The sequence below is a fragment of the Neoarius graeffei genome, chromosome 14, assembly GCF_027579695.1.
Source record: "Neoarius graeffei isolate fNeoGra1 chromosome 14, fNeoGra1.pri, whole genome shotgun sequence".
NCBI classification, from domain to species: domain Eukaryota; kingdom Metazoa; phylum Chordata; class Actinopteri; order Siluriformes; family Ariidae; genus Neoarius; species Neoarius graeffei.
In genome coordinates this window covers 46,698,879-46,770,967 of record NC_083582.1, presented here as the reverse complement: position 1 = coordinate 46,770,967, position 72,089 = coordinate 46,698,879, and the positions used below count along the sequence as shown (strand labels likewise).

Genomic DNA, 72,089 nt, shown 5'->3' with positions numbered 1-72,089 from the left:
TGGGACAAAGTCCACAAATGGTGAAAGTTTGGTGGAATTCCTTTCATTAGTCTTTGAGATATGGCCTTCACAAGGTTTGGGGATGGATATTTGACCTCACAGTAATCTTGACCTGTGACCTTTTAACCTCAAAATCTAATCAGTTCATGTTTGTCCCAAAGTGCACAAATGGTGAAAGTTTGATGAAACTCCTTTCATTAGCCTTTGAGATATCGTGTTCACAAGGTTTCGGGACAGACAACCCGAAAACATAATGCCTCCTGCACCTTAAGGTGGTGGAGGCATAAAACCAGCACATTTGCCCCTACTGCCCATCACTGTATGTGTGGGAGCTGGTGAAGCCTTCAGATCTCTCTCTCTCTCACACACACACACACACACACTTGTGGATTGTAGGTGCAGTATCAGGAAAGTACTACCGTCCAGTCCAAATCAACTGTGCCACCAGGGTATGCTAAAGTAACACAGTCACACTGCAAACATTCAGCCGTTAATCAGTTAGACATCAATTATGCAATGATTTTACACATTTAAAGCTATAGCATAAAAAAAAAAAAAAAAACCAGCCATCCATTATCCATACTGCTTATCTATCAGGGTCACAGGGGAAGCTAGAACCAATCCCAGATGACTTTGGGCAAGAGGTATGGTAAACCCAGGGCAGGTCGCCAATCTCAGAGTCAAAACAGCCCTATAAAAATACAGATTAGATTAAAAATGCCTTCAAATCAGGATGAATATAGCCAAGACTTTAATCAGGTTTTGACAAATTTTATGGATATTTGACTTTTGATCATTGAAATAAATAATCCTGCCTTATTTTCAAAGATTTGACGTGAAACAACATAAGGACAGACTGTACAGTGGAGTTAGAAGGTTCTGTTGAACCTGTGAGACAGCAAGCCAACCAAATCATTTGTTACATAAACAGGTCCGAAAATCACGCGCACTAATTTCTCAATGGTAACTTTACAACTATGATCACACAGTTATGAGAGTTACCACAGAACACCAAACATGATTCACAAGCAGTTCTCATTGCTTATGATGAGCAAGGGGCAGAGTAAAGACATGTAACAGTTACTCAGCTGATGGAGAGATAATTAGATTACATATTAGATCAACCGTGACATCTAAAGAAAACGGCACTGTTGCCGTTTTAGTAGTACACTGTAAAGTTCCCTTTCTCAATCTGATTCAAGATGAAACAAGAACATAAAATAAGAAAAGCTTTATGCACTTTTAAACAACCAAGTGAAATACCAGCTCTCTACCTTAATGCTACGGTGTTTATCATCGTTATGCTCCTCATAATTCCTTGTGCCCATGTATACATTATTTAGACAATACCGATTGCTTAATTGGACACGTACGTCAATCAGACAGGATGCTGTAACTATGTGGTGTGTGTTTAATTCATGCCTTAACAAAGTACAAATCCATCTGCTGAATATTTGATGCCTCACAACTCTGTCTGTGTAGTTTCTTGCCCTTTCTTAGGGACCAGTCTTATTACTGCAGCTGCTTCATCCTGTTTAGAGCAGAGCCTGCCTGGAACCATTCAATCTGTGTCTCGTTGAAAGTGTGGTTTAGCTCAATAGTTTCCTTGCTGCCATCACTGTGCTGGAGAACAGCATGCAGAGGCTAAAGGTAAAAGCACAAGCGCACACAAAGTGAACAAAGCAATGTTTGACACACTTCACATTTTCAGTGGTGGTATCCACCACACTTGTAGATTAATGACGACAAAGTAAACATACTGGACCAGGACCTCTTCATTTCATATTCTATTAAACAATTCATAAATGAAAAACATGTCTTTTTATTTTAAAATAATGCTCACCTTTCCAGGGGCAAAAGTCTTGAGGCCTACGATGGAGATTTTATCATCTGGGCAGATTTTGTCATAATCAGCAGGGTCAGCAAAGGTAAGGGGAAGCAGGCCTTGTTTCTTCAAGTTTGTTTCTGTTCAGAGACGGTACCAATCAGAAGTTGGGACATTCATTCAAAAGGTTTTTCTGTATTTTGACTATTTTCTACACTGTAGAACAATACTGAGGACATCAAAACTATGAAATAACATGAAACATACGGAATTATGTGGTAAATGTTCAACTAGATGTTTTATATTTTAGATTCTTCAACGTAGCCACCGTTTACCTTGATGGCACTTTGCACGTTGTTGATATTATCTTAGCCAGCTTCATGAGGTAGTCACCCAGAATGCTTTTCAATTAACAGGTGTGCCTCATCAAGAGTTAATTAGTGCAATTTCTTGCCGCCTTAATGCGACTGAGATGATCAAACAGTAAATAATAATAAAAAAAAAAAAAAACCCGTAAATAGCCCTATTCGACAACTGTACTAATCCAGATTATGGCAAGAACTGCTGAACTAAGTACAGAGAAACGACATCCATCATTACATTAAGACACAAATTGGCTATTTAGAAAAATAAAAACAAAACAAAAACAATTGAATTGGAAGGTGTGTCCAAAGTTTTGACTGGTACTTTATTAAAAAAAAGTGGAGAGTTAATCTGAAAACTTGCACATATAATTTAAGCTTCTATCAAGAATGGGTTGGATAAATATGTAACCTTTAACCTTGTTTTAGTATACCCAAGTAGAAACAAAAATAAATAAACAGCAATAATCTACAACAGGCTGGTGGATCGGCCCGGTCCGGGTTGCGTATGTCAGTCAGTCGTACAGCTGATGGATGCAAGATTTTGGATTTTCACCATCTCACAGCTGTGCGCTAGTCTGGTTAACACGAGACCATATCACAAGTGAAATATGGTCTGGAATCCGCCTATTGAATTTCTCGTAGGGGAGGTGTGGTTTACGATTGTCAACGGCCGTTTATTGGACGTTGCGAATGTCTATCATTTAGCGTATACGTAGCCCATGGCCAATCATGGCAGTTGTACCTGGTGACGTAGTTAGAGCAACGAAGAAGAGAAGGAAATATGTCTTTTCAGATCGGAACGATTGTGCAAAGCAGCATGGGATTTCCCAGGCTAATTCAGAACAGTGTCTAAAGCTTGATCGAAAGTTTGGTTCGTATCGCTCGCCGTCATGTTAAATGTGATCCGTAAACAGTCCCAAATAAACTACAAGCTTCCGTTTGTCGAATAGTACGCGTCACCGTCTTTCCACCCCTCCCCACTCTCTGATTGGCTCCCTAACTCAGGCGAGCCTTTAGACCATAGTTTCCATGCTGTCTTTTCAGATCGGAACGATTGTGCAAAGCAGCATGGGATTTCCCAGGCTAGCTGTGCGCACATATTCAGAGTGAATTAAAGTCTACATCCCAAACTGCAGGACACCAAATGGCGTCCTGACAAACTATTTAATACAGCAGTATGTAGGTTGGGATTTAGCCCAAGTATCCACACGTCTCTGCATATAATTATCTGTTGCGTATTACAGAATTAATGTAGGAACAATTTCATAGGACTGCGACGGTTAATCTTCTGCTGCGGTTTATGCTCACGTCAGCATCATCTATGAAGCCAACAGACGTGAACTAGCCCCACTAACTCCAGCCCGATAAGAACACGGTGTAGAGCACCAAATCAGGTCTGCTCGCTTCCAATGTGTACATTTTTCACAACATCTATAATCATGTACTGTACTATCTACTCTGTTCTCCAACCTTTCAAAAAGCATTAGGTATCTAACATTAGCACACTAACACAAACAGAGCAATAAATACAAAAAGTTTCTAAGCCCAAGCAGACATCCCAGATAACTTGCTCTCACCTGATGTAAAGGTGTTTGAAATACAAAAACACCTGGCTTTCGTCACTAACCAGCTAGCTAAACAACTTCACAAGGAATGATGCAAATTCCACATCAGTGAAAAAAAAAAAAAAAAAATCAATTATATTGGATAAATATAGGGATGTTCACACGGCACATATTTGCATCGATGTATTTTGTTGTGATATATCTTACACCGGTGTAAATTTTGTGGAGCGTTCACACGTCACAAACCTGCTTACTAGAGAGAAGCGTGTTAGCACCGGTGCAGCCCCACTTGCGGTCACACGGCAGTTTTTGCGACCGTGCTGTACGATAGTAATAATGCGGAAATGAAATATGCGCATGCGTGAAAATGTACTTCCTTTTCCCGGTTGTCATGGCATCACCAAGCGCCGGGAAAACAACGTGGATGAAGGATACCCGTGTTGCCAAATACTGCTGACGTTTTCCATCCCAAAATATGTTCAAATCCGCCAAATCTGACAACACTGGAAGACACGCAGTTCTGTTGTTGTTGTTGTTGTTCGCCATTTTGGAAGCGCAAAAATACCAGGGTGCAAATTATGCAATGCCCGTATGTAACCAACTCTTCTCACGCGTAGCGAGTCTACCCCTGTAGCGTTCAGACGTCCCATTTTATATCGGTGCTGCCCTGCAAACTAGCATTTACTCCGGAGTAAATTTCTTAAACCACCTCCCGAGCAGGGTTAGATTTGCACCGGTTTAAGCAGCTTTCAGGGGCTACACCGGCATAACTTTGTACCGTGTGAACGCTCTACCGGGGCAGCCCCGGTGCTACACCGGAGTAAAAGTTGCCGTGTGAACACCCCTTATGTAACCTTGTAAAGGTCAAGATGCATTATAAAAAGATAAAACTCCAGCCTTAAATGCTTTTTCCTCTTATTTTTTGTTCCTAGTTTGGTTTGTTCATCTTCTTACTTATGACCTTCCCTGATTGATCCCTGTAATAATTTCTGTAGCTTTAATAATCAAAGTCCAGCAGGAAGCAAATAGACCAGTGGGGTGATTGGGGAAAACAGACATGTTTGACACAGAAGGAGGAGAAAAAAAAAAAAAGTGTTAGAAGAAAAAGAGCCCCAGAATCAGGGAGCCACTCAAGGGAAGGTATGGTCATGCCAATTTTGAAGCTTTTGTAGAAGGACAGACTGTAGAGATGCACACGGGACCGTTTTGTTAATCCTATTCCCCGCCTGCTCCCAAAAGCAGTACTGTGGAATAGGCAGACCACAGGTTTGAAAGACTCAGGTTATGGAGTTGAAGATAAACGAAAATATCAAAAATACATTCCAAGGCTTTAAAAGGAAAAAAAAAAAAAAAAGAATAAGTCACCATGAATTCTGGCAAAGCTCTTGACAATGATGGCCCTGCCCCCAAGATGTCTGGGCTCTAAAGCAGCATGTTCTCTGCTGGATCCCTCACCGTAGTTCTCATCTCCCACCACAACCCATGAAACACCATTTTTCTACGGGTAAACAAATACACAATTTAAAATCATTTACTTCTGCAGTTTTAAAAGACTCAGAAATGTGAATACAGATGCAATTTATATGTCAATTAAACTATATTTAAATAAGTAATCCATTAATCTTCTTAATTCAGTAAAGAAATCATGTGAGAATGAAGACTTTTACCTTGTAATTGCGTGCAACATCAGGTACAGCACCAAATTCTCCAGTCAGCTGATTACGGACTTTATTGACTGCATCGTTTTCAATGTTCACAGCTCCAATAAGCAGATTGTTTGAGATGTTATCCAAATGACCACGGAATTTCAGCCAGGGTCCAGCAGCACTGATGTGGTCAGTGGTGCATTTGCCCTTCACCTAGGAACAGCTCCGATTAAGTTTATAGATAAACAAAACCCTGAAAACCAAATCACTAAAGCACCCGTTTGCCAGATTACCTTTATAAGCACTTGCATTTTTTCCAGGTCTTTGCCATGCCACTTATCAAAGGGCTCGAGCAGCTGCAGGCGGTTGCTCTGCGGGCTGACATTCACTTTGAGGCCAGAGCCATCAGCTGGTGGGTGCTGATACGTGTCCTGCCCCGGGTCAAAGTCACGTGCAGGCAACTCATCTCCTGTAGGGGGCTCCAGCTTAAACTTCTCTCCATTGGGAGCTGTGAGATGGTCAACCTCAGGGTTGAATCGCAGTGTACCCGCAATGGCAAGTGCAGTAACGATCTGATGGCAGAATATCAAACGAAAAAGGGTAAATTTAACAGGAGATACAACTAGAAGAAAACAAGAGATTGTGCTCCAAAAGGTAGCACAGTATGTCCCTCAGTGAGACCATAATCCTGATACCTCTGGAGATGTGACAAATGCATGGGTGGCAGGATTGGCATCATTACGAGCTGTGAAGTTCCTGTTAAAGGATGTGACTATGGTGTTCTTCTCTCCTTTTTTAACATCTCTCCTACACAAAACAAAACCAGGTATGTCACAAATAGAATAAATTCAAATAGAACATGAACAATTGTGTTTCATAAGCAAGGTGCTCTGCGTTACCTGTCCCACTGTCCAATGCACGGTCCACAAGCATTGGCCAGGACAACTCCTCCAACATCACTCAGTATCTTAGCCTACAACCAGAGAGAAAAATACCCTATGACTATATTTATACAAAAGATACAAGTGTGCAGTTATAGAAAATACAAATTCCTCAACTACCTAAATTCACAAACAGGTACTGAGCATCGATCGTAAGTAAGTGGTACTGAGTGTAATGATGCATTACAACAGCCACATACAGTCTATATTTTTTAAAACATACTCCTAAATTAAAGTACTGAGACTCACATAACCGTCTCTCTCAATAGTAGCACGGATCTGCTCAGAGCCAGGGGTGACTGTGAACATGGCTTTGCACTTGAGTCCTTTGTCTAGAGCCTGCTTGGCCAGAGAGGCAGCTCTGCCCATATCTTCATAACTGGAGTTGGTGCAGCTTCCAATCAGACCTGAAAGTCAGTGAATGAAAGACAGACAAAAATGTTTTTCGTCTGAAGAAACTGAGCTGTGCTGTCAATTTAAGTTGTGCGTATATGAGTTGAGGGATCTGTGGTGGTACATACCAACTTTAACTTCTAAAGGCCAACCATTCTTCTCTGCCACAGAGCCAATTTCAGACACTGGGTGAGCCAAATCAGGGGTGAAGGGACCATTGATGTGTGGCTTCAGCTGCAAGAGGTTAAACGGCAAATCAGCAAAGGCCCACAGTTACAGGAAGATTGGTGATTTTGCTCAAGCAAAAACCTTATTTGGACTGTTTAATAATAAGCACCATTCTTAGACCAAAATATTTTAGAGAAAAACTGCACTTCTACACACAACAAGAAGGGAAAAAACAAAAAGAACATACAGGAAAAGGAGGATGAAACCATTTTGAGAATTAGGCAAGACGCATTTAGACAAGAAACTAGAATAACTTGACCATTCTTGCTGGTTAAACTTGTGGATGACTAGGAGCCAGTGTCAGAATACCCAAGTGTATATACTACACGCTACAGAAGCAGCCTTCAATCTTATCCGCAAAGGGCTGGTGTGGCTACAAGATTTCATTTCAACCAAACAGGATGCACACTTGATTAGAGACCAAGACGAACTGATTCAACAAGTGGAAGCAGGTGTGACTCCTGGTTGGTTGGAAAGAAAGCCTAGAGCCACATCAGCCCTTTGTGGAGAAGACTGAAGACCCCTAATCTACAAGGTTACGAGGGAGACAGCAGGTCCGTGTAAATCTTTCAAGGAACAGTCCACCGTACTTCCATAATGAAATATGTTCTTCTCTGAATTGAGACGAGCTGATCCGTACCTCTCCGAGCTTTGCGCGACCTCCCAGTCAGTCAGACGCACTGTTACTCCTGTTAGCAATGTAGCTAGGCTCAGTATGGCCAATGGTATTTTTTGGGGCTGTAGTTAGATGCGACCAAACTCTTCCACGTTTTTCCTGTTTACATAGGTTTATATGACCAGTGATATGAAACAAAGTTCAGTTACAGAAATTGAAACGTGGCGATTTTCTATGCTATGGAAAGTCCGCACTATAATGACAGGCGTACTAACACCTTCTGCGCGCTTCGACAGCGCATTGATACCTTCACTCCTCTTCGGGCACGGCCGGGCGGGCGAATGCCCTGGTCCGCCGAGCCCCATGGTAAAATTGGGACTGTGTCATTTTTCCACATGAGGCCCATGGTAAAACCACACTTCCAGGAGGGGCTGCCGTCTGCCTCCCAAGCCGGCCGAGAGCGCTCCTCGTCGGGCACGGCCAGGCGGGCGAATGCCCTGGTCCGTCCGCCCTGTCTAAAAAATAAATGGTACAACTCCTGAGTGAAGGTATCAATGCGCTGTTGAAGCGCGCAGAAGGTGTTAGTACGCCTGTCATTATAGTGCGGACTTTCCATAGCATAGAAAATCGCCACGTTTCAATTTCTGTAACTGAACTTTGTTTCATATCACTGGTCATATAAACCTATGCAAACAGGAAAAACGTGGAAGAGTTTGGTCGCATCTAACTACAGCCCCAAAAAATACCATTGGCCATGCTGAGCCTAGCTACATTGCTAACAGGAGTAACAGAGCGTCTGACTGACTGGGAGGTCGCACAAAGCTCGGAGAGGTACGGATCAGCTCGTCTCAATTCAGAGAACAACATATTTCATTATGGAAGTACGGTGGACTGTTCCTTTAAAAGCCATTAGCTGATGGGATCCCAAGTGGCACAACAGAACAGGGAAAAAAAAAAAAAAAAAAAAAAAGAAGTGTTCGCTCTATTGGGGGTTTGAATCCCTACAATGCCACAGCCATCCATCCTTTCCTCAGAGCTGTGATGCTGCATAAGCAGGAGTTTGCAAATATGTTATAGGCTGGCTTCAAGTGTTTCAGTGAAAGCATGTTCATTTTACCCTCCTTAGTTAACAGCGGTCATATGATAGGAGAGAGCTGGCAGCCGGGTGGGAATTGGCAGGTGACTGAATCGAAAAGGCACAAGCTGGAGCTTGTATTGAATACAGGCTAATAATGATAAATAGGAACGCAAAGTTGTAGTGAAGTTTTAGCTAGAAATCCATCAAAGACAAACATATAGTACTCAAAAACAAACCGTGCTCTTACTCCACTCTTATATGTCAGGGTGTTATACTGCTAATGTTTTAGCATACAAATCAAATAATTTTAAAGCTCTACACTGAAGACCCTTAACTGCTAGTGTTTGAAACCTACTGTGTAATAAAGAAGATACAAAAATACTCCATCATTAAGCAACTAATCTGACTTTTGCGTGGCTCAACAACATATATTTGAGAACTAGACTAAACTATTCTGAGGCGATACGATATCCTCAGGCTCCATCCAATTCAAACCAGATGGTTAAACCATATCATATCCCTCATCAAAAAACTCCCATGCAGGGACTGACCAAGGATGGCTCACATGACATAAAATAGTCCCACCATTGATTAAGCAATGTATCTCATAACGTCAAAAATTGAGTTAAATCCTGGATATACCATGAAATGACATCACAATTTCAAGCTATACGGCTGACTCGAGTCACAGCTGTGGCTCTGTGAGCATGTCTGCATGTGCACAGATCTACGCATCATGATCATGCCTAGCGAGACAGGCGACAGCATGTTACATTGCACATACGCAGGTCGCTCTGACGCAAAACAACAAACATGGCTGCCTCCAGTGAGTTTATGCTGAGAGTCAATCTTAGCACTTTTAGCTTGGGATTTTTTGATGAGGGATATAAAATCAAATACCATGCACTGAGAGACTCCGGTAATTATGGATTCTCTGAGGTAACCGATATAGTACTATTTTCTGAGGGGGCGCATAAATCCATAATCCCCAAAAAATAAATAATAAAATTATATATGCACCACTAGTGGTTGTGTACAAAATAGAGATGGAGAGAAAAACAAAACCCAGAATGATAGGACACGAGGCTGAGGGTTAACAGAAACGAGCCCAGGACTGTAGGCAGAAATGGGGCCTGGTCCCACACCACCAATAACTATACCTTTAACTCCAACTATACTGATGCCTGAATTTACAGTTAGGGCCATAAATATTTGGACAGAGACAACATTTTTCTAATTTTGGTTCTGTACATTACAATGAATTTTGAACAAAAAACAATTCAGATGGGCGGCATGGTGGTGTAGTGGTTAGCGCTGTCGCCTCACAGCAAGAAGGTCCTGGGTTCAAGCCCCGGGGCCGGCGAGGGCCTTTCTGTGTGGAGTTTGCATGTTCTCCCCGTGTCCGCGTGGGTTTCCTCCGGGTGCTCCGGTTTCCCCCACAGTCCAAAGACATGCAGGTTAGGTTAACTGGTGACTCTAAATTGACCGTGAATGTGAATGGTTGTCTGTGTCTATGTGTCAGCCCTGTGATGACCTGGCGACTTGTCCAGGGTGTACCCCGCCTTTCGCCCGTAGTCAGCTGGGATAGGCTCCAGCTTGCCTGCGACCCTGTAGAAGGATAAAGCGGCTACAGATAATGAGATGAGATGAGAAACAATTCAGATGCAGTTGAAGTTCAGACTTTCAGCTTTAATTCAGTGGGTTGAACAAAATGATTGCATAAAAATGTGAGGAACTAAAGCATTTTTTAAACACAATCCCTTCATTTCAGGGGCTCAAAAGTAACTGGACAAATTAAATAATTGTAAATAAAATGTTCATTTCTAATACTCGGTTGAAAACCCTTTGTTGGCAATGACTGCCTGAAGTCTTGAACTCATGGACATCACCAGACGCTGTGTTTCCTCCTTTTTAATGCTCTGCCAGGCCTTTACTGCAGCGGTTTTCAGTTGCTGTTTGTTTGTGGGCCTTTCTGTCTGAAGTTTAGTCCTTAACAAGTGAAATGCATGCTCAATTGGGTTGAGATCAGGTGACCGACTTGGCCATTCAAGAATATTCCACTTCTTTGCTTTAGTAAACTCCTGGGTTGCTTTGGCTTTATATTTTGGGTCATTGTCCATCTGTATTATGAAACACCGACCAATCAGTTTGGCTGGATTTGAGCACACAGTATGTCTCTGAATACCTCAGAATTCATCCGGCTGCTTCTGTCCTGTGTCACATCATCAACAAACACTAGTGACCCAGTGCCACTGGCAGCCATGCATGCCCAAGCCATCACACTGCCTCCGCCGTGTTTTACAGATGATGTGGTATGCTTTGGATCATGAGCTGTACCATGCCTTCGCCATACTTTTTTCTTTCCATCATTCTGGTAGAGGTTGATCTTGGTTTCATCTGTCCAAAGAATGTTCTTCCAGAACTGTGCTGGCTTTTTTAGATGTTTTTTAGCAAAGTCCAATCTAGCCTTTTTATTCTTGAGGCTTATAAGTGGCTTGCACCGTGCAGTGAACCCTCTGTATTTACTTTCATGCAGTCTTCTCTTTATGGTAGATTTGGATATTGATACGCCTACCTCCTGGAGAGTGTTGTTCACTTGGTTGGCTGTTGTGAAGGGGTTTCTCTTCACCATGGAAATTATTATTCTGCGATCATCCACCACTGTTGTCTTCTGTGGGCATCCAGGTCTTTTTGCATTGATTTCACCAGTGCTTTCTTTCTTTCTCAGGATGTACCAAACTGTAGATTTTGCCACTCCTAATATTGTAGCAATTTCTTGGATGGGTTTTTTCTGTTTTCGCAGCTTAAGGATGGCTTGTTTCACCTGCATGGAGAGCTCCTTTGACCGCATGTTCTCTTCACAGCAAAATCTTCCAAATGCAAGCACCACACCTCAAAATCAACTCCAGGCCTTTTATCTGCTTAATTGAGAATGACATAACGAAGGAATTGCCCACACCTGCCCATGAAATAGCCTTTGAGTCAATTGTCCAATTACTTTTGGTCCCTTTAAAAACAGGGTGGCACATGTTAACGAGCTGAAACTCCTAAACCCTTCATCCAATTTTAATGTGAATACCCTCAAATGAAAGCTGAAAGTCTGAACTTTATGTCCATTATATAACTTGAATATGTTTCAGTAAACAGGTAAAAAAATAAAATGTGTCAGTGTCCAAATATATATGGACCCAACTGTAGTTCCAGTCTGGAGCAGTCACACCATAACTATATCATCGGTGGATCCTGCCACTCAGGTAAATAAACACATGCAACTTAGGAACGGTCATGGAAGAAGTAGTCCCCCCCAAGTCGTAACACATTATTCCCAGTCATACTGTACAGCTTGGACTTAAACAACCCATGCACATATGCCGGTGGATGATATAATACGGATAGGTCACAGACTACGGAAATATAGTTAAAAAAAAAGGGGGGGGGGGGGGGACACGGAGTGGTTACAGATTTTCATACGGATGCAAATAATTTACAGATTGGTCAACGGACGTTTCAGTATATTACAGATTGGTTACTGATTTCATACAGATGATGCATCATGGATTAAAAAAAAAAAAAAAAAAAAAAGTCTAAAACAGTTAAATGTTTGGACTGCCAAAGTTCATAATTAAAATATCTTACCTGCATTTATATATGTTTATTAATTTACGATTGATACTTCATGGGGGGGAAAAAAAAAAAAATCAGTGCTTTATATTTGTATTTTCTGTGAATCCATATTCCATGACTTCATGATGCAACAAGGATGTACAAAGATGAAAAACAGCATGTGCTCAGACGACGTCACATGAAAACGATTACCTGATTGGTCAGATGGTTTTATCAGATCAAGTTCAGGCCTGGGCGGGGGGGCAGCACTCCAGAAGCAATCTCACTGATACCAATAAACCCAGGCCTTATGAGCATCGTTATCAGTCTGGTGTGACCACCAACCACACAAACTGCAGGGGACCAATTTATTTATATATAGTTATCATTATTGTGGGACCAGGCCTATACGCTCTGCTGTAGGTTCATGCAGCCAATCAGCAGCAGCTGTGTTACAAGACTACAGAGTGTTTTTTAAATTATACAGATTAGTGATGTGTATTATTCACTGTGCAACCCCCAAAATAATAACCCACCACTGGTAGTTGGTATTTTGACTTGGTGGTTGAAGGGAGAAAACCACAGACACTGTTGATCCGGGTGGGGATTAAAACAAAACAAAAAACAGACACACAACACCACAGGTTAGCGTCTGTTAAAGACCAGCTTCTAAGCTTATCTAAAAAGTGGGCTCAAGAGTGCTGATAACATTTAGAGGACATTAATACCACATTAGCATACAGAGAACAGATCACCATATTCCTACCTTATCATCTGTAAAACATGAATTTCATAGGTTTCTCGTATTCTAGACACAGATTAAATCAGGATGGCTGCTTACCTCACTCAGGTTAATCTCAATCACTTGGTCATATTCACAGCCAGCATCAGGGACGAGCAGATCTTTGTACTCATCAGCCAGACTGGCAATTTCTACACAAACAAGAAAATAACTACAACAGACATAAAAGGATGAATGGATTAATACACGTGCCAGATGTACTACCACCAACCTGCACGACCGGTCTTCTCCAGGTACGTCCTCATACGGTGATTGTACGGGAAGACTGAGGTGGTGGCACCAATTTCAGCACCCATATTACAGATAGTAGCCATTCCTAAAACATTAAGGAAATGTAAAGGCATGTAAGCATGCACCAAACTGGTTTTTATTTTTTTTTTATCTTGCCTCCATCAATGATGGGTCATTCCATGTCAACTCGCTGAGAATTCATAACTTTTCCCAGTCCAAGCCATGGATTTTCTTGTAAAAACTAAGTTCATGACATCATACTATATCAAAGCTCTACTCCAAATACTTTTTAGTTATGTTTGTCCCTCAGAGCTAAATTTCATAATTTTTGCAATTCTTTGTGTATTTAAGCCTCACAAATTGCTTATTTTTCACTGGATTGGCTTGAAACTTGTACTGAACATCCAAAAAACCCTAAAGATAATTTGGAACATGTATTCATGTAAATACTAGTCAATGAATGATTTACAATAATCAAATTACTAAAACAATTTTTTTTTACCCAAACAAAGAATCTTTTATTTTCAAAAATTAAATATCTCCACTAATTTTCACTTTCTTTCAACCAAATGTTGATTCTGCGTAGTAATGCTACCATATCAAGACATTATTTGGTCTTGCATAAAAAAAAAAATAATAATAAAAATGCCACAGATCTTGGTTTGGATCAGGAAAACCCACTTACGATATTTTCCCCAAAAAGCATCATTTTAAATTTCTTGAAACTTTATGGGAAATGTGTTAATATTTATTGCAGATATACATTAAAAAAAAAAAAAACCCAGGGGCGGCACGGTGGTGTAGTGGTTAGCGCTGTCGCCTCACAGCAAGAAGGTCCGGGTTCGAGCCCCGTGGCCGGCGAGGGCCTTTCTGTGTGGAGTTTGCATGTTCTCCCCGTGTCTGCGTGGGTTTCCTCCGGGTGCTCCGGTTTCCCCCACAGTCCAAAGACATGCAGGTTAGGCTAACTGGTGACTCTAAATTGACCGTAGGTGTGAATGTGAGTGTGAATGGTTGTCTGTGTCTATGTGTCAGCCCTGTGATGACCTGGCGACTTGTCCAGGGTGTACCCTGCCTTTCGCCCGTAGTCAGCTGGGATAGGCTCCAGCTTGCCTGCGACCCTGTAGGACAGGATAAAGTGGCTACAGATAATGAGATGAGATGGAAAAAAAACCTCAGTATTACTTTTTGAATAATTTTCTGTATACAAGCATGGAGACACATCTGTTAACTGAAAAGCATTCCAGGTGACTACCTCATGAAGCTGGTTAAAATAATGCCAATAGTGTACAAAGTATGATCAAGGTAAACACTGGCTACTTTGAAGAATCTAAAATATGAAACATAAGTGTTTTAAAAAAAATTAATTAAAAAAACATCACATAATTCCATAGTTTTAATGTCACTATTGTTCTACAATGTAGAAAATGGTTAAAATACAGAAAAACCTATGAATGAGTAGGTGCATCCAAACTTTTGACTGCTACTGTAATCTGAAATGAATAACACTTTCTTGTTCTTTTTAAAATAAATAAATAAAAGCCCACCACATTTCAAGGACATTTAACACTGAAAATCCTTCTTTGGAATATTTACAGTCAAAATATCTTAAAATGAGTTTTTCAGCTCCAAAGCTATATTTAGCAAGATCTGTGGTAGTCAATTTTTGTGCAGGACCAAATAACTAGATATGATGGAACTATATTAATACTATACACAATCAACATTTGATTGCAAGAAAGTGAAAAGTAGCAGATACACATTTTGGAAAGTTAAAGATTCTCCGTTCAAACAAAGTAAAACATTCACCAGCAAGCATTTACATGAACACATGTTGCAAATTATCCTTAGGGTTTATTTGATGCCCAGTAAAAATTTCAAGCCAATCCAGTGAAAAATGAGGAATTGGTGAAGCTTAGAACACACATACAATGAATCACAAATAATGAAATTTAGCTCTAAATTTAAAGCCAAACCTTAAAATTCAAATTGCTAATTAAAAAAAAAGGATTTGGAGTAAAGCCTTAGGATTTTACAAGGCCCCATGAACTTAATAGAAGTTTTCACATGAATTTTTTCAAGAAAATCCATATACATGACCTGGGAGGTCCGAGGGGAATTGAGATCTGAATGGCCCCGATGTAAAGTCTTGCCTGTACAAGAGATGGAATCCACCCCAGGACCATGATACTCCACAATAGCACCAGTGCCACCTTTTACTGTGAGGATGCCAGCTACTTTCAGAATAACATCCTTTGGTGAGGTCCAACCTGACAGACTGCCTGTCAATTTGACACCAATGACCTGCACAAAAATTCATGTTTTTAACCAAAGGATAACCTTGTCAATTACAAGTACTTAGTGCCCCAATGGTGACCAGTGGCTGATTTCGCTTATATACACACACACACTCACTTTGGGGCACTTAAGTTCCCAGGGAATTCCTGCCATGACATCAACAGCATCCGCTCCACCCACTCCAATGCAGATGCTGCCCAATCCACCACCATTAGGTGTATGGGAATCAGTACCAATCAACATTACTCCAGGATAGGCATAATTCTCCAAAATAATCTGCAAGAAAAATTATAGAATACAGATTCACTCATGTTAGATTGCTGAAAAAAAAAAAAAATTCAAAAGGGTTTTATGGGGCTTTTCCACTACCAATGCGGCCGAGTTGGGCTGAGCCGTGCGGTGCTGAGTTGGGGTTGCATTTCGACTACAACCGCGCTGAACCGTGTAGGGATGGCGAAAACTAAAAAAAAATCTTGACCGACCACTGAGCCTCATTAGCCGGTTAAAGTCGGTTAACCTATGAGTTTAAAATTCTAGAATCGGAATTATTAGAATCTATTCTAAATCTAACTGTGAGCATCCGCACATTCAGTCCCAGTCGCTGCCCTCCACTCACATTACCTTTTCTACAGCGCGAAACATTTAGTCAAACGCGGCACTGATGTCGAGGGGTTTGTATTGGAGCGGAGGACAAATGGCTCCAGCTTAGAGACAGTTTCAGTTGGCCATGATGGTGTTGAAAATAAAGTCAAGTGCTAGAAGAAGTACATAACATTCAGTGATGGGAATAACGGCATTAAAACAAAGGCTGTTATAATGCCGGGTAATCTAATTAATTAGCTACAATCGTTATAACGCCGTTACCAATATCAACACGCCATTACTGCATGGTACTGAAGTTGCTCTGAAGCATACTGCTACGGACTAGGCACTTTTCTTCGAAGTGAGACACAGACCTCATACTGCAATTGTTTTCCAGCTACTGATATTACAGTTACATGGCTGCTAATTGTGCACAGCCATTGGGAATGGGATAGCTGGAGCCGAGCTGATTAGCCGCTAAGCTAATATAGCAACTGTCTGATGCTAAGTAACATCAGTGAGTAACCAGGTTTTAGTTCAGATCTTGTGTATTATTATTACGCTGACATTAATATTCACCAGACTAATCAACCATCGACTTCATTCATGCGCCGTGTTCTTGTTTCTTTGATAGTCAAGAATTTCCTTGATGTTACGTACCTGGTTAACATCGTAGTAAAATGTAATCCAACACAGACTTTTCTTTCGCCGAGTGGCAGCTGTCTTCAACTGGGGCGGGAGGGCAGGACATGACTGAATGGGTGTTTCTGATTTGTCAGCTGTCTTCAACTGGGGCGGGAGGGCAGGACATGACTGAATGGGTGTTTCTGATTTGTCAGCTGTCGTCCTTACACCGCATGGCATGCCCCAAGCGTTCACAACACAGAATTTCAGGTTCTCCGCTCCAAAATCGGCAGCTTCAAAACGATTGATTTTTTTTTTAACCGACAACCAAAAAAAAAAAAAATTAACCGGTTGACGTTGATTCGGTCAACCATCGGTCAAATGGTCATCGGTTAACATCCCTAGAACCGTGCTGGCTGGAAGTGGGTGGACACATTGGGTGGAGTTAGCGAAAGTGGGTGGACATCACGTGATGTCGTTAGGCGGCGCAAACAGTGACATCAGTGACCTTTTAAGCGGTAGTCTCACGACCCGGATAGTAAACAACAAACATGGAGGACATGGAGTCGTTAGTGTTGCTGGTCTTGGTGCTGTGGCTTGTTGTCACCGACAACGCCAACAGATACTGGCAAGAGCGTATAGATGAGGCGAGGCGCATAAGGCTTCGTAATTCTTCTTCTGGGTTTACAGCATAGATATGGTTTACAGATCCCAGCGTGCTCGCAGGGCGTGTGTGGGCATGTGAGGACACTCCTCACCAATCAGTGCACAGGGGAGTGTCCCCTCACGCCCCTAGCCCCACTCGGCTCGGTTGGGCTCACTTCAGCCCTACTCCAAAACCGTGCAAGTTTTGGGTGCTGAGTAAGGCTGAAGTGAGCTCAGTCGTGCTGCTCTGAGGTAGTCGAAACGCGAGCTGAAGTGAGCTGAAAAAGGGTAGTGGAAAAGGCCCATTAGTATGCTGAGGTACAAAAAGCACTTTTAAACAGTACCTGATGGATGATTCCTGAGCCAGGTTTCCAGAAACCAACACCGTATTTAGCCCCTGCACTGGCAAGGAAATTGTAAACTTCCTGATTCACTTCCTGGATCACAGCAGGAAACAGGAACAAACTGCAGTTTAGTCACTCATTCATTCTTATTACTTATATCCATTATCAAGTAATCACAACACCAATAATTCTTCAAACTATAGAGAAAAATCAATGTGTCCTTACAGTCAAAGACAAACTGACACATCAGGCTTTAACACTACATTTAGTGCGGATCCTTTGACACTCTTTTACCAAAGGAATAGCAAACATGCAGCCAAGCACATCGTATTACAGATTTACCTTTGCTCGCTGCAAGTCCTGAGCTCCTCCTAGCTGAGCCTCAATTAGGTGATCACAGTGGATGGTGGATGGTACGGCCACTTTGGGCAGCCCGCTGCTGATGAACTGCAGCATAGCCATCTGTGCTGTCGCGTCTTGCATTGCCACTCTGTCCGGACGCAGGCGCAAGTACGTGCGTCCTCGAACGATCTCCTGACCTGCGGGGTCATCCAGATGGCCATAGACAATCTTCTCTGAAAGCGTAAGTGGCCTGTCCAGCCTATTGCACAAAGAAAACCCACTGCTATATATAGCTTTTTCCAACGCCAGATTAATGTGAACAAATAGGAAAACAGTGTGCTGGAAAGAAATCGATAGGAAGAGCAATAATAACAAACCAGTGGCGATAAGAGAGGAAAAACAAACAGACATGAAAGTGAAAAGCAAGCATGAGTGGAGCAGGCTGACCTTTTGCGCACAATATTGACACTGGATTGAAGTTTGTCATAGTTGATGTAGGAGCTGGGCTCAAAACGGCTCATAGACACCTTGGCTTTAGCACCGAGGGCCGCAGACACATGGAGACGTCGAACACCATGGCCCAGGATAAGCTGAGGGGGGAAAATAAACAAACAAAATAAACCCCTGCACTTCAAATTCAATTTGGATGGCACACTACTCGTAAAATATGAGCCAGTTATGAAGAAGCAAGTAGAGAAGTTAAATCTATTAAGCAGGGTTTCCGCTGGCACTCATCACACTCGTCACTGACGAACATAATCCATCAGTGTCAAAGAAAAAATTACTAGCAGTAATCACAGTGACTAATTTATTTGGAACCATCAGTCATCTTTTCTCCAAATCCCTCCACTTGCTGAAATCCAATCCCAGTGAAGAGACAGCGGGAATCCAGAGTGTAAACAATGAACACGTGCTTGTGACTAATAAAAAAAAAAAAAAAAATCGCCTACACATAAGGATCAAATGAGCGCCAAACTTTTGACCAATCACAATGCGTCTTAATTGGACTGGTGTGTTGGTGCAATTATCTCTGCGTGAACCAAACAATGGCACAGTGTAAGGTGATGAGTTTTTTTTTTTTAAATAAGCTTCTTCAAGCACTGAAGATGATTTAGGAGCCGAAACAGCCACGGGAGAGGCACACTCAGAGCCCCAACTGTCCCGGACAGTGTCAGTAATACAAGGGTCGGTTTAAATTAATTAAAAATCAAATCAATCCCCGCCAAAGTGAAAGTGCGGTCAGCAACAAAATTGAGATATTAATTTTCACTTTTGTCCCATATTCTCGAAAGTTGTTCATTTGGTTAACAGTCTTCTAGTTCCAGCTTGTAATGCTTTGGTTGATCCTTTCCCATTCTGGGAGTCCCAATCTCCAAAAGTTGACTTCAATTTAGTCCCTAAAATCTCTAAACAAGAGGATAGTACAACCCTGATTCCAAAAAAGTTGGGACAAAGTACAAATTGTAAATAAAAACGGAATGCAATAATTTACAAATCTCAAAAACTGATATTGTATTCACAATAGAACATAGACAACATATCAAATGTCGAAAGCGAGGCATTTTGAAATTTCATGACAGCATCTTCTATTGTTCTGGTGTCTCCGAAGGGACCGTCTTACAGCGCCCCTAGAGGTGTGGCATGTGTATTGCATCTTTTCAGCAAGCGTTGCGTTGCCATATGTACCTGATATTTTACTGATCCGTTGCCCATATGGACGCGATATTTTTTTTAATAACATCTCGTTGCCGTTGTCGTGTGGATGTAGCCTTGGAGTGGCGGCGGCTCTCAGAAGTAAAGATGAGAAGAGGATCACCAATACCCCTAATTCTGCGCCGACAAATAGTGGAGCAATATCAAAGGAGTTCGACAGTGTAAAATTGCAAAGAGTTTGAACATATCATCTACAGTGCATAATATCATCAAAAGATTCAGAGAATCTGGAAGAATCTCTGTGCGTAAGGGTCAAGGCCGGAAAACCATACTGGGTGCCCGTGATCTTCGGGCCCTTAGACGGCACTGCATCACATACAGGCACGCTTCTGTATTGGAAATCACAAAATGGGCTCAGGAATATTTCCAGAGAACATTATCTGTGAACACAATTCACCGTGCCATCCGCCGTTGCCAGCTAAAACTCTATAGTTCAAAGAAGAAGCCGTATCCAAACATGATCCAGAAGTGCAGACGTCTTCTCTGGGCCAAGGCTCATTTAAAATGGACTGTGGCAAAGTGGAAAACTGTTCTGTGGTCAGACGAATCAAAATTTGAAGTTCTTTATGGAAATCAGGGATGCCGTGTCATTTGGACTAAACAGGAGAAGGACGACCCAAGTTGTCATCAGCGCTCGGTTCGGAAGCCTGCATCTCTGATGGTATGGGGTTGCATTAGTGCGTGTGGCATGGGCAGCTTACACATCTGGAAAGACACCATCAATGCTGAAAGGTATATCCAGGTTCTAGAGCAACATATGCTCCCATCCAGATGACGTCTCTTTCAGGGAAGACCTTGCATTTTCCAACATGACAATGCCAAACCACATACTGCATCAATTACAGCATCATGGCTGCGTAGGAGAAGGGTCCGGGTACTGAACTGGCCAGCCTGCAGTCCAGATCTTTCACCCATAGAAAACATTTGGCGCATCATAAAACAGAAGATACGACAAAAAAAGACCTAAGACAGTTGAGCAACTAGAATCCTACATTAGACAAGAATGGGTTAACATTCCTATCCCTAAACTTGAGCAACTTGCCTCCTCAGTCCCCAGACGTTTACAGACTGTTGTAAAGAGAAAAGGGGATGTCTCACAGTGGTAAACATGGCCTTGTCCCAAGTTTTTTGAGATGTGTCGTCATGAAATTTTAAATCACCTAATTTTTCTCTTTAAATGATACATTTTCTCAGTTTAAACATTTGATATGTCATCTATGTTCTATTCTGAATAAAACATGGAATTTTGAAACTTCCACATCATTGCATTCCGTTTTTATTTTGTACTTTGTCCCAACTTTTTTGGAATCAGGGTTGTAGTTGCTACGTTACAATCAGCATTAGAACACATTTAACTCAAATACAATCAACACTTACATATATTTACTGATGGTTCAAAAAAAAAAAAAAAAAAAAGATCGATTGTGCATCTGGCATTGTAATTCCAAGTCTAAACATTCAAAAAGATAATCTCAAATGATGCTATTTTTAGAGCTGAGTTACTAGTAATTACAAAGGCTTTGGAACTTGTTATTGATAAACCTCCCTCTCAAAGTGATTTTTCTGATTCCTTGTCTGTCTTACAAAAAATTCAAAAGGAAGATAATCTCATCTCATTATCTCTAGCCGCTTTATCCTGTTCTACAGGGTCGCAGGCAAGCTGGAGCCTATCCCAGCTGACTACGGGCGAAAGGCGGGGTACACCCTGGACAAGTCGCCAGGTCATCACAGGGCTGACACAGAGACACAGACAACCATTCACACTCACATTCACACCTACGGTCAATTTAGAGTCACCAGTTAACCTAACCTGCATGTCTTTGGACTGTGGGGGAAACCGGAGCACCCAGAGGAAACCCACGCGGACACGGGGAGAACATGCAAACTCCACACAGAAAGGCCCTCGCCGGCCCCGGGGCTCGAACCCAGGACCTTCTTGCTGTGAGGCGACAGCGCTAACCACTACACCACCGTGCCGCCCCAAGGAAGATAATGACATAGAATTATTAGATTTCCGATATCTTATGTATCAGTTTAATCTTATGGGTGGTGAGGTTGTTTTTTGTTGGATTCCAGCTCATGTGGGTATTATAGGAAATGAAATGGCTGATAAATTGGCCAAAAGATCAGTAAATAAAACCTATTATGACATTCATTACCCTTTTACCACTTCTGATATTAAAAAACAAAGATGTTATTTTTACAATATGGCAAGACAGATGGGATAACTCTCAAACTGGTAGATTCTTCTACCAACCTGAACCAAATATTATAACATCACATATTCTGACAAAAACAAACAAAGGATAATTACAAGACTTAGATTTGGAAAATGTCTACTTAAATGATACACAATTTCTTTTTTTTTTTTAAATAACCTCTAAATCAATGTACAACTTGTGGTGTAAAAGAAAAAAAAAAAAAAAAAAAGTCAAACACCTGCTTCTAGATTATATAAAATATCCAAACTTATGATAAAATTATTCAAAAAATGAGAAGTAAACTATTAGAAATTAATATTTAAAATTTACTTTTACATAGAGAATTTTATAATAAACTTATAAATGTAATTATTGAAAAAGAAATTTAATTTTTTTTGGGAAAAAAAAAAACCCTCGTATTTAATGTGTGCGTGCTTGGTCACAATATGTGAACTAATAGTTCCAATCCTTATAATACATAGGACCAAATTACTCAATTCTGATTGGTCAATCAAGGAGGGCTTTTTTTCCTTAACACGGGCCGTATTTCTGAAATGCTATTGGCTAGTTCGTTGCTTGGTTACAGTTACAAAAATTAGCAAATTTTGTCAACAAAATGGCTGACTCAGCAATGCTATGTTTCGCTATATTTGACGAAGAAAGGATAAACCAATTGAAAGTTGCAAGCGAAAATGAAAATTCCAAAAAAGTAAGAATTTTTGGCTTTCCGTGTTTAAGAAATGGGCCGCAGAAAGACAAAAACGATTCTCTAGTGGCATATGAATGCTGTGAGTTAGACAAGGTGCTATTGCAGTTTTATGTAGAAGTGAGGAAAGAAAACGGGGAAAAACTACGAACCAGACTCTCTTAAAGTAATGCAGGCAGCATTGGATCGGCATCTAAGACAAGAGAAATATCCGGGATCAGTCCTGAAAGACGTTAAAATCCTGTCCAAAATCCTCGTGTCGTGTTGCCGTGTCATGATGAAAGACGCTTTAGAAACTGATTCAAACGTGCAAGATAGTCTTGTGCCCCGATTGGTTCAGAAAACGTGAATGACAAATGTTGTGAACTTGAATGGCTTCCGAAGTATGAATTTGGCCCTATATATTATAAACAAGTAATTGTATGGTTCCTCGTAAAATTAAGGATCAATTTCACTCGTGATTTCAAAGTTTTGAAACTGCCCTCGTCGTTTTCAAAACTTTGAAAATCACTCGTGAAATTAATCCTTAATTTTACTCGGCCCCATACGATTACCTATACTTACAGGACGCCAAATCACTTTGAGTGGGAGCGGCCCTTAAAGAAGCTCAAGTGCGGTCAGCTGCCAAGCGACTGAAGTGTGCAATGTTCCGGGCTGCATGGCGTGTTCATTCCCCGCGCCGAACGCAGTGACGTCGTTAGGCCCCATCACTCGGAGCTCGCAGCCCCCAGGGTATTTTCGCCCTCAAAAGTAAGAGAATTAATCGAAAACAACTGACTTGAATGTCATAATATAATAAATTTAGTTTATGGACCTAAAGGAGAGATGTGAATACGATTTCTCTCAATTAAACTGATTTTAATTCAACTAACAGGCCTCAGTTTCCTGAGACATTATGGTTGTTTAACTTAATAATGAGAAACTGAATGAACTACATAAATTTAAAGACTGCAGTGCAAAAAAAAAAAAAAAAAACCACTAAAGATGTCATAACTTTTGAATGTATGTGGGTGATTTTCATCTTATAAAGTTAGATTATAACCTTCCAGTGGCGGCTGGTGAAAAAAAAAAAATTCTTGGTGGGGCTGGTGTGTGCCAATAGATTTCCCTGCCTAGTCCAGTATAAACATTCAAATGAACAGTCAGAAAATGACAATTCCACAATAATAATTTAATTTCCTTCTCAAAATCAGCAGTTTCACAGATAAAGTAAATTAACAATTTACAGCTATATTAGGCTCCATTTATGCTTTGGAAAGGAATGGTATAAAATATTCAAGTTCTTGAGAGAAGTTTACAGCAAGGGTACGATTTCAGCTGAATCTATACAAATCAACTGTGTATGAGAGAGTAAGAGAGAGAGAGGGGGAAGGTTTCTAAGGTGAGTGTGGGACTGAGTGATTGTATGAAAAGAAATAAAGAGGTGGTGTGTGTGTCTGATTCTAAGGTGAGTGTAAGATTTGAGAGACTCTCTCAAATCTTACACTCACCTTAGAATCAGACACACACACCACCTCTATTTCTGAATGAAGATTTGAGAGAGACTCTCTCAAATCTTACACTCACCTTAGAATCAGACACACACAGAGTGACTATGAAACGAGGTGTGCGCGTGTGTTCTGAGCTAGGTGTATTTCTGTGAAACGAGAGAGGGGGAGTAACACAGTGTTGACACTTGTTGTGAATACAAACTATGGCAAAAAAAGATGTGATTATTGTACAGTATGAACCAAAAGTCTAGTTTTGAACATCACCTCTAACCAAAGACAGAGAGTCCTACATTTTCTGTAGCAGGGGCGAAATTTCCAGCGCCCCAAAACCATTAAATTCGGCGATGCTGATTGGCCAAATATTTATTATTTTTCCCTAGCAAGCATACATTATTGGCTATTTTGCTGCACTTCTGGGGCACTTTGACAAGCGTCCAAGAAGAGAAATGATACGAGTCTGTCAGTGGAAATTCACTGTTGAATGAGAGTCCGTTGGTGGAAATGATGTTTAAATAATCCAGATTGCATATAGGCACACACTATTAAAGTGCATATTCGGGACCAATTTCGTTTTTTAATATGAAATTATGTCCCTTTACACACTCATCCAGAAGGGTAATTTTGCATAAGGCTATCTGTCTACAGCAGAAAAAAAAAAAAACGCGTCTGGAAAAATCCCAAGGGAGTCTGGAGCCAGATTCGTGACGTTACCTGCGGAAGCGCCAGCAGGCTGCGCGAGCCTGCACGATTTCAGTGCACAGCCTGTGTGGACCAAGTGCTCCCATTTCTCTCTCATTGTCCGATCTTTTGGAAAACGAAGAGTACTAATCCCATCAAGATTGGTGTTGCTACACCCTCCTACGATACATCTGTTAACCATTTTAATAATTACGTGATAACATTGAAGAAATTTGCAGAAAACCACCAGGTCGTTTTCTCATAAACAAACCAGCGCTGACGTAGGATTCAGAGGGAGGCGTCCCGCACGCGACGTTACGAAAATCAGTGTTTGCCGGGAAATCCAAATGCCAAGTTTTTTCAGAGATGGACCAATTTGCCTCAAATGGCTTGATTTCAACTGAATTTTTCTGGTATTGCGCAAGGTAAAAATATTGCACAAAATGCAAAATGTGACAGATATTTGACCAAAGTGGGGCGGCACGGTGGTGTAGTGGTTAGCGCTGTTGCCTCACAGCAAGAAGGTCCGGGTTCGAGCCCTGTGGCTGGCGAGGGCCTTTCTGTGTGGAGTTTGCATGTTCTCCCCGTGTCCGCGTGGGTTTCCTCCGGGTGCTCCGGTTTCCCCCGCACTCCAAAGACATGCAGGTTAGGTTAACTGGTGACTCTAAATTGACCGTAGGTGTGAGTGTGAATGGTTGTCTATGTGTCAGCCCTGTGATGAGCTGGCGACTTGTCCAGGGTGTACCCCGCCTTTCACCTGTAGCCAGCTGGGATAGGCTCCAGCTTGCCTGCGACCCTGTAGAACAGGATAAAGTGGCTAGAGATAATGAGATGAAAGATGAGATGCACTTTAAGCAAAACTGACATTGATAAAATCTGTAAAAAAAAAAAAAAATAAATTTTTTTTTACATGTAAAGTGAAATATTTAAAGCCTTTTTTGTTTTAATTTTGATGATTATGGCTTATAGCTCATGAAAATCAGAAACCCAGTATCTCAAATTATTAGAATATTCCCTAAGATCAATCAAAAAAAGGATTTACAATACAGAAATGTCCAACTTCTGAAAAGTATATTCATTTATACACTCAATACTTGATTGGGGCTCCTTTACCATGAATTACTGTATCAATGCAGTGTGGCATGGAGGTGATCAGTCTGTGGCACTGCTGAGGTGTTATTGAAGCCCAGGTTGCTTTGATAGTGGCTTTCAGCGTATCTGTATTTTTGGGTCAGGTGTTTCTCATCTTCCTCTTGACAATACCCCATAGATTCTCTATGGGGTTCAGGTCAGGAAAGTTGGCTGGCCAATCAAACACAGTAATATCATGGTCAGCAAACCATTTGGTAGTAGTTTTGGCACTGTGGGTAGGTGCTATGTCCTGCTGGAAAAGGAAATCAGCATCTCCAAAAAGCTGGTCAGCAGATGGAAACATGAAGTGCTCTAAAATCTCCTGGTAGATGGCTGTGTTAACTCTGGACTTGATAAAATACAGTGGACCAACACCAGCAGATGACATGGCACCCCAAATCATCACAGACTGTGGAAAATTCACACTGGGCTTCAAACACCTTGGATTCTGTGCCTCTCCACTCTTCCTCCAGACTCTAGAACCGTGATTTCCAAATTAAATGCAAAATGTACTTTCATCTGAAAAGAGGACTTTGGACCACTGAGCAACAGTCCATTTCTTTCTCTCCTTAGCCAGGATAAGACACTTCTGACATCGTCTCTGGCTCAGGAGTAGCTTGATATTAGGAATGCGAAAGTTGTATCCCCTTTCTTGAAGATGTCTGTTCGTGATGGGTCTTGATACACTGACACCAGCCTCAGTCCACTCCTTGTGAAGCTCTCCCAAGTTCTTGAATCAACTTTTCTTGACAATCCTCTCAAGACTGCGGCCATTCCTGTTGCTTGCGCACCTTTTCCAGCAATGACCTTTTGTGGCTTACCCTCCTTGTGGAGGGCATCAGTGATCATCTTCTGGACAACAGTCAAGTCAGCAGTCTTCCCCATGATTGTGGTTGTGTGTACTGAACTAGACCGAGAGATACACTGTGTACATACTGTTTTACTCAAACTCAATGAAATATTCTAATATTTTGAGATTTTTTTTTAAATGTTTTTGTACTGTATGCCATACTGATTAAAATTAAAATAAAAAATGCTTGAAACATTTTAGTTTGTGTAATGAGTCTATAATATATAACATTTTCACTTAAATAACTGATGGAAAATATTGAACTTTTTCACAATATTCAAATTTTTTGAGAGGCACTAATTTTTTTTTTTTTACTTACAACTGTATTTTTCAAGGGAAAAAAGTGAAGAATATTTTTCAGAACCCAGGGGAACCTTGATTAAAATACACACACACACACAATTCCCCCCCTCCACATCCGGGAGAGCGGCGCCCGAGCGCCCCCTATGGGCCAGCCGCCACTGTAACCTTCCCATGTAAACCGCGGTGTCATTCTGTGTTCAGTTTGTAAATCGACGGGAAAATCAGATTCCTGCACTGTTGGGTGTTCCAAGATTCTAATTGTAAATCGAGTTTTGTGTTGAGGTAAAGGCAAAAGGGGGTCCTAATTCCTCTTTTGAATAATTCCATGCTAAAATAACCAACTAAACAGGTTTATTTTAGGCTGATGGTGCACAGGGAGCAAAATCAAGTCTCTCTTATCAGAGGCTGGAGTGGAGCCCACATTTTATATGTAATAGAGAGGCCTAGCTGTATCTGTACAAATTAATTGTTAGTTTGGTTGGTATAAACATACAAGTCCATGACTAAGAAAAAAAAAAGTGAAATACTTACAACTGTATTTTTCAAGGGAAAAAAGTGAAGAATATTTTTCAGAACCCAGGGGAACCCTGATTAAAAAGTTTAAAAACTTTCCTGAAACTAATTGCAGTTATGGAATGTTTCTAAGGACTACACTTATTGTCTAAAAATAAAATATGGAAATAGATTCTGTACTAGCAGTCATTGCTGTCATTTAAAAAAAATCATCACTACAAATGCAACTCAGTGCGTGGTGTCTAACCGAAGAAACAAGAGACCTACATTTTAGACCCAGAGACACGACTCGAACCGGTTCTTCATTACTGTAGGGAAAAGTTATAATTTGCTCATGCAAGAGCACTTCCCTTTAATTACAGCCGTTTTGGTGGATAAATGGCGCTGTGCTTTCCCCGCTTCAGCGCTTACACACTATTTTAACCTTGTGTTAACCTTGCAACTAAAAACACAAAGCCGTCTTCTTCAGGCATACAAAATACAAAACCGTTAGCACAGGTATTAGAAAAGGATGGTTTCTTCACATTTTATCAAACACCACCCCTGAATGGCAACTATTTTGCTAAGAGTCTTCTGCTAACATCCTTGGAGGCGATGACCTGAGCAGCGTTAGCTCGCTATCTGCGCTCTTCCCCCTCACCGAAAAAACACCTTCAGCATTAAATACACACCCTTCACTGCACTTAATACTATACAGTGAATTCTACACACACAAAACACGTACAGTGAGGTATTTCAATAGCTATTTTTTTCGTTTACCTGAAGCCGGGAAACGGTCAAGCAGTAGGATGCCATTTTGTGCACTGACAAAGATGTGACGCTTGAAAATGACGTCGGCAGCTTTAAGTCGCACGAGCGTCTTTTTCCACCCACACTACTGCTTTCTAGCACTGCTGAGTACACTAGTCTAGTGTGGGATTGAGGACGCAGCCTCTCTCAGAAATATTGCCCAAATATGATATTTCAGTCCTGTCTGATTCGTGCATCCGGACAGGAAAGGGAAACAGTAATTACAGCTTGTGAATGTATGGTGAATTTACACATAATGTGATCCTTAACATGTTACGTGCCAGATGATTTTCACACATCTTTGAACAGCACGGTTGTGTAGTGGTTAACACAGCAAGAAGGTTCTGGGTTCGAACCCAGTGGAGTTTGCATGTTGTCAGCGTGGGTTTCCTCTGGGTGCTCCGGTTTCCTCCAAAGACATGCGATTAGGTTAACTGTCTACTCTAAATTAAAGGAACAGTCCACCGTACTTCCATAATGAAATATGCTCTTATCTGAATTGAGACGAGCTGCTCCGTAGCTCTCCGAGCTTTGCGCGACCTCGCAGTCAGACGCGCTGTCACTCCTGTTAGCAATGTAGCTAGGCTCAGTATGGCCAACGGTATTTTTTGGGGCTGTAGTTAGATGCGACCAAACTCTTCCGCGTTTTTCCTGTTTACATAGGTTTATATGAGCAGTGACATGAAACAAGTTCAGTTACACAAATTGAAACGTAGCGATTTTCTATGCTATGGAAAGTCCGCACTATAATGACAGGCGTACTAACACCTTCTGCGCGCTTCGGCAGCACATTGATATCTGAGCTCCGTATCAATGCGCTGCCGAAGCGCGCAGAAGGTGTTAGTACGCCTGTCATTATAGTGCGGATTTTCCATAGCATAGAAAATCGCTACGTTTCAATTTGTGTAACTGAACTTGTTTCATGTCACTGCTCATATAAACCTATGTAAACAGGAAAAACGCGGAAGAGTTTGGTCGCATCTAACTACAGCCCCAAAAAATACCGTTGGCCATACTGAGCCTAGCTACATTGCTAACAGGAGTGACAGCGCGTCTGACAGCGTCTGACTGACTGGGAGGTCGCGCAAAGCTCGGAGAGGTACGGAGCAGCTCGTCTCAATTCAGATAAGAGCATATTTCATTATGGAAGTACGGTGGACTGTTCCTTTAAGGTGACCAGATTTCTGAGAAGAAAACCAGAGCGGCACGGTGGTGTAGTGGTTAGCGCTGTCGCCTCACAGCAAGAAGGTCCGGGTTCGAGCCCTGTGGCCGGCGACGGCCTTTCTGTGCGGAGTTGTCAGATAAGTTGTCAGACATGTTGTCCGCGTGGGTTTCCTCCGGGTGCTCCGGTTTCCCCCACAGTCCAAAGACATGCAGGTTAGGTTAACTGGTGACTCTAAATTGACCGTAGGTGTGAATGTGAGTGTGAACGGTTGTCTGTGTCTATGTGTCAGCCCTGTGATGACCTGGCGACTTGTCCAGGGTGTACCCCGCCTTTCGCCCGTAGTCAGCTGGGATAGGCTCCAGCTTGCCTGCGACCCTGTAGAAGGATAAAGCGGCTAGAGATAATGAGATGAGATTTCTGAGAAGAAAACCAGGGACGTTTTCGGTTCGGCGTTGAAAATATGATTAAAACATCTAATGTTTTCATCTTTGTAATAAATAGGGGGGACATTTCTGGTTTTCATGTATGTTAATCAGGCATTGCATAAAAAAGTGGGATTGTCCTCATTGACTGCACTGTAGGCCGATTCTGCAACTGTTTTCGGTTAACATTAATTTAAAACAATGTGAAGATCTCTGGTATGGGTACATAGTTTAGATTTATAGACTCTTAAATTGTAGGCTAGCTGAAATAGATGTTTTAGACCCATGAAAAGTACTGAGCTATGGCCCTCTGGGCCGAGATCAGTATTCAAGGCCGAGGTCATGGTATTTCATCATACAGACCAACCTTAAGCTGGTAAATAATATATTTATTTTTTTCTTTACCAAATTCTAACAGAAAACGAGAGCGCCCGAAAGGGAAAACCGAGCCAAGCCGAAGCGAGCCGCCATTTTGAATCCTCATTCACGGCTGTAATGAAAATTGCTTCCTCCTCGGTATACAAGTGCACTTCCATGGCAGGAAAAAAAAAACTACATTTTGCCATCTATGTAGTCCCCTATTTATACAAAATTGAGTCATTCAGGATTCAGCCATGTTTTTGCTCGGCGTTAGCAAGTTACAGGTTTTTATCTTTCTCCTGAAATGTTCTCTTTTATTTTGTCTTCCTCAGGGTAGTAAAACTCGCTTTCGCTGTGAACACTGTCGTTATCACTATCCATGATGTAAAATTAATGCTATTTTGAATCCTCGTTCACGGCTGTAATGAAAATTGCTTCCTCCTCGGTATACAAGTGCACTTCCATGGCAGGAAAAAAACTACATTTTGCTGCCTATGTAGTCCCTTATTTATACAAAATTGAGTCATTCAGGATTCAGCCAGGGCGGCACGGTGGTGTAGTGGTTAGCGCTGTCGCCTCACAGCAAGAAGGTCCTGGGTTCGAGCCCCGTGGCCGGCGAGGGCCTTTCTGTGTGGAGTTTGCATGTTCTCCCCGTGTCCGCGTGGGTTTCCTCCGGGTGCTCCGGTTTCCCCCACAGTCCAAAGACATGCAGGTTAGGTTAACTGGTGACTCATGACCGTAGGTGTGAATGTGAGTGTGAATGGTTGTCTGTGTCTATGTGTCAGCCCTGTGATGACCTGGCGACTTGTCCAGGGTGTACCCCGCCTTTCGCCCGTAGTCAGCTGGGATAGGCTCCAGCTTGCCTGCGACCCTGTAGAAGGATAAAGCGGCTAGAGATAATGAGATGAGATGAGATGAGGATTCAGCCATGTTTTTGCTTGGCGTTAGCAACAGTTACAGGTTTTTAGCTTTCTCCTGAAATGTTTTCTTTTATTTCTTCTTCCTGAGGGTAGTAAAACTCGCTTTTGCTGTGAAGACTGTCGTTATCGCTGTCCATAATGTAAAATTAATGCTATTATGCTGAGAAATGCTGGCAAAAATTTAGAAGATTTTTGATACATAAATCTTATAAAAAAGATAAATGTTGACAAAAATTGCTACTTTGTTTGTTGTTGTTGTGAACAAGCGAGTTGCCAGAGGTCCGTAACCAGGGTCCGCACCTGGGGTCTGTACCACAGGATACGGACCCGCTCGCCAGCCAATCAGAGCACAGGATTTGATGAAAACCGCACTGCGAAAAATAAATAAATTAAATGTATAAATAAATTAAATAAAATAAATAAATTAAATTAATTACCATATATGCCACTAGTAATGGACAATGTGTTTAAAAAATATACAAAACACACAACACAATTTAAATAAACAGTTTACTTCAATCTAAGCAATTTCAAAGTATGCTAACTTTATTATTATTATTGAGGATACAAATGATTCCCGATCTTCCATAGCCTGAACTGTAGCCATAGCTGAATTGATGACCAAGCTTAAATGAGTAGCCTTAATCGCTACACATCACAACAAATTATACAGATTACTGACACTTTGGTAACATTACCATAAGCCTACAGCTTTACATAGCCAGCTACTCTGGGATAACACACCAATTTGTGTGTAAGTTAGCTTATGCCGTTGAACTGTGACAATTTTACTTCAGCTAGATTTCTGTTACAGCAATGTTACATCCAGCAACAACTTCAGTTGATTGATTGGCGCTGCACTGAGGTTTCTCCTGCTAGCATTGGCCACAGTAGGCTACAGTTTGTTAGGTCAACCGCTACATCACAATACAGTGTGACAAGCAATGTTATATACAACATTGCAAAATGTAGCTTACACGTTTAAAGGCTAAATAACAGATGGCAAACAATGTCACTTAGGCCTACAAAAAAAGACTATGGTTCACCTGTCCAGGAGCAAATGAAGCTATCTGTCAAAGCTGAATGAATTACTTTATTTGAGGCAAAGGTTCTAGCGCTCCACTAAAAATTTGTTCCTCAGCTCCACCAGTCAAAATACTGGAAAGGCTATCGCCAGAGGTACTCCAGGGACGGATCCAGGAAAATGCGAAGGGGGGCATCAATCCAGTAAGGCCAATGGCCGAAGAGGCATTTTGAGCTGGCAGAGACATGTTGTAAATGAAAGCTCTTTTAAAAAAATTACCATATCAAAAATGTCTTAAAAGTAGGAACTTTCAAAACCATTTTATTAGTCACTGAAAATTATGTTGTCAGAGTTGCAGGTATACAGTGGTGCTTGAGTTTGTGAACCCTTTAGAATTTTCTCTATTTCTGCCTAAATATGACCTAAAACATCATCAGAGTTTCACACAAGTCCTAAAAGTAGATAAAGAGAACCCAGTTAAACAAATGAGACAAAATATACTTGGTCATTTATTTATTGAGGAAAATGATCCAATATTACATATCTGTGAGTAGCAAAAGTATGTGAACCTTTGCTTTCAGTATCTGGTGTGACCCCCTTGTGCAGCAATAACTGCAGCTAAACGTTTCCGGTAACTGTTGATCAGTCCTGCACACCGGCTTGGAGGAATTTTAGCCCATTCCTCCGTACAGAACAGCTTCAACTCTGGGATGTTGGTGGATTTCCTCACATGAACTGCTTGCTTCAGGTTTCGATTGGATTAAGGTCAGGACTTTGACTTGGCCATTCCAAAACATTAACTTTATTCTTCTTTAACCATTCTTTGGTAGAACGACTTGCGTGCTTGGGGTCATTGTCTTGCTGCATGACCCACCTTCTCTTGGCCCATGTTTACATTAGACCGTATCAGCGGATCATCAGATTAACATTTTTAAAACGATTAGTGTGCACACAGCAACACCAATACACGATTTGCGTGCACACAGCAACACCAATACACGGATATGCTCGGCTCTGCAGGCATCCTGCGCTCCAAATCACTCCGCCCTGAACAGCGAGTGCCCTCTGGAGGGTGCGCACTCCGGCCCTGCGCAGCTCACAGAGCACGCGAGTGAAGTGCACAACCACTGATTCGGGACTGAGCCGCTGTGTGTGTGATCCCAGCGCATATCACTTACCACTTGCAAGTGGAAGGATGGCAAGCCTAAAGACAATCATAAGTACACAATGGGCAGTATTTGCATCAGTATTTGCAGTATTTTCATACTTTTATACTCTTTAATAAAAGGTGATACAAGGTGGAAGTCCGCGCCGTTTTTCAGCAGTCGCGTCACATGACCAATGCCAGCGAATCAGAAAGGTGGATGTCACAGTGACGTTGTCCAATGACGATGCCAGCTAGAGCTCAACACAGCGTATCCACGTATCTCAATGTTTACACAGCACCGGAGCTGACACGATCTGGATTGAATACGTGGACCCTGGCGGATTCCCGTTTCCCGGCGTTTCCAGGTGGTTTAATGTAAACGGACAGTGCATCCGCGAAGAAAACGAGACAGATATGGTCTAATGTAAACTTGGCCTTGAGATTCAGTTCGTGGACAGATGTCCTGACATTTTCCTTTAGAATTCGCTGGTATAATTCAGAATTCATTGTTCCATCAATGATGGCAAGCCATCCTGGCCCAGATGCAGCAAAACAGGCCCAAACCATGATACTACCACCACCATGTTTCACAGATAGGATAAGGTTCTTATGCTGGAATGCAGTGTTTTCCTTTCTCCAAACATAATGCTTCTCATTTAAACCAAAAAGTTCTATTTTGGTCTCATCCGTCCACAAAACATTTTTCCAGTAGTCTTCTGGCTTGTCCACATGATCTTTAGCAAGCTGCAGACGAGCAGCAGTGTTCTTTTTGGAGAGCAGTGGCTTTCTCCTTGCAACCCTGCCATGCACACCATTGTTGTTCAGTGTTCTCCTGATGGTGGACTCATGAACATTAACATTAGCCAATGTGAAAGAGGCCTTCAGTTGCTTAGAAGTTACCCTGGGGTCCTTTGTGACCTTGCCGACTATTACACGCCTTGCTCTTGGAGTGATCTTTGTTGGTCGATCACTCCTGGGGAGGGTAACAATGGTCTTGAATTTCCTCTGTTTGTACACAAGCTGTCTGACTGTGGATTGGTGGAGTCCAAACTCTTTAGAGATGGTTTTGTAACCTTTTCCAGCCTGATGAGCATCAACGCTTTTTCTGAGGTCCTCAGAAATCTCCTTTGTTCGTGCCATGATACACTTCCACAAACATGTGTTGTGAAGATCAGACTTTGATAGATCCCTGTTCTTTAAATAAAACAGGGTGCCCACTCACACCTGATTGTCACATCATTGATTGAAAACACCTGACTCTAATTTCACCTTCAAATTAACTGCTAATCCTAGACGTTCACATACTTTTGCCACTCACAGATATGTAATACTGGATTATTTTCCTCAATAAATAAATGACCAAGTATAATACTTTTTGTCTCATTTGTTTAACTGGGTTCTCTTTATCTATTTTTAGGACTTGTGTGAAAATCTGATGAGGTTTTAGGTCATATTTATGCAGGAATATAGACAATTCAAAGGGTTCACAAACTTTCAAGCACCACTGTGTGTGTAGAACATAATTACAACTGATATATGGTAATATTTATGAAAGTTGCATTGTCGTCATGCACTACCACATGACGCACTACAGTGTAGTAGACTAACCACAAAACACTTTATGTCAATAAATTATTACTATTTTAGCAACTACAATCTGAACGCCTGCTCAGGATATTCAGTGAACAGTGAGTATACCCAGGTAAACTGAGGGAATGTAAGTGGCCACTTAAGACAGAGCTTAATACCGAGATAACTATCAACAAAGACTACAAAGTCAAGAACTGTAATCTGATCTCCTGAGTCTAATAGACTGAGAACTACACAACGATTGTGTGAGTTGCATGTGAACAAGTCCTATAATAAATCTTAGTTCCCAAGACTCAAGGGATTTCAAGCAGATTTTCTTCAGAGCCGTTGCAGAAAGCAACATCTCTCACAGACCTATCCAGCCACTGTTGTAAAAATCAAATAGTGAGGCTCACCCCCAAAATGGCACGTGTCCCATGTACATACACAGGGTATAGACCCTTTTCACGTGACGTCACGACAAACACGGCCGCCATTTTGGACATGTACTACCAGTAGTTTACCACAGCCAACATTGAGGAACGGCAGCAAAGAAAGTGTTTATTTTCAGCAAGACTTCCATCATGCCACTATATTGTTGTGCACCTGGATGTAGTAACCATCAACAAACAAGGCAAGGGTTATCATTTTATCGGATCCCGATAGATGCTGACCGACGGAGAAGATGGATAGCTGCATACCAACGCTTGTGTAGTGACCACTTTGTTGGAGGTAAGACGAATAAAATTAGCCAGAAAAGGCATTACTGCTGTTAACATTCCATTCTAGTTTACTGTAATTATGATCTGGCAGCTATTTACACCGGATCCAGTGTAAATAGCCGCCGGAGCCGACGTCCGAGGTTCCAGAGCGCGTGCGCGCTCGCTCGCAGCCGGCCGGGGAGAGCGAGCGCGCGCTAGCTCGCGTCCGGCCGGGGAGGGAGAGTACGCGCTAGCTCGCGGCCGGCCGGGGAGGGAGAGCGCGCGCTAGCTCGCGTCCGGCCGGGGAGGGAGAGCGTGCGCTAGCTCGCGGCCGGCGGCTCCGGCAGCTAGCTCGCGGCCGGCGGCTCCGGCAGCTATTTACACTGGATCCGGTGTAAGTAGCTGCCAGATCATAATTACAGTAAACTAGTAAATACAGTTTTCTGCATCTCGCTCTATTTTCTTTTATGTTTGTCGCCTTCCTCGCATTCAAACCGATTCGAGCCGAAGTCCACTACATGTCCAAAATGGCGGTCGCGTTTACGAAGGTCACGTGACTGAAAAGGGTCTATAGTAAGTACAGAGATACCCTATTAATGAGTATGAGCAGTAGCCGGACAGCTGACACACGTGTGTATGCAGTAAGCTTGCTGCAGCATCTTAGCATGTGTGTTAACGATACCATCAACATAAAAGGATGGCGCACACCCTTTACATGTAGTCTATAGTGCGGTTCAGGAATACAGTATGTTATGTCAATGCATGAAGTTCCTGCACCCTGTTAAAACCCAACAGGACTCGCCCAGCTTGCGTGTCACTGGATTTGTGTCATGAGCAAAAAAACCTAAGCTTAGACCTACTATTAAAGGGGAACTGAAGTCATTTTTAAACTTGCTTTATTTCTTTATTAATGTGTTATTCAATAACATTTTCGTTTTTATTAATCTTATATCGTGACTCGTATTGGCATATTATATGACACTTATCAGCCTTTTCGGTGTTTAGCCATGTTGACTGTAGTTCGTGTGGTCCATGGCAGGCGTTGCTTATCCGTGTGATCTTCACGAGACTTGAGCGAGACTTCAATCGTGAAGTGTCAGAGGTGCTATTTTGAAAATTGTTTACACAGCGGCCAGGTTGCCATATCATTCCAATTTAGATTAATTTCGAGATTTGCCAGCTTCATCAGTGATGGAATGTCAGTCCTGTGCGCTGTGGCACGTGCACCTGGAGGCGCGCCTCAGGCTGCACGCACGCAGAGTGGACTCCAGCATGCACGCCGTGAACAAGGTGCACCGGAGTTCAATTAAGGAACTATATGTTTGCCTATTTAAGGACTGTGCTAATGCATTTGCATCGCGAAGTATTACGATACGTGTGTACGCATTACAGAGCCTTTCTACCTGTTGTCTTGATTTCCTGTTTCTCGATCCTTATGCCTGTTTCTCGTTCTTGTCCTCGCTTGGCCTTTGATGTACTGTTTGTACCTCGACCGACCCTTTTGCCTGTATTCTCGTTTTTGATCTAGCCTGCCCAATATAATGTATATATTGTCTCACTGTGTATATATATTCTGCACTTTATTAAACTGTATACTTCTGCACATACATCTGCCTCCCTCACGTACGTGACATGGAGATTATTCCATACAACTTCAAACAAACTGAGAAGAGTTGGAAAGACTATAAGGCTAGAGACTAGTCTGTTGCACTGGTATTTACATCATTACTGTCGCACAATTAAAACGTGCCAGATCAGGTGGCTGGTGGGTTTTCAAAATAATTACATGCATGTATTTTTGTGATAAATATATTATACTGAGCGTATTTCCCGCATAATCCTCAGTAAGCTTTAGGACAGCACTACAAAATGGCGTCCACACTATATAGTGAGTTGGGAGCGATTTTGGACACAGGGAAAACTTCCGGCTTGATTACTTCAGCATTCGAAGGAGGGCGCGCGCGTCTTTTGACAACATTGGCAGATGTCGGTCACTTTGATTTCCGCTGTACGTTTTACTTCCATCCTATGAAGTCTTGCACAGGTGTCAGCAAATCTCGTTTATGGCCATTGCTTTGACATATGGACTGATATATTACATAACATATTTCAAACACTCATAACTTGCTATCGCAGTGACAAAATAGCTGTCAGAAATGCATCCCTACATTTTATAAAATGAGAAATAGAATTTTGATAATCAAAAATTTGCCTTCAGTTCCCCTTTAAATATAAATGTATACCATAAACTCTTCAGCTCAATCCCACATGCCGATTTATTTTGTTTATTTTTTTAAACCTTAGCAATTAAATAAAAAACAAACAAACAAACAAACAAACAAATGGCAGGCATATCTCAATGCAATACTAAAACTTTTTTTTTGACAAGGGGTGGGTGTGCCCCCCTTAAATCCATGCCAGTGTTCTAGAACATCTCTGCTATTGGCCTGAGCCCATCTTAAAGTGATCCACAAAACAATACGCGAGGTGCCTGTTGAAATCTGGTAGATGTTTCGGTCTTTTTTTCTGGGTCTGTCGGTCATGGTTAAAAACGGGGACATTTCTGGGGACAGCTCCAGCCGGGGACAGGCCACCAAAAACAAGGACTGTCCCCAGAAAATAGGGACATCTGGTCACCCTACTCTAAATTGCCCATAGGTGTGAATGTTTGTGAGTGTGCAGAAAGGAACTGGCCACCCTACTGCTGCAATTCTGGCCAAGTCAACCAAACATGGTTTGTCTCAAGCCTGGATCAGGTATGGCAATGATGAGTACATCTTTATGAACACTTTACTAGGAACGCTATGCCTATAAGCTACTCATACTGGGTAGGGCTTCACTTTGCTCTCAAAACTTTACCTCCGTTCTTCATGGCATGGATCCCACAAGATGTTGGAAACACTCCTTTGAGATTCTGGTCCATGTTGACATGACTGCATGCAATTCCTGCAGATTTTTCAGGTGTGCTTTTATGCTGCGAATCTCCTGTTCTACCCCAATCCAAAAGTGTTCTGTTGGATTCAGATTCAATGACTGGAAAGACTACTGAAGAACATCAAACTCATTGTCATGTTCATGTTTGAGACAACATTTGCTTTGTGACACGGCGTATTATCATGCCGAAAGTAGCCATTAGAAGATGGTAAATTGTAGCCATGAAGGGATCCATACGATCAGCAACAATACTCACACAGGCTGTGGCATTCAAGTGAAAATTGATTGGTAATTACTGGGCCCAGTGTGTACCAAGAAAAGATTCCCCACACCATTACACCACCTCCACCAGTCTGGACTGTTGACACATGGCAGGTTGGACCCATGGATTAATTCATGCTGTTGGTGCCGAATTCTGACCCAATCATCTGTGTGCCTCAGCAGAAACAGAGATTCAAAAGACCAGGCTACATTTTTCTGATCTTAAACTGTCCACTTTTGGTGAACCGCTGTCCACTACAGCCTCAAGGCTGGTTTATACTTCTGTGTCAAATCTATGCTGTAAGTACAGCAGTGACACTCACACATGATTAAGTGTTTATACTTGCAAGTAAGTTGTGCATCTCCTGTAGGCAGTGCTGTCACATGAAACTTACTAGAATTTACTGCTTTTACACATTAAAGAAGGGTGGAATGTGAGTTGCATGTGGCATTGAAAGAATAATATACAGGAAAAAAACATGAACAAAATGTTGTTTTGAAACAAATTTACTGGGGATAAAAGAAACCTCACAGGATTAATTATAAACCAAGTGGATTCTCTCTGGAAGCATTTCTGAAGTATTTTAACCTCACAGGATTAATTATAAACCAAGTGGATTCTCTCTGGAAGCATTTCTGAAGTATTTTAACCTCACAGGATTAATTATAAACCAAGTGGATTCTCTCTGGAAGCATTTCTGAAGTATTTTAACCTCACAGGATTAATTATAAACCAAGTGGATTCTCTCTGGAAGCATTTCTGAAGTATTTTAACTGTGTCTGTATTCAGTAATATGAGCGGCTCGAAGTACGTCAGACTACGGTGTAGGGCAAGGGTTCTTAACCTTTTCTACTTTAAGGCCCACTTATTCATATTTGTAATGAGTCGGGGCCCATAAAAAAGATCCCCAATTATTTTGGCTCATCTATTCTATTAGAATCTAATAATTTATTGTAAAGTGTATTAATGGGATGCAACATCACTCCCTGTTACAGATGGGAGCCCAGGAATTAAATAAATGCAATGAAAACAAACTGTTTTTACAACCCCGATTCCAAAAAAGTTGGGACAAAGTACAAATTGTAAATAAAAACGGAATGCAATAATTTACAAATCTCAAAAACTGATATTGTATTCACAATAGAACATAGACAACATATCAAATGTCGAAAGTGAGACATTTTGAGATTTCATGCCAAATATTGGCTCATTTGAAATTTCATGACAGCAACACATCTCAAAAAAGTTGGGACAGGGCAATAAGAGGCTGGAAAAGTTAAAGGTACAAAAAAGGAACAGCTGGAGAACCAAATTGCAACTCATTAGGTCAATTGTCAATAGGTCATTAACATGACTGGGTATAAAAAGAGCATCTTGGAGTGGCAACGGCTCTCAGAAGTAAAGATGGGAAGAGGATCACCAATCCCCCAATTCTGTGCCAACAAATAGTGGAGCAATATCAGAAAGGAGTTCGACAGTGTAAAATTGCAAAGAGTTTGAACATATCATCATCTGCAGTGCATAATATCATCAAAAGATTCAGAGAATCTGGAAGAATCTCTGTGCGCAAGGGTCAAGGCCGGAAAACCATACTGGGTGCCCGTGATCTTCGGGCCCTTAGACGGCACTGCATCACATACAGGCATGCTTCTGTATTGGAAATCACAAAATGGGCTCAGGAATATTTCCAGAGAACATCATCTGTGAACACAATTCACCGTGCCATCTGCCGTTGCCAGCTAAAACTCTATAGTTCAAAGAAGAAGCCGTATCTAAACATGATCCAGAAGCGCAGATGTCTTCTCTGGGCCAAGGCTCATTTAAAATGGACTGTGGCAAAGTGGAAAACTGTTCAGACGAATCAAAATTTGAAGTTCTTTATGGAAATCAGGGACGCCCAGGGGTTAAATTGGGCCGGGGCTGTCCGGGGCTGAGCCCCGGCACATAAGCTCGGAGCGGATGGCATATGATCACGCACACATTAAAAGCAACAAACCCTTTTCACGATTTTCAGTTCTGAATAATTAAATATCGTTTTATTAATCAATAAACCCATGACTTTTATGAGATAGATCATAGTTTTCCTGATAACAAGACGACCTGTCAAAGCTATTTAGAACAGAACTTGCGATCAGAGATTCTGGTTTCGGGAACACTGCGTGGGTTGCCAATTCCGCTTTTTATAAGCGACTTTGGGGTTTCTTTTTTTGTGAGCTCGCTTAAAAAAAAATCAGAAGTCGTGGTTTGCGGGTTTTTGGGCTTGTGTTTCAGCGTTGTGACTTGTTTATAATTTTCTCCGTACACCGTCTCCCCTTTTACCTGCATACGATCCTAATCCATCAGAGGTGCTTGAACGAACTGTCTGTGCATTTGGCGAGTTCAATTTCCATAGTCCCCAGTTATCGACAGAAATTAGCCAGGGGGAAGGGGGAGATGTCAGTTCATTATCATATTTTTTATTATTAAAAACAAAATATCAAATAATACTGAAGAGGGGAAAAAATAATACTGATCTAAATATGTTGTGTTTTTATTTTTAGACAGTATGTGTTTAGCAAAACACATACTGTCTAAAAATAAAAACACAACATATTTAGATCAGTATTATTTTTCCCCTCTTCAGTATTATTTGATATTTTGTTTTTAATAATAAAAAATATGATAATGTTTATGTTCACTGTATTGTTAATATTATTAGTGTTTTATTATTTATTGTTAATATTTAATTAAATGTTAATTTATTATTATTTATTGTTAATATTATTAGTGTAATTATTATTGTTATTATGTATTCAATTATTTATTTGGCATGTGGTGCTTTTTGTATTGTCTAGAACATACATAAGATGAGCATATTATAGCAGCAAAATAGAAGCACAATCATTTGAATGCAGCAAAACTTTTGCTGCATTCAAATGATTGTGCTTCTATTTTGCTGCTATAATATGCTCATCTTATGTATGTTCTAGACAATACAAAAAGCACCACATGCCAAATAAATAATTGAATACATAATAATAACAATAATAATAAATGCTTCCAATGTTATAGTGTTGTTTGTATTTGGTTGCATTCACTGCATGAATATATTTGATTGACAATTTGACTGACAGTGTTTTGGCATATTTAACATTTATTCTCCAAAATAAATCAACTGTTTTGGTTTAAGATTGTGCAAGCCTTCAAATTTTCTCACTGAACATTTCTCCTTCACATTTTTCACCTGTAGGCATGTGACAAGATTTAACATGATATTGCTCAACCTACCTCTGTAAAGTCAGCTAACAACTTATTAAAATGCACCAGAATTCAGCAAATAACATGTATGATAATAAAAAACTTCTGGGGGAGGACCCCCAGACCCCCCACTAATCATTTCCTTCAAACCAATGTACAACAACCTGTACAATCTGTTACATTGGCCAACCAATCTACATTCAAACTGCCATAATGTGTAGGGGGGCACTACAAGACACACATAGGCCTACAACACACAGATAAGGTGTATATCTCTGTGCAATATGATATGGTTATCAAATTAGAGGGTTATTTTCCAAAAAGTAAATTGGGGCAGGGCGGCGGGGGCAGGGGCGGGTACGAGGCAGAGCCCCCCCACATAACCAATCCCAATTTAACCCCTGGGGACGCCGTGTCATTCGGACTAAAGAGGAGAAGGACGACCCAAGTTGTTATCAGCGCTCAGTTCAGAAGCCTGCATCTCTGATGGTATGGGGTTGCATTAGTGCGTGTGGCATGGGCAGCTTACACATCTGGAAAGACACCATCAATGCTGAAAGGTATATCCAGGTTCTAGAGCAACGTATGCTCCCATCCAGACAACGTCTCTTTCAGGGAAGACCTTGCATTTTCCAACATGACAATGCCAAACCACATACTGCATCAATTACAGCATCGTGGTTGCATAGAAGAAGGGTCCGGGTACTGAACTGGCCAGCCTGCAGTCCAGATCTTTCACCCACAGAAAACATTTGGTGCATCATAAAACGGAAGATACGACAAAAAAAGACCTAAGACAGTTAAGCAACTAGAATCCTACATTAGACAAGAATGGGTTAACATTCCTATCCCTAAACTTGAGCAACTTGTCTCCTCAGTCCCCAGACGTTTACAGACTGTTGTAAAGAGAAAAGGGGATGTCTCACAGTGGTAAACATGGCCTTGTCCCAACTTTTTTGAGATGTGTTGTTGTCGTGAAATTTAAAATCACCTATTTTTTCTCTTTAAATGATACATTTTCTCAGTTTAAACATTTGATATGTCATCTATGTTCTATTCTGAATAAAATATGGAATTTTGAAACTTCCACATCATTGCATTCCGTTTTTATTTACAATTTGTACTTTGTCCCAACTTTTTTGGAATCGGGGTTGTAATTGTAGGTATTGTATTTAAAACTGTATGGATGTGCCAGAAGCCAAACCATGCATGCAGGGCATTCTCAGTCAAAAGGGATTAATGATGCAAAAGTGGAGTCTGGTCGATTAACACAAGAACATATTGTCACGTTTGTATACAGCAAACAAGCAAGTTATTAAAACCATGAAGTACACTGAAAAGAAGTGGATATAGAAACCACTCAATGGGATAGATCCTTACACATTAACAAAGAAGGATTTTTCCTCTGAGTTGGAAAATAATCCTGTTTAATGCAGATATTCTACATGGACAAACAGATGAAAACCTGGAACAGCATGGAAGCATACAACTTTTTATGTGTCTGGGTTAAAGATCTGGGAATCAAGACACTACAAGCTAGACGCTGGTAGACGGATCTAAGTGCAGGAAGAGTGTTTATTAGCAGGAGTGATATTTATAAAAACAAAACACAAACGATGCAAAGCAGAATCATAAAGCAGAGTATTTAAACAGCATTATAAACATGGTTAGAAACAAACTAACCATTAAAATCATAAGGATAATACTTAGCAAAGTCTCTGTCAAAAGTGTCCATATCTGCGTGTGCTGATTGTGCTCAAATCAGTATCAGGTGTTTCCCATAATGACTGGGTCCCACGAGCGCGCATAACGCGCTCCATGAGCGCGTGTGGCCGCTTGAGCTGCGCCACACTCAAGTGCGCAAAGGTGTGACAGTTAAGTGTTTATCTGCTGTGTGACCACAACTTTTAGCTCACGTGTATATGGCCATGCACTGCTGCCAAAATGCCTCAGTTTCATCGATAAAGCATCGCAAGCCGTAGTGTGACCATAGCTTAATGAGGCGGCTGTGACGCCTGCTGCAACCCAGCAATTGTACCCTACTACGAGTAAAAAATTAGCTTCAACTTGAAGAAAAATTTCGCAGCCCGCTAGATGGCGCTTTGGGCCATGGCCCAGTGGTTGAGAAACACTGGTGTAGGGTACGTGGCTACGCCGGAACCTACGGTGTAGGTTCGATGCAGAAGTATAAACTGACCTTCTGCTTTCTCTTCTTGGCTGACAGAAGCCGGATGTGGTCTTCCGTAGCCCATCCACCTCATGGTCGATCTGTTGTGCATTCTCCCACTCCTGCACGACACCATTACAGCACAACAGTGATAAACTAGACTGCATTTCTGCAGAGAAAATGCAAAGTCTGCTTGCTCAGCTGTTGCAGAGGGTCAGCAACAGTAGCTGGGTCAGACATGAGACTTTGCGCTCTAAAATATATATTTTAGAACATGATTTATAGTTGGGGCGGCATGGTGGTGTAGTGGTTAGCGCTGTCGCCTCACAACAAGAAGGTCCAGGTTCAAGCCCCGTGGCTGGCGAGGGCCTTTCTGTGTGGAGTTTGCATGTTGTCCGCATAGGTTTCCTCCACAGTCCAAAGACATGCAGGTTAGGTTAACTGGTGACTCTAAATTGAGTGTGAATGGTTGTCTATGTGTCAGCCCTGTGATGACCTGGCGACTTGTCCAGGATGTACCCCGCCTTTTGCCCGTAGTCAGCTGGGATAGGCTCCAGCTTGCCTGCGACCCTGTAGAACAGGATAAAGCGGCTAGAGATAATGAGATGAGATGAGATTTACAGCTGGTGGTGGCTAGATCAACAGAAACAGTGTTTGACGTGGTTTTAAACAGAGGTTTTAGAGCGCTGCATGCTCCCAAACCTTTGTTTTAAATGGCTCAGCTCGCAGTACGACATGACACTTCGTGGTTGAAAATCTTTGTTTTTACATGGTGTACAGCTGGTGCTGGCAAGATCTACAGAAAGTGTGTTGGGCATGGTTTTAAATGGCTGCGGTCATAGCACTACGTGCTGCTGTGTTACAGCGGGATGGACGGAGCCACACATTATACAGTACTGCAGTCAGCTCTCTACCGTTCATATTAATGTCAAAAAGGAGGGATGAAAAACAACAATTTAAATAAAAATGACAGGGGCTAGTGCAAAAATTTTATACAAGCGTAGTACACTGGTTCAGGATGGACGTGTTTGAGTTGGAATGGTGTAGCTATCTGAACGGCTGGAGGAGGAGGAGTAGTGGTGCCAAAAAAAACCCCAGGTGAACAGGAATAATAAACAAGCAGATAACTTAAGAAGAACAATAGTGTGGGCGGCACGGTGGTGTAGCAGTTAGCGCTGTCGCCTCACAGCAAGAAGGTCCGGGTTCGAGCCCCGTGGCCGGCGACGGCCTTTCTGTGTGGAGTTTGCATGTTCTCCCCGTGTCCGCGTGGGTTTCCTCCGGGTGCTCCGGTTTCCCCCACAGTCCAAAGACATGCAGGTTAGGTTAACTGGTGACTCTAAATTGACCGTAGGTGTGAATGTGAGTGTGAATGGTTGTCTGTGTCTATGTGTCAGCCCTGTGATGACCTAGCGACTTGTCCAGGGTGTACCCCGCCTTTCGCCCGTAGTCAGCTGGGATAGGCTCCAGCTTGCCTGCGACCCTGTAGAACAGGATAAAGCGGCTAGAGATGATGAGATGAGAACAATAGTGTGCTTGCTGAAACGGTTTTCAGTGTGAGTGTGAAAGGGCTGTCAGTGTGTGCGAGTGTGTCTGGTATGGCTGTGTGCGGACCAGAAGATGGCGGTGTGTGCGCGTGCTGCTTTGTGGAGAAGAAGGGTGGGGTCAAAGGTCAGCAGTGACGTTGTTACGACAAAGTGTCGTGGAAGTGAATGTCTCGGCTAGTCGGCTAACAGATAATGGCTAAACATCATCCGGATTTGATTTTCTGCCGAAAGCAAGCGGGCGTCGGTAAGAACCACTGTTGAGCTACATTGCCGATATCAGAGAGCAGATCTATTTCTGTGGTTTAAAGTCAGTCGGTATGAACTCGGGGATATCGACATGTAACTTATTAGCCACGTTGTTAGCTCGATTATCGAAGATAGTAGTTGTAGGTGAATATCTACCCTTTAACTGGCGCTCAAATTTAAACCCTGTAGAGGGTAATGTAAAGCTTTTCGTTGTTTTTATCGCGTGTAATTTTCCTGTGAGCATCTTGCTATTATTGATAGACATCTTAATTTAAGCTGTGCTTTAATAATAAGCTATTTTAGCACTCGTTTATTAGTACTTGTTTAACCCTTTCATGCATAACTTGTTTACACATATATTTCAGATCTTGTATCATTCTTTCTGTTTTTGTTATATTCAGATTGTATGAATTATAATTCTGGATGAGAATCAAAGTCGAGTTTATTGCCAATTCCATTTTCTCTCTCACACACACATACATACAGTTTATGTATATATATATATATATATATATATATATATATATATATATATGAGTGATTCCACGCTTATGGGTACTGAAATGGGAACATGAACTTATTTTTAAAAATTCACCTAAAACCATTTCTTTTTTTTACCATCAGGTCACAAAACATGTAATCTTTAATGAATGATATGTTAAAAGATAACTTTAATTTTCTGAGATGTAATAAAAACATATTTATATGCCAAAGTCAGAACGTAACAGAAGTGTTGTGGACATATATATTCTCAATTTTAACAATGTAGAATTACTTTTTGAAACATAGGAAGGTGATGTTTTAGCAAATATAATTAATAAACATGTGTAGTAGAATAAACATACACATTCTTTCAATAAGATTAACATGGTATATAGCTAGATTGTAATTAATTTGTAACAGACGTGAGATGGACAATTGTAACAGAAGTAATGTAACCGACATCATTTTGGAACTCATAGGCTTGACTTTGGCATATAAATGTTTTTATTACATCTCAGAAAATTAAAGTTATCTTGTAACATATCATTCATTAAAGATTACATGTTTTGTGACCTGATGGTAAAAAAAGAAATGGTTTTAGGTGAATTTTAAAAAATAAGTTCATGTCCCCATTTCAGTACCCATAAGCGTGGAATCACTCATATATACACACACACACTACCGTTCAAAAGTTTGGGGTCACCCAGCCAATTTTGTGTTTTCCATGAAAAGTCACACTTTTTTTATTTACCACCATAAGTTGTAAAATGAATAGAAAATATAGTCGAGACATTTTTCTGGCCATTTTGAGCATTTAATCGACCCCACAAATGTGATGCTCCAGAAACTCAATCTGCTGAAAGGAAGGTCAGTTTTATAGCTTCTCTAAAGAGCTCAACTGTTTTCAGCTGTGCTAACATGATTGTACAAGGGTTTTCTAATCATCCATTAGCCTTCTGAGGCAATGAGCAAACACATTGTACCATTAGAACACTGGAGTGAGAGTTGCTGGAAATGGGCCTCTATACACCTATGGAGATATTGCACCAAAAACCAGACATTTGCAGCTAGAATAGTCATTTACCACATTAGCAATGTATAGAGTGGATTTCTGATTAGTTTAAAGTGATCTTCATTGAAAAGAACAGTGCTTGTCTTTCAAAAATAAGGACATTTCAAAGTGACCCCAAACTTTTGAACAGTAGTGTATAAAGGTTGTTTTACAATCAGGGTACGCAAGCTAAAAATCACATTTAACACTTATCTTCAATATCAAAAGGCTTGACTAAATAAACTTGGTTGTTTATTGTAGCCCTGTGATAGCTCTATTTACCATGCAAAAAAAAATTGGTGATAACGTTATTTTTGATGAATGTATGGCAATATATATCATATTTAGCAAAATTACTCGTGTCATTTAGGAAAAGTGCTTTTTTGACCACAGGTAGCTCCAAAAGGGATGCACTTAAATCATTCTTTATACCATAAAACAAATATTTGGTTCCATATCATTGGAAACATAGTTAAGTTTTACTGTTGAATGCCAGTAAGTTTTCAGACTATTTTGATCAAATTAGTGTGTAATTGTCAAAAAAAAGTCCTCTCCGAGACAGCTAATTTTTCAATATAAAATAACATATCTAAAATGATTATTTTCGTCCTAAAATGTGGTCAAGGTATTGGGACATAAATATTAGAGACAACTTACACAAAGCTTACAGCCTTATATTTAAAAGCACTATGGAAGTAGTGGATTCTGAATTGTCAGAAAAAAATGTCCTCTCCGAGAATCACTTCATTTGTTTCTCCCAGCCCTGCTTAAAGCTACACTTAATCTTGTTATAATACAAACTATTACACATGCCTCTCTGTTCTTTAACTTGTCCTTCACTTAAAAACTGGTACAAGAACCAGTTTGAATCAATTTGAATTTTGGACCCCTGTGACAAACTTTGTACCCTGATTGTAAAACAACCCATATAAGAATTTTCTTTTGTGGTTGGTGTTTGAGCAGAATCTAAAGTATACAAATTTGAAAAAAAGACATATTTAAGGGGTATGTGCATGGGTTATTTTGAAGGCCAAGCTGTACAGTATGTCCCAGAATGTGCAAAACTGGGTCACATGAAGATGAAGAGTCATGACATGAATGTGTGAAGAAAATATGTGCAGTGGGTTAAATAAATAACCAAGCTGTGCAATAAAGGTTCACAGAATGATGTAGGATATGAGCATGAAATGTGCAGAATCGCAGTTTAGAGAGGAAATGCATTAAAGGAACAGTCCACCATACTTCCATAATGAAATATGCTCTTATCTGAATTGAGACGAGCTGCTCCGTACCTCTCCGAGCTTTGCGCGACCTCCCAGTCAGTCAGACGCAGTCAGACGCGCTGTCACTCCTGTTAGCAATGTAGCTAGGCTCAGCATGGCCAATGGTATTTTTTGGGGGCTGTAGTTAGATGCGACCAAACTCTTCCGTGTTTTTCCTGTTTACATAGGTTTATATGACCAGTGATATGAAACAAGTTCAGTTACACAAATTGAAACGTGGCGATTTTCTATGCTATGGAAAGTCCGCACTATAATGACAGGCGTACTAACACCTTCTGCGCGCTTCGGCAGCGCATTGATATCTGAGCTCCATATCAATACGCTGCCGAAGCGCGCAGAAGGTGTTAGTACGCCTGTCATTATAGTGTGGACTTTCCATAGCATAGAAAATCGCCACGTTTCAGTTTATGTAACTGAACTTTTTTCAGATCACTGGTCATATAAACCTATGTAAACAGGAAAAACACGGAAGAGTTTGGTCGCATCTAACTACAGCCCCCAAAAAATACCATTGGCCATGCTGAGCCTAGCTACATTGCTAACAGGAGTGACAGCGTGTCTGACTGCGTCTGACTGACTGGGAGGTCGCGCAAAGCTCGGAGAGGTACGGAGCAGCTCGTCTCAATTCAGATAAGAGCATATTTCATTATGGAAGTACGGTGGACTGTTCCTTTAATGTCATGGATTAAAAGTGTGAGGTTAGTGTCTGTGGGGTCTCAGGTTTTATTGATGAGGCCAGCTGCAGTGAAGAATATCATTTTAGATATGGTGGGAGGTTTTGGTTCAAATGGACCACAACCTCCTACCAGAGGGGAGTGATTGATTTCAAAAAGGTTGTGTCCGGGGTGAGAGGGGTCGGCCGCAATCCTTTCTGCTCTCCTCAGGGTCCTGGACTCGTACTGGTCCTGAAGAGAGAGACAGTTATAGCCAATCGTCCTCTCAGCAGACCAAATGATGTGCTGCAGTCTGCCCTTGTCCCTGGCAGTGGCAGCAGCGTACCATATGGTGATGGAGGGGGTGAGGATGGACTCAATGATGGGTGTAAAAGTACATCACTGTCTCCTGACAGATTCAGCTGCTGCAGGAAGAACATCCTCTGCTGTGCTTTCTTGGTGAGAGAGCAGATCTTCATCTCCCACTTGAGGTCCTGAGTGATTATGGTGCCCAGGAAGCAGAAACACCACAGAGATTACTTGGTGATGGGGGAGGGTGTGGCAGAGCTCCTCCTGAAGTCTACAGTCATCTCCACTGTCTTTAGAGTATTAAGCTCTAAATTGTTCTGCTTGCACCAGGACACCAAATGGTCAATCTCCCACCTGTAGGTAGACTCCTCCTCATCAGAGATGAGTCCAATGAGGGTGGTGTTGTCTGCGAACTTTAGGAGCTTGACAGACTGGTGACTGGAGGCACAGCTGTTGGTGTACAGGAAGAAGAGTCAAGGAGAGAGGGAGCTGATGTTTATGGTCTGGGAGTCAGAGCTGTGTTTCCCCAGCTTCACATGCTGCTTCCTGTCAGACAGGAAGTCAGTGATCCACCTGCAGGTGGAGTCGAGCATGTTCAGCTGAGAGAGTTTGTCCTGTATAAGATGATGGTGTTGAAGGCAGAACTGAAATCTGCAAACATGATCCTAGCATAGGTCTCTGAAGAGTCCAGGTCCTGGAGGATGAAAATGAAGAGCCATGTTGATGGCATCATCTGCAGATCTCTTGGGTCTGTAGGCGAGCTGCATGAGGCCCAGGATTGGGTCAGTGATGGCTTTAAGGTGGCGAAGCACAAGGTGCTTGAAAGATTTCATAATCAAAGTCCGGGTGATGGCTCTGTAGTCCTTTAATCCTCTGGGCCTTGGCTTTTTGGGGATGTGGATAATGATGGAGGCCTTGAAGTGAAGCAGGCTGGCACATGGCATGTCTCCAGTGAGGTGTTGATGTCCGAACACAGGAGACAGCTGATCAGCACAGTGCTTCAGGGTAGAAGAGTTTACAATTGATGAAAAATGATTCCAGATCGGGAGAGCGGTGCTGCAGGATTACTGACCCTTCGCTGCACCAGCCACTGTTGACATAACAGATTCCGCTGCCCTTTGTTTTACCGGAGCGCTCCGTGTTATGGTCCACTCTGAAAAGTTGGAAGCCGGCCAGCTGCAGCGCAGAGTCTGGCATGAGTCCGCATAGCCACATCTCTGTGAGGCTTAAAACAGAACATGAAAACAAGTCCCTGTTTCTCCCCATCAGAAGCTTGGGTTCATCCAGTTTATTGCACAGTGAGCGCACGTTGGAGAGAAATATCACAGGTAGCGTAGTGTGAAATCCATGCCGGCAGACGTGCACGAGCACACCAGTGTGTTTTCCTCTCCTCTGGCGTCTCACTGAGTGAGCAAAGGTGAGAGCACCTTCAACCAGAATGTTCATTTTCCATGAATGGCACCAGAAAAGTTGGTAATCAGTCCACTGGAGTTGTTCCTCTGATGTTCATGAGCTCTTCTCTGGTGAAAGAGCTTTGAGTATCGCAGCAGTGAACGGAGTTTACAAAATAGGATGGAACAATGCGCACCAACCTGTGGTTGGTAGAAGAGAGCAACTGGACTTGCTTGAAGATTCTTGAAGACGTTTCGCCTCTCATCTGAAAGGCTTCGTCAGTTCTGTCATGGATATTAAAGTGCATGTCACGGGTAAATTCAGGAGCAAGATCAATGTAATTCTCCTATTTTATATTAAACTTTGGTCCTGTTAAAATCTGTCACATTTTGTGCCTTTTTTTTTTTTAACCTTGCGCAATACCAGAAAAATTCAGTTGAAATCAAGCCATTTGAGGCGAATTGGTCCGCCTCTGAAAAAACTTGGCATTTGGATTTCCTGGGAAACATTGATTTTCGTGACGTCGCGTGCGGGACGCCTCCCTCTGCATCCTACGTCAGCGCTGGTTTGTTTATGAGAAAACGACCTGGTGGTTTTCTGCAAATTTCTTCAACGTTATCATGCAATTATTAAAATGGTTAACAGATGTATCGTAGGAGGGTGCAGCAACACCAATCTTGATGGGATTAGTACTCATCGTTTTCCAAAAGACCAGACAATGAGAGAGAAATGGGAGCGCTTGGTCTACACAGGCTGTGCACTGAAACTGTGCAAGCTCGCGCAGCCTGCTGGTGCTTCCGCAGGTAACGTCACGAATCTGGCTCCAGACTCCCTTGGGATTTTTCCAGACACGTTTTATTTTATTTTTTTCTGCTGTAGACAGATGGCCTTGTGCAAAATTACCCTTCGCATGCACTTTAAGGCAGAAATCAGCAGTGAGATCAGGGTGTACTATGTCCATAAAGCATCCTTTATTTGGGCTAAGTTAAATTCTACACTACTTCTGAGCTTCAGAACCGATAGCGGAGGTTTCTGAAACATCTGCACTAAAGCACTGCTCTCCTGAAAGTTTCCTATTTCACTCTCAATGCACTGACCAAGACCAAAGGCACAGCATTTTCAGCATAAGCGCAATAACTGATGATGATGAGGCTTTAGACAGAGCTTACAAATGAAAACATTGTGAACTTGTATGATTTACTTACTTTCTCCTTTTCCTTTGCAGCCATCGGGAGGCTTTGTGAAAAATGTAAGTTTTCAAAGAAAACGCAGTTACTACTAACACTTTGTTTAATTATAGGGAATGGTAAATATGTAGATCTAACATAATAGGTTCACCAGTATTAATGTCTGCTAGAATATTCTGAGAAATTCACCTTTAACTTTTATTGAGTCATCAGCTTTAACTTTGATCTGTTGCATGCCAGAGATGATGATTGTATTTTCTGGAAGTCTAGTTCTGCCAGCAATGTAGTGATGTTAGTAAGCAGTATAGTTCTCGGTCTCAGGTTGGTACAATATTACCTTCCTTCTTAACGGCACTTGGCTTGTTTTTCGTTAAATTACATCGCACGTGAGAATATTTTGTACAGTGACCTAGCTTTTAAGCCTTTTGATATTCTGTAAGCTTCATATGTTTTATCTAAAGTGTCAAACTTGTCTTCAGGTGATGGGAAGTGTGTTATCTGCGACTCTTACGTCAGGCCTTGCACACTTGTACGTATATGTGACGAATGTAACTACGGGTCGTATCAAGGACGCTGTGTGATATGTGGAGGTCCAGGGGTATCAGATGCTTACTACTGCAAGGAATGCACTATTCAGGAGAAAGACGTAAGTAAAGCTCTTTTGGGGTATTTTATTTATTTATGTTTGTCCTTGGTACTTTGATCTGTTTTTCTTATCTATGCACTGTAGGTACTGTAATGACGTAAACTATGACCTAGCTTTGCTTACTAAAGTGTTTTTCTTCTCTCCGCTGCATAGCGAGACGGCTGCCCTAAGATCGTGAACCTCGGCAGCTCTAAGACTGACCTCTTTTACGAGAGAAAAAAATATGGCTTCAAAAAGAGGTGAAGATGTGGAAGATGACCTTTTGCATGTGTTTAGCAGCATTCTTTTTACAAGTGTTCTCTTTTTCGATGTAATAAATACAACTTGGTGTTGTAGGTTGTTTGTTTTTATTTTTTTTAAAAAGTCATAGTGACCAAGACACGTTTTTAATAACGTATACAGGCATGGGTTATTCAGCACAAAAGTTACAAAAAAAAAAGGCAATATTCTGTAAACCAGAGGTTTTTACACCACAGTTGAATGGTTTCTCCTGTCGGTTAATTACTAGCCCTGGTACGTGTGTTTTTTAAAGCAAAGAAATGAACTCCGTTTCTACACATCTGGAATTGGAAAGCTGTTTGCTCAGTAACAGACATGAACTGGAGTGACAGTGACCCCAGATTGGAGAAGCTTTTGAATAAAGAGAGACAAGTACAAAATCCCTTTTCCGTAAGAACTAAATCTTTGATTAGATGTGCAGTACAAATATGTGGTACAGATCATCATTTCATTTGCATTCTGAACCATGTTTCTGAGCTTATTAACCTGGAGCTTCTCAGCACACCAACCCTTTCTGGTGACCAATCAGATTTTCAGTTGACAGTCACAAAGGGCTTAAAAAAAAAAAAAGCAGGGACAGTGCCTAGTGGACAGTTTTCCTTCTTAAAAAAGACAAATATTCCTTTTAGGACGAACAAGTATATCAGGCAAACTTTAAACACGTCGTCAGTCACTGAGATGTATACCATTTAACTGTATTTTAGCTGCACTATCTACAGATGGGAAGCTCGTATTTGGTCTACAACCAATTTCAAAAACAAGTTAATTCATAGATACAAAGTAGTCCTTGATGAAAGAACTCCAATCTAATACGGTATGGTCATTTTCCTACCTTGAAAAAGAAGCCCTGCCATTAAACATGAGTAATGGGTAAGCTTTTGTTTAGAAACAACTGAATAGCCCCGAAACAGTCTACCAAATTAAAAAAAAAAAGCATAGAATTCAGTACACATTTATATTCATCTTTCTCCTCAACTGCAAAAATAAGTGATTAAAAATTTGTTAGTGGTCACATGACTAAACAGAAGTTGGTTTTATCAGCATGTACTGAAACTGAAAAACGGTAGTGTTTTCCATCTCACCAAGTCACATGACCACCAATTCAATCTGAAGTTCAACCTTCATGTTTTCAGGAAGAACGTCTCTAAGGGGTGCTGACTTAAAGCACAGTAAAATAACCAAACTTTAACACTTCACTGTTTGACACTTTAACATGTACTGACATATTTCCATTATAACATTCATAAGCATTTCATAAAGCGATGCTGGAGTATTTATGAAAGGCTTATGCCAAGACCTGAGGTTTTATTGGACTTCATCTTAAAATCAACCTGAGAAGAAAACTCTTATCGTTAAGGGTCAACTGAAATGGTTGCGCTATATTTTTATCCTTACCCTTCATGTTACTTTGATAATGGTATACATAGTGTTTCAAACTTGATTATCGCTTTATTTTGGGGGCATTATTCATTTGACTGCCATATTGGCTTCATAAGTACATGAAGTATTTTAGTAGCGCTTCATTGTAGCTTTGGATGCAAATGGATATTAATACTTCAGCTGAAGAATATTCAATACACTAAATACACATCCTCAAGGGTAAGATGGCAAGGGGGTACTTTATAAAACCATTTTTAAAAAAATGTCAAAAAAAAAAAAAAAACCTGATACAACAATATGTACAGCATATTAAAGTGCATATCCTGGACCAAATTCATTTTTTTTTTTTAAATATGAAAGAATGTCCCTCTACACACTCATCCAGAAGGGTAATTTTGCACAAGGCCATCTGTCTGCTGCAGAAAAAAATAAAATAAAACGCGTCTGGAAAAATCCCAAGGGAGTCTGGAGCCAGATTCGTGACGTTACCTGCGGAAGCGCCAGCAGGCTGCGAGAGCTTGCACGATTTCAGTGCACAGCCTGTGTAGACCAAGCGCTCCCATTTCTCTCTCATTGTCCGGTCTTTTGGAAAACGATGAGTACTAATCCCATCAAGATTGGTGTTGCTACACCCTCCTATGATACGTCTGTTAACCATTTTAATAATTACGTGATAACATTGCAGAAATTTGCAGAAAACCACCAGGTCGTTTTCTCATAAACAAACCAGCGCTGATGTAGGATTCAGAGGGAGGGAGTCCTGCACGTCACATCACGAAAATCAATGTTTCCCAGGAAATCCAAATGCCAAGTTTTTTCAGTGGCAGACGAATGCGCCTCAAATGGCTTGATTTCAACTGAATTTTTCTGGTATTGCGCAAGGTTAAAAAAATTGCACAAAATGTGACAGATATTTGACCAAAGTTTAATATAAAATAGGAGAATTACATTGATCTTGCTCCTGAATTTACCCGTGATATGCACTTTAATATCCAGGGCTTCTTCTCACTTTCATATAAAAAACAATTCATAAAACCTTTGTCATCTCACAGACTTTGACATAAGCCTTAGAGTTAAAATATAATTTAATTATATAAACATATTGACAATTAGGTGGGCTTGATAAAATTACAGTTGGGTAGATATATTTGCTTTTACTGAGCAGGTAACAATTTGATTTCAGCTGTGAAAGCTTTTTTCACCCAGTCACCATTTTGTCCCTCATACTACTTTAATATACACAGTCCATCAGCCTGGAGATTTCAGTAAAATCTTATTCCCCCCATTACAAAAAAGTATTATAGAAATAAAGCAAAATTAGGAAAAAAAAGCAAAATGTGACTGTAGTAAAGGTTTCAGTTGAGCTATAAAATGGAGTGGATTTACTGACTTCTTTTGAAAACACAAACCGTCCAGGATCAGTCTCTTACAGTGACCCGTATTTTGCTTCATAGCAATCCATTATTTTCTTGCAGCGTCCCAAATCTTTGTGCAGTTGAGCCACCTCCTGCCTCAGAGCCATGTTCTCCCGCTCTAAGAAGGCTGCACGGACTGTGATCTGATTCTCCTTCAGCCGCCTGGCATCTCGGGAACGTTTTGCTGCAATATTGTTCTTCTTCCTTCTGTGCCAATATCTCTCATCCTGGAATGAATGGTTTGCAAAAAAAGTTTAATACAATGCAAGGACAATGTGAACTATGAATAAAGCATGACTTGCTTTAGAAATGTTTTTGCTTAATTGGTATTAGGCTATGGTCACACTCCAGCTCACGATGGGTTATCAATGAAAATGAGGCGTCTGGTCGTGATGCTTCCCCGAGCTTCAGGAAGTATTCCCAAACCCATCTGCAAGTATTCGCAGCTTAGTTTGCTGAGGAAAACATTGCCACCAAATTTCAATGCATGCACTGAAATTTTGCGTGACATTTTCGGCCATTCACGAGGTGGAGACGCACCAAAAAACAACTCGCGAAGTTTGGAAAACATTCTCTGTGCATCGCATGATTGGTGGTGATGCCAACAATTTTTCATTGCCAAGTATTTGCAAACCCATTGCGAGCTGTAGCGTGACCAGAGCTTTACTGACTTAATAAACTGAAAAATTATTTCCTATTTAAAAAAAAAAAAAGTGGCTGCAAGTAAAAGATGCTTACTGGGACAAAAAAAAAAAAAAAAGGTCCACCATGTTTTAAATGTCTAATTTGTTTATATTTTGGGAAACAGAATTGGCTAATTCTGTTAGGAAATACTGTGGGCAGAGACAAACAAAAATTACTTTAGAAGAGGGGGAAATTGGTAAAACTTTAGTAGGAGTGGGTGGAATTGGTCAAAAGTGTCTTCAGGTATGGGTGGGAGTGATTTAAAACAGTACTTTAATAAAAAAAAACAGTCCTGCATATGCCTCATGCTAAAATTATAGACCAACCTTTTGGTCTTCAGGTACAAATACTTTCTTGGCTTTCTTGATCATGGGTTGTGGTTTGAGATCCTCTTCAGTGAAGCGATGCACACGAGGGTTAAAGAGTTCTCCTCCAGGTACACTGGAAAGCACAAGGTCTGCAGGATCTGGCTCGAAGTTCACTGCTACCTCAATGTCCTCTGGGCTAATGGGGTCTGGCGTCAAGCTTTCCCTCTCTGTGGTTAGGCCTGAAATATATGTGGTTAGAGATGGAGTACTTACAGTACACAGGAACATCACTAATACACTGAGTGCAGAATTATTAGGCAAGTTGTATTTTTGAGGATTAGTTTTATTATTGAACAACAACTATGTTCTCAATCAACCAAAAGGACTCATAAATATCAAAGCTGAATATGTATGGAAGTTAGAGTGGGGCGTTTTTAGTTTTGGCCATTTTAGGAGAATATGTATGTGTTCAGGTAACTTTCACTGTGCAGAATTATTAGGCAACTTAATAAAAAACAAATATGTAGCCATTTCACTTATTTATTTTCACCAGGTACACTGATATGACAACTCCAGATTTGCAAATAAACATATCTGACATTCAAACACAAAACAAAAACAAATCAGTGACCAATATAGCCACCCTTCTTCATGAGGACACTCAAAAGCCTTCCATCCATAGATTCTGTCAATTTCTTTATCTGTTCACGACCAACATTGTGTGCAGCAGCAACCACGGCCTCCCAGACGCTGTTCAGAGAGGTGTACTGTTTTCCCTCTTTGTAGACCTCACGTTTTATAATGGACCACAGGTTCTCTATGGGGTTTAGGTCAGGTGAACAAGGGGGCCATGTCATTATTTTTTCACCTTTCAGACCTTTACTGGCTAGCCACGCAGTGGAGTATTTGGATGCATGAGATGGAGCATTATCCTGCATGAAAATCATGTTCTTCTTGAAAGATGCTGACTTTTTCCTATACCACTGTTTGAAGAAGGTTTCTTCCAGGAACTGGCAGTAGGCCTGGGAGTTGAGTTTGAGTCCATCCTCAACTCGAAAAGGTCCAACAAGCTCATCTTTGATGATACCAGCCCATAGCAGTACTCCACCTCCACCTTGCTGGTGCCCATTACTGATCCAGCCACAGGCCCATCCATCGGAGCACTTGCATGTGACGTCACAGCCGATCCAGATTGTGACAGACGCCATCTTGTCGGTCAAACGCCATATTTCCGCCTTCTACTTCTACTTCTGGTTCTACTTCTGCTTCTACTTCTACCTTTTCTTCTGGAAAAACCTACTATATACAATTCTACTACAACGGCTGCGGCTACAAGCTCTCCCTACCTGTGCACGTTTTTTGTTTGTATTTTTGCGTGTTGTTCGTCTGTACCGGACTTCAATATCCACTACAACCGTATGGACTTACTGGACATTGGTTTCCAGCAGAAAATGACGGTTTGTAGTGATTTCCATCGCATGCACAACATTCTGGATGAGAAAAAAAAAAAATTCCGGACGAGATAGTGAGACCAGCGGGGTCTCCGTGGATTGTTATTGGAAGCAAAGCGAAGGAGGCGGTGCCGGGAGAGGAAGCAAAAGCGAGGCTGCAGAGCCGGCCTGTTGACTAAGCTCAGAAAACAGCCACTCAAATCTCCACTGCTAAGCCTCTACCTCTCCAACGCCAGGTAAACAAGACGGACGATTTGGAATTACAGCTGGAATTACCTTATTCTATTCTATAATCGGCTGGTCAGTGCTATACTCAATACTTAAGTGACTTACCCATCCAGTGAGGATCATTTTCTTGTTTACAAGATGCCACATCTGAGTCGCTGACAAATCCTGAATTTCTGTAAAGATAACTGTCCAGAGATTTATAAGCACGCAGTGCTTCACCACTGAGCAGCGAGGGAAAGTTAATGAGGTAATTATACACGTCCGGGTATTCCACCTCTGGCAGTTCCATATCCACTGACACTCGTGAAAACTCCGTCCGGAAAGCCATAAGGGTCACTAATCTGTAGATCGTTTATTTTAGACATATATTTAGTTATCTGTTCATTAGAAAAATGAGCCGTGTAGTCCGTCGGTTGAAATTGATCCATTCTGTACACGAGTGCAGCAGTATTCAGCTGTGCTGTTGACCGACAAGATGGCGGCTGTGTACTTTCCGGTCATGTGACTGCAAGATCTCTTCTGGCCCATCAAGAGCCACTCTCATCTCATCAGACCACAGCACCTTAGAAAAATCAGTCTTAAGATATTTCTTGGCCCAGTCTTGACGTTTTATCTTGTGTGCCTTACTCAGTGGTGGTCGTTTTTCAGCCTTCCTTACCTTGGCCATGTCCCTCAGTATTGCACACCTTGTACTCTTTGACACTCCAGGAATGTTGCAACTCTGGAATATGGCAGAACTGGATGCTAATGACTGCTTATTAGCTTCACGCTTGATTTTCCGCAGATCATGTGCAGTTATTTTGCGCCTTTTTTTTTCCACACGCTTCTTTCGACCCTGTTGACTATTTGCAATGAAACGCTTGATTGTTCGGTGATCACGTTTCAACATCTTCGCAATTTCAAGAGTGCTGCATCCGTCTGCAAGACATCTCACAATTTTATACTTTTCAAAGTCTGTCAGATCTCTCTTCTGACCCGTTTTGCCAGAGGAAAAGAGGTTGCCTAATAATTATGCACACCTGATATAGGGTGTTGATGTCATTAGACCACACCCCCTCTCATTACACAGATGCACAGCACCTGATATACTTAATTGGTAGTAGGCTTTCAAGCCTAAACAGCTTGGAGTGGGACAACATGCATTAAAAGGATGTTGTGGTCAAAATACTCACTTGCCTAATAATTCTGCACTCAGTGTATTTGCTATTTCTTAAAGTGCCATTCCACCATTGGATGTATTTTTTTGGCATAAAATACAATATATTTTATGACAACATGACTAGACAGAGAAATCTTTTAGCTTCAAAATGATATATCAAACAATTTTTTGACAACGACAAGTATATTAATTTTGCGACCAAAGTCACCTACCCTTTTAATTTCCGCGCGGTAGTGAAACGTGATGTCATCGGCAGGTTCCCCTTCTTGTGTACCACGTCACGTGTGACGTGGCACAGATTATCAGCAATGGCGGATAGAACGCGATTGTCAGCTTCGGAAAAGAAGCGAAGGAAAATAGCAAGTGATGCCCAAAGGAGACGGTCGATGGTGAATATCGGCACAGCAATCGACAAGTGGAAATCGCGTTCTATCCGCCATTGCTGATAATCTGTGCCACGTCACATGTGACGTGGTACATAAGAAGGGGAACCTGCCGATGACATCACGTTTCACTACCGCGCGGAAATTAAAAGGGTAGGTGACTTTGGTCGCAAAATTAATATACTTGTCGTTGTCAAAAAATTATGTTTGATATATCATTTTGAAGCTAAAAGATTTCTCTGTCTAGTCATGTTGTCATAAAATATATTGTATTTTATGCCAAAGAATACATCCAATGGTGGAATGGCACTTTAAAGAACACTGATATTCTGTAAATTATGGGTTTTTTTTTTTTGGCTATACAGTAGCCAGTGAACCCATATAAACATTGCAGGTCTTTAGGGTTCTGAGGGTTTAGTTGATTTTATTGAATTTCTATGTGTAACAGAATTCTAATAAACTGTAATTATTACTGGGCGGGTGTAGTGGTTAGCACGATCACCTCACAGCAAGAAGGTCCTGGGTTCGAGCCCAGCGGCCGACGAGGGCCTTTCTGTGTGGAGTTTGCATGCTCTCTGCGTGGGCTTGCTCCAGTTTTCCCCAAAGACATGCAGGTTAGGCTAATTGGTGGCTCTAAATTGAAAGTAGGTGTGAATGTGAGTGTGAATGGTTGTCTGTGTCTATGTGTCAGCCCTGCGATGACCTGGCGATTTGTCCAGGGTGTACCCCGCCTTTCGCCCGTAGTCAGCTGGGATAGGCTCCAGCTTGCCTGCGACCCTGTAGGACAAGATAAGTGTCTACAGATAATGGATGGATGTAATTACTACTCAGTTTTTAATGTGTCTTCTGTATAGTGCTTTTAACAACTGACACGGTCACAGAGCAGCTTTACAGAAATATATCAAGTCCAGACATAAATTTTAAACATACAAATTTATCCCTAATTAGCAAGGCTGTGGTGACAAACATCTACTTCATTTTATACACCATATTCTACTAATGAGCTAATTACCAAATCTTTCAAGAGATACATCGGGTGAATGTGGAAGACTTAATCTCCCTCAGTCTGTGGCCACCGACATCCCCACCGTATACTGACCTGTTTTAGTCTGTGATAAGTCAGAATTTGATCCAACAGTTGTTATTACTTCTTCTTCACACTGCTCCAGCTCCATAGTTGGTAGAAGAGAGATGAGAGCTGCTGGGCTAGACTCCATCTTCGTGACGATAGTGGGGTCTTTATCGAGTAGCTGCTTGGGGCTGTCTTTAGCAAGCCTCTTCTGTTGGACTTCTTCAGAAGCAGTGATACCATTCTCCATCAGAAACTCCTCCAGATCCATGTACTCCAGATGAAAGGTTTCGCCATCATATGGAATCGTCTTGTCCCAGATAGCAGGGGTCAACGCAGCTGATGGACCGTGTCCACTGACTCCCCCTCCGGAGTCCGCTTCATCTTCTGAAAGCTTCTGTGTCTCATTTTCTACATCATCAAAGCACAAACATTAACATTACCATGCAATTCTCCTTATATTTCCTGGCTTAAACTGAACATCTTTTTTCAAAAAACTTTGAGACCTGAATATATGCTTGAAAATGGGATAACTTTTGCAACAACCATGAATATCATCACCCTGTGTTAATGAGTGTTGCCATATTGTAAGTGATGTGTTAATTCTAGAAAGAAGCAATATGCATACACAGGTCCAGCTGGTATTGATACAGTATGGAAAGGTTCTGGGTTCAAACCCAGTGGCCGACGAGGGCCTTTCTGTGTGGAGTTTGCATGTTCTCCCCATGTCTACGTGGTTTTCCTCCAGGTGCTCCAGTTTCCCCCATGGTCCAAAGACACGCAGTTAGGTTAACATGGGGCGGCCATGGCATTGAGCAAGGCACCCCCAACTGCTCCCCAGGTGCTGTAGCATAGCTGCCCACTGCTCTGGGTGTGTGCGCACGCTCATTGCTCACTTGTGTGCGCTTGTGTGTGTTCACCGCTTTGGATGGGTTAAATGCAGAGGAGACTGTGCTTGAGTGTATGTGTGAAAAATAAAGGCTTCTTGTTCTTGAAACCATTCTCATGCAATGAAAAACTGAATTAATTTAAACTATTAAATGACTAACACTCACTGCCCATAAACCACAACTTACTGAAAAGCCTACACTGTATTTTCCCCTTGTTTTATTGTGACCATAAAATGTGAGTAAGGGTGAGCAAATCACAAATAACACAATTATTCTCTGGGAGTGTCATGGATATTGTCAGTCCATTTATTACACTTGCCTGACTTCACATTCTGAATAACAATTATCTGACCAGACATTATTTTGAACCAATTTTTTGTATGTTCCTTTATTACCTCACCTGGGACAGAGTCCACCATGAGGCGATGTACTGTTTTCGGTGGGGTTTCTATGTGTTTGTCTGTCTGTCTCTTTGTTTTTTTTGTTAATGATATTACGGGAGGGCGGGCGGCACGGTGGTGTAGTGGTTAGCGCTGTCGCCTCACAGCAAGAAGGTCCTGGGTTCGAGCCCCGGGGCCGGCGAGGGCCTTTCTGTGTGGAGTTTGCATGTTCTCACCGTGTCCGCGTGGGTTTCCTCCGGGTGCTCCGGTTTCCCCCACAGTCCAAAGACATGCAGGTTAGGTTAACTGGTGATTCTAAATTGACCGTAGGTGTGAGTGTGAATGGTTGTCTGTGTCTATGTGTCAGCCCTGTGATGACCTGGCGACTTGTCCAGGGTGTACCCCGCCTTTTGCCCGTAGTCAGCTGGGATAGGCTCCAGCTTGCCTGCGACCCTGTAGAAGGATAAAGCGGCTAGAGATAATGAGATGAGATGAGATTACGGGAGGGCGGCACGGTGGTGTAGTGGTTAGCGCTGTCGCCTCACAGCAAGAAGGTCCGGGTTCAAGCCCCGGGGCCGGCGAGGGCCTTTCTGTGCGGAGTTTGCATGTTCTCCCCATGTCCGCGTGGGTTTCCTCCGGGTGCTCCGGTTTCTCCCACAGTCCAAAGACATGCAGGTTAGGTTAACTGGTGACTCTAAATTGACCGTAGGTGTGAATGTGAGTGTGAATGGTTGTCTGTGTCAGCCCTGTGATGACCTAGCGACTTGTCCAGGGTGTACCCCGCCTTTCGCCCGTAGTCAGCTGGGATAGGCTCCAGCTTGCCCACGACCCTGTAGAACAGGATAAAGCGGCTAGAGATAATGAGATGAGAGATATTACGGGAAAACAGCTGGACCAATCTTCATGAAACATTCAGGATAGATGGGCATTGGTCTCAAATGGATCCTCCAACATTTTGAGGGTCATTCGGTCAAGGTCACCAAAAAGGTCAAAATCGTTTGTTCGTGATATCTTCCTTCATATTCATTCAGATGTGTTCCGATTGGCTGAGATCAGTCAAGTGTGTGAATGAGAATCATGTTTATTGGCCAAGTATGTTCACACACAAGGTCAAACTCAAGGTCAAAGTACCCAAAAAGGTCAAAATCTTTTTTTTCATGATGTCTTCCTTCATATTCGTCATCAGTGCTACCGGGTGAGGTTTGTTTTGCCTGGCAACACTGGTTTTATTTTCTGTTTTAACAATTTATTTCTATAGAAACATCCATCCATTATCTCATCTCATCATCTCTAGCTGCTTTATCCTGTTCTACAGGGTCGCAGGCAAGCTGGAGCCTATCCCAGCTGACTACGGGCGAAAGGCGGGGTACACCCTGGACAAGTCGCCAGGTCATCACAGGGCTGACACATAGACACAGACAACCATTCACACTCACACCTACGGTCAATTTAGAGTGACCAGTTAACCTAACCTGCATGTCTTTGGACTGTGGGGGAAACCGGAGCACCCGGAGGAAACCCACGCGGACACGGGGAGAACATGCAAACTCCACACAGAAAGGCCCTCGCCGGCCGCTGGGCTCGAACCCAGAACCTTCTTGCTATGAGGCGAGAGTGCTAACCACTACACCACCGTATTGTTCAACATCTCATCTCATTATCTGTAGCCGCTTTATCCTGTTCTACAGGGTTGCAGGCGAGCTGGAGCCTATCCCAGCTGACTACGGGCGAAAGGCGGGGTACACCCTGAACAAGTCGCCAGGTCATCACAGGGCTGACACATAGACAACCATTCACATTCACACCTACAGTCAATTTAGAGTCACCAGTTAACCTAACCTGCATGTCTTTGAAACTGTGGAGGAAACCGGAGCACCCAGAGGAAACCCACGCGGACACGGGGAGAACATGCAAACTCCGCACAGAAAGGCCCTCGCTGGCCTCGAACCCAGAACCTTCTTGCTATGAGGCGAGAGTGCTAACCACTACACCACCGTATTGTTCAACATGTATATTATAATACCACAATACACAGTATGCATCAAGTATTGCCTTTACATAGCATGCAAGTATGTACTATATTCTTGATATATACAGTATGCGTCATATCTTAAAGGTTATAGCTATAGGCTGGATTTTGACACCACATTTGGCGTCAAAATCCAAAATTTCAACAACGTTTGGTCGTGTCCCCCCATCCCATCCCATCCCATCCCATCCCATATAACACTGAAACTCACACCGTGTGCACAACTCGGTAAGAAATCCATGACCTACGTACCAGCTGCGCATTCCAACAAATTCGGTGGAGGAATTTCCAGTATTTTCTTTAACGCCTCTGGAAACGCAGCTGGAGGAGCACCACTGCCTTCGTCTAAACGTACCGCTGACATTTTGTTTGTTTGTCCGTCCTTAAATATTACAACATGTAAGAGTTAAAGAGCTTTTAGTTACTAATTTCGGCGTAGACACTACCGCGCCCCGTAAACAAGCCTGCTGCGGTTCACCCGAGTCTCCATATTGCACGCAAGCCTGCTTCATATTCACATTAAACCCCGCCCACATTAGGAAATACAGCTGTGCACGCAGACGGACCGGCCAATCACTCTTCTCCAAAATGAATAATATATTGACATTGAACACGCGGGGCGGCCATACTGATACCAACATGAGCGCTGTTCAATACACACACACACACACACACACACTTGATCTATATTATCAAAGGTCAATTCACATCAAATCTCCATTCATAAAACTGCAAATGAAATTATTCCACATAAACCTGGAAAATCACATTTATATGACGCAAATACACCAAACAAGACTAGAGTTTTGGTCTTCGCGCGCGCACACACACCACATCACATCACATCACATCACATGGTCCTGCACGTGCCGTTTTCAGTTTGGAAACACGCAGCCGGACCAATGAGACAGCAGGAAGCTAGGAGGCGGTGTCCTTATGTACAAACTCTCGCGAGATTTCCAGACGTTGCCAGTAATTCCTGTTACCAAAGAAGCAAAGTGGGTGACTCAGACTTTGCTCACTCATAGCGAAACATAGTTATTATTACCTTTTAATCATAACACGGGCGATGTCAATAACATGCCGTACACACAGGTCTGTAGGCGCCATGTTTGGGAGGGCTACAGCATGCTTTCCCCTTAGTTTCTTTGCATGTCATGGACATGAAATGAGCACATGGTCCCTGCTACTCGGAGAGTCGTAAGGACTGGTCATATTAGTAATCACATATTATACAGGCACGAGTGTTTTACTGGGAAACACGCCACTCGTATTTTTCATACAAACTACATCCGGGACATGGAGAACCAAAACTGTGACAGAAATGTCTTTATTTTTTTTTTCCGCAGTCCAAATCCTGCGCTCTGATTGGCTGGTGAGCGTCTGTATCCAACGGTACGGACCCCGGTTACGGACCTCTGGCGACTCGCTCGTTCACAACAACAATAAACATAGTAGCATTTTTTTTTGTCAACATTTATCTTTTTTTTAAATAATATTTATTTATAAGATTATCAAAAATCTTATAAATGTTTGCCAGCATTTCTCAGGAGAATAGCATTAATTTTACCTCATGGATAGCGATAACGACAGTGTTCACAGCAAAAGCGAGTTTTACTACCCTGAGGAAGAAGAAATAAAAGGAAACATTTCAGGAGAAGGGCGGCACGGTGGTGTAGTGGTTAGCACTGGCGCCTCACAGCAAGAAGGTCCGGGTTCGAGCCCTGTGGCCGGCGAGGGCCTTTCTGTGTGGAGTTTGCATGTTCTCCTGCGTGGGTTTCCTCCGGGTGCTCCGGTTTCCCCCACAGTCCAAAGACATGCAGTTAGGTTAACTGGTGACTCTAAATTGACCGTAGGTGTGAATGTGAGTGTGAATGGTTGTCTGTGTCTATGTGTCAGCCCTGTGATGACCTAGCGACTCGTCCAGGGTGTACCCCGCCTTTCGCCCGTAGTCAGCAGGGATAGGCTCCAGCTTGCCTGCGACCCTGTGGAAGGATAAAGCGGCTAGAGATAATGAGATGAGATTTCAGGAGAAAGCTAAAAACCTGTAACTGTTGCTAATGCCGAGCAAAAACGTGGCTGAATCCTAGATGACTCCTATTTGTATAAATAGGCGGCAGAATGTAGTTTTTTTTCCTGCCATGGAAGTGCACTTGTATACCAAGGAGGAAGCAATTTGCATTACAGCCGTGAATGAGGATTCAAAATGGCGGCTCGGCTCGGTTTTCCCTTGCAGGTGCTCTCGTTGTCTGTTAGAATTTGGTAAAGAAAAAAATAAATATATTATTTACCAGCTTAAGGTCGGTCTGTATGCTGAAATACCATGACCTCGGCCTTGAACATTGATCTCGGCCCAGAGGGCCTCGCTCAGTACTTTCAAGACCTCGGCCACGGTATTTCACCATACGGACCTCCCAGCTGGTAAATAACACATATTTTTTTCGCTGTCCAAATCCTGCGCTCTGATTGGCTGACGAGTGGGTCCGTATCCTATGGTACGGACCCCAGTTACGGACCCCGGTTACGGACTTCTGGCGACTCACTCGTTCACAACAACAACAAACATAGTACAGTTTTTTGTCAACATAAATCTTATTAAAAAAAGATAAGTCAAGTCAACTTTATTGTCAAATATGCTATACATGCTCGACATACAGCACAGATGAAATATCAGTCCTCTCTGACCCACGGTGCAAACAGGCAATGCAATGAATTAAAATAGAATAATTGAAAAAAAACAAACAATATAAACAGTATAAACACTCTAGATAGGAACTAGACATAGACTAAACACTCAAACAATATAAACAGTATAAACACTCTAGATATGAACTAGACGTAGACTAAACACTCATATATATATATATATATATATATATCTCATCTCATTATCTCAAGCCGCTTTATCCTTCTACAGGGTCGCAGGCAAGCTGGAGCCTATCCCAGCTGACTACGGGCGAAAGGCGGGGTACACCCTGGACAAGTCACCAGGTCATCACAGGGCTGACACATAGACACAGACAACCATTCACACTCACATTCACACCTACGGTCAATTTAGAGTCACCAGTTAACCTAACCTGCATGTCTTTGGACTGTGGGGGAAACCGGAGCACACCCACGCGGACACGGGGAGAACATGCAAACTCCACACAGAAAGGCCCTCGCCGGCCCCGGGGCTCGAACCCAGGACCTTCTTGCTGTGAGGCGACAGCGCTAACCACTACACCACCGTGCCGCCCTATATATATATATATATATATACACACACACACACACATAAATTGGTTCAAACAACCAAACAGTCAAGGGCACTTGAAGTATAGCAGGTAAACATGAAACATCAAAATTCTTATAAATTATCAAAAATCTTATAAATGTTTGCCAGCATTTCTCAGGAGAATAGCATTAATTTTACAGCATGGATAGTGATAACGACAGTCTTCATAGCGAAAGCGAGTTTTACTACCCTGAGGAAGAAGAAATAAAAGAAAACATTTCAGGAGAAAGCTAAAAACCTATAATTTGCTAATGCTGAGCAAAAACATGGCTGAATCCTGAATGACTCAATTTTGTATAAATAGGGGACTACATAGGCGGCAAAATGTAGTTTTTTTCCTGCCATGGAAGTGCACTTGTATACCGAGGAGGAAGCCATTTGCATTACAGCCGTGAATGAGGATTCAAAATGGCGGCTCGGCTCGGTTTTCCCTTTCGGGCGCTCTCGTTTTCTGTCAGAATTTGGTAAAGAAAAAAATAAATATATTATTTACCAGCTTAAGGTTGGTCCGTATGGTGAAATACCATGACCTCGGCCTTGAATACTGACCTCGGCCCAGAGGGCCTCGCTCAGTACTTTCAAGACCTCAGTCACGGTATTTCAAAATTGATGAATTGTTTTGATAAATTTGGGTACCTTTTTTTGTACGAAATACACCATGGATCCGAGTGACATATTTAAATAATATTGGCTGGCTTTTTTTTCGTGGTTTATCAGATATATTCCATTCATATTGGAATATATTGCAACCATTCTTGCTGAATGGAATATATCTGATATACCACGAAATAAAAGCCAGCCAATATTATTATTATTATACATACACGCTGTCTTCATATCAGTATTCTCGAAGGCCAAGGCGAGCTTACCTGCGACTCTGCGCTGTCAGTGCGGCAGTGCAATCACATTCCAGCCAGTGTAGTGTTCATCAGTAGTGTTCGGGTCGAGCCAGTGCTATCGAGAGCAAGTAGCACAGGCTAACAACCGGGAAACAAAGATTTCTGTCTCCACACTCTTCTTCCATGCACGCTCGCCACAGTATTTTTCACTCATACTTAAGTATTAATTTCCTTGTATAATTTCCTTAGTTACTTTTAAAATCAACATTGACAACTATACACAGTGGAGCTACCTGGCAGCCAAAATTCTCTCAAAATCTTCCATATTTAACAAAACAATGTTTGTTTACAAATTGTCGCAGTCGCTCGCTAACGTGGAAGTTTTACGTCTTCGACATGTCTCTTCTCCAGTTTTTTGAAGTCTGTTGGTATGTTCTCTTGTAAATATGCATGAAGAATATCTCCTGAAGTTTTGGTAGCCTTTCGGGTGTTCAACGTGTCTTTCTTTATCCTGGCGAACACATAAATGATTGTGCGCATGCACAGCAGAAAAGTTTCTCATTGGATCTTCACGCTCTGACATGTGACATTGTGTTGTCTTGACAACATGCAATATCGTAACAATATTGCACGCTTATTCTCCATTGGGTAGAATGGCATAATACATGTAGGATAAGCGATATGATAAAAAATATTGCATGCTATCCAACCAAATGAATAGAACCTGTTAGAAGGGAATAGAACACGTTTTTATTCCATGGAAAAAGTGTCCTGTATTTATAATAATTCCTGATATTTCACTCTGATGACATCTCGCCCAGTGTTTTCCGTTGACTTGATGCACGTTGTCAAAAAGACGAACGGTACAAAATTAAAATTCTTTTGATTAACTTGCTTTTTTTGTGGATGTGTCCATATACAGTAATATAAAGAACATTACATGGTGGCACAACAATACGAAGTTTATCTTCTCTTGTTGAAAAATATATTACTTGTTCGCTTTGCTCACTCGTGAAATATCCTCTATTTATTTACACAATATCCAAATCTAACCAAGAGTGATGTTTCTTAGAAAAAACTGCTCCCCAAAATGAACAAAGATTAATTTTACCTTTTTCACGGTCAAACAGAATTACCTACAACAAGTCAAATGTCAGGTGTTAAAAATAAAGGTTTGATAATGAGTAAGCATTAAAGGTAGACTGCCTTTCAGATTTTTCAAGAGTAGATCATAAAAAGAATTTTCCCTGACACCCAATTCTTTTTATTTAGTGGACTGAAAGCTACTGAATTTGAATCACAGACTTCCAATTTTATTAGCTTTTTAAAAATAGAACAATTAATGAATTTAGGGCCACATGGCCCTAAATTCTTCATTATTTTTTCTTGCATCCCCATGACCCAATTCAAGATACTACATCATGCATCACGTGGTGGGCTTTCCCTGTTTGCACAAGGCATTGTAGGATACAAATTTGAAAGAGGAGAGAACAATGGAGGATGTGAGTATGTGAATGAAACGTCAAAGACTGACTACAGTAACAGAAAGCGAGAAGAAAAGATGTTATATTGTGAAGGAAAGGAAACACAGGACCAAACTAATAAATATCGGCGGTCAGCAAGCACCTCGGTGTGATCAGCTGTTCATTTAGCGACAAAATGATGTAACTGTCAGTGCAGAGTCAAAGGTAAACCTGTAGATGGTAGTAATGCAACACTGGATGCCAGCTGCTGTAAAACCCAAAAGAAGAGGAAGAAGGTGGTAAACCTGCGCATGCACACACTGGACTTCCTCTGTCTGCTAACTGTGCAAAGCGAGCGATTACATGCACATTATTTGTTAGGGAATCCCCTCAAATTAAATAACTTCTCAGCCACAGAATGGCCTGGGTTTTTTTTTTGTTTGTTTTTTGAGATATTACAGAAATCAACATATATCACAATGACCAAATTTCAGAGGGAACTAATTTCACCGATTTTATGAAATTGAAAGGCCATCTAGCTTTAATTATTATACTGAATTCCCCTGTAAACTACATGAGCCCGATATAGACCATGCATATTATTATATTCCTAAAGGAATGGTGTTAAAATGTATGCCAGGCATTTCTTCAAGGCTAAATGTCAAGGGCAAGTAAATGAGGTTGTACTTGCAAATCAAGGTTGGTGTGACAGTGTGAAATGTTATTCGAATGCCAAATTAGATCAACAGCTAATTGCACTTAATTTGGCATCTTGGTTCAGTTCGTCTTGATACTGATTTATGTCTTCTCTTTTGATACGTTTCATGAAGTAAGGATACATTTGTGCACAAAAAAAGTAATAGAGTTCAGATGTAAACATATTAGGCAGCTGCCAATGCATTCTGAGCACTAGTTTGTGACAGAAGTCTTGGCTAAATGAAAAGCACTAATCTAATCTAATCTAATCTAATCTAATCTAATCTAATCTAATCTAATCTAATCTAATCTAATCTAATCTAATCTAATCAGGGTATTGGCTTGTCTTCTGGGATTGTGGTCATGCCACCTACACTTCGGAGAAGCGCAGTCACACTATCTGTGCTTAAAAATCGTTGCCACATTTACATCGCTTTATATAGTAAAGCGTATGGGCGACAACAGGCTCTTAGTGGTGCATTCAAATACACCCCATATATCATACATATAGTCAGTAGGTTGTATTCAGTCATGTGACTTTTGCTTGTGAGTTTACTTCCGGTGAATTAAGTGGTGGTCAGGCACACCAATTCCAGACTGCAGACAGTTGATCTAGGTAACGTCATCCAAAAATCCCTGTTCAAAAATTAATATCCCGCTCAGTTGACTTGCACCTGCATGTTATGTCACATCCCATTTGTGGAGTTTATGCAGTAGTCCACCAGAACCAGAACCAATGTGGCTACTGTTATGCAAAAAACTAGCGAAACAGTGTCTGAATATTTTCACAGTTTAGAGGCCAATGCACAGTCAAGATACCTTCAGAAAGTTGCAATGGGATAGATCCTTACATGTTATCAAAGAAGGCTTTTTCCTACAAGTTGGAAAATTATCCATCCGTTGAGTTCCTAGACATCTCAAACTACCTGGTGCTGTAGACATTGTTCTACACAGA

The 72,089-nt window shown here is 41.6% G+C and overlaps 3 protein-coding genes across 3 annotated transcripts in view; 1 reads left to right on the top strand and 2 right to left on the bottom strand.

The window, feature by feature from the left end:
• The window catches only part of aco2 (aconitase 2, mitochondrial), a 30,411-nt gene extending 1,879 nt beyond the window's left edge, over positions 1 to 28,532 (bottom strand). Inside the window, exons 1-17 of the mRNA XM_060939811.1 lie at positions 28,470 to 28,532; positions 18,573 to 18,715; positions 18,126 to 18,384; positions 17,784 to 17,876; positions 15,706 to 15,864; positions 15,444 to 15,594; positions 13,274 to 13,378; positions 13,102 to 13,193; positions 6,864 to 6,969; positions 6,592 to 6,749; positions 6,301 to 6,374; positions 6,097 to 6,208; positions 5,695 to 5,973; positions 5,423 to 5,614; positions 5,121 to 5,253; positions 1,844 to 1,965; positions 1 to 1,644 (exon numbers count right to left, since the gene is read on the bottom strand). The exon at positions 1 to 1,644 is cut by the window's left edge and continues 1,879 nt beyond it. Of these exons, the coding sequence (XP_060795794.1) occupies positions 1,513 to 1,644; positions 1,844 to 1,965; positions 5,121 to 5,253; positions 5,423 to 5,614; positions 5,695 to 5,973; positions 6,097 to 6,208; positions 6,301 to 6,374; positions 6,592 to 6,749; positions 6,864 to 6,969; positions 13,102 to 13,193; positions 13,274 to 13,378; positions 15,444 to 15,594; positions 15,706 to 15,864; positions 17,784 to 17,876; positions 18,126 to 18,384; positions 18,573 to 18,715; positions 28,470 to 28,505 (2,346 nt within the window). The 5' untranslated portion in view covers positions 28,506 to 28,532 and the 3' untranslated portion in view covers positions 1 to 1,512. The remainder of the gene's footprint in view (positions 1,645 to 1,843; positions 1,966 to 5,120; positions 5,254 to 5,422; positions 5,615 to 5,694; positions 5,974 to 6,096; positions 6,209 to 6,300; positions 6,375 to 6,591; positions 6,750 to 6,863; positions 6,970 to 13,101; positions 13,194 to 13,273; positions 13,379 to 15,443; positions 15,595 to 15,705; positions 15,865 to 17,783; positions 17,877 to 18,125; positions 18,385 to 18,572; positions 18,716 to 28,469) is intronic.
• Positions 28,533 to 46,076: 17,544 nt separating this feature from the next.
• phf5a (PHD finger protein 5A) lies at positions 46,077 to 53,536 on the top strand. The gene is made up of 4 exons (XM_060939810.1): positions 46,077 to 46,195; positions 52,594 to 52,617; positions 53,035 to 53,201; positions 53,355 to 53,536. The coding sequence occupies exons 1-4, from the start codon at positions 46,144 to 46,146 to the stop codon at positions 53,442 to 53,444; spliced, it is 333 nt and encodes a 110-aa protein (XP_060795793.1). The 5' UTR covers positions 46,077 to 46,143; the 3' UTR covers positions 53,445 to 53,536.
• A 2,391-nt stretch (positions 53,537 to 55,927) lies between these two features.
• Positions 55,928 to 65,369, bottom strand: tefa (TEF transcription factor, PAR bZIP family member a). The gene is made up of 4 exons (XM_060939809.1): positions 65,109 to 65,369; positions 61,588 to 61,968; positions 57,286 to 57,506; positions 55,928 to 56,502 (listed from the first exon to the last, which is right to left on the bottom strand). Exons 1-4 carry the CDS (start codon positions 65,218 to 65,220, stop codon positions 56,287 to 56,289), a joined length of 930 nt encoding a protein of 309 aa, XP_060795792.1. The 5' UTR covers positions 65,221 to 65,369; the 3' UTR covers positions 55,928 to 56,286.
• Positions 65,370 to 72,089: the final 6,720 nt, after the last annotated feature.

Excerpts from the sequence above, each read along its gene's own strand:
- phf5a (XM_060939810.1), top strand. The coding sequence starts at position 46,144 with ATGGCTAAACATCATCCGGATTTGATTTTCTGCCGAAAGCAAGCGGGC. Across the intron at positions 46,196-52,593 it reads CCGAAAGCAAGCGGGCGTCG|CCATCGGGAGGCTTTGTGAA; the intron begins GTAAGAACCACT and ends TTTCCTTTGCAG. Across the intron at positions 52,618-53,034 it reads CGGGAGGCTTTGTGAAAAAT|GTGATGGGAAGTGTGTTATC; the intron begins GTAAGTTTTCAA and ends ACTTGTCTTCAG.
- tefa (XM_060939809.1), bottom strand. The coding sequence starts at position 65,220 with ATGTCAGCGGTACGTTTAGACGAAGGCAGTGGTGCTCCTCCAGCTGCG. Across the intron at positions 57,507-61,587 it reads CTTATCACAGACTAAAACAG|GCCTAACCACAGAGAGGGAA; the intron begins GTCAGTATACGG and ends CATATATTTCAG. Across the intron at positions 56,503-57,285 it reads TTGTACCTGAAGACCAAAAG|GATGAGAGATATTGGCACAG; the intron begins GTTGGTCTATAA and ends CATTCATTCCAG.